We start from the raw sequence: 72,089 nt of genomic DNA, 5'->3' as shown, positions 1-72,089 counted from the left end.
ATTTGGGGGAAAACCTTCCCGAAAGCAATCACTATAGTAAAGAAAAGTTTTAGATCTAGTACAAAACATTTGTCCCTAGACTCTACAATCCCCGTAGATGAACTCACAACAGAAACCTTCTACCGCTTTAGAACCTTTGAACGCCACCCTTTTTGTTGCATGGATCCTTGTACGTGACTAACCAATGATACACGGATCCCAGTACGTGACTAACACACCAACTAGAAGAAAATGTTGGCTGCAAAGTTCTTCACTTCATCAATAATGAAGATCAAGAAGCACTTGGTTACAAAACCCTAAGGCGCAAAGACGCAGTAGCTTCTTTCAAAGATAATAAGGCATCGGTCACCTTTTGCATATGTTCTCCTTGTATTCTCTTATGTGACGGCCTCTAAAATAAGCTTTATAAAGGTCAAGGGTTGTAAGAAAAGAAACCCTACACATACATGTCAACATGGGCCGAAAATCAGATCTGAAAAACTGAATTTCGTAAAGCTCGATCGACCAAGGAGGTGTCGAGCAGGTGTCAAAGTGACAGAAATTTGCTCGATCGATCGACGTTGCTATCGAGAGATGTCGAGATTGCGATAAGAAGCAACTGAAGAGCTCGATAGATAAGCCAAGTGTCGAGAGGTGTCGAGTAGCTATTGAGCTTTAAAATTCAACACTTTCTCACTTGATTTTTGGATAGACTTGCATGGTTTTAACACTTGAACTTGAAACAAGGTTTCTTGAAGTATTAAACACATCCTAAATCTTCTCAAATACAAGTAAAGTGCATTTTGTCAAAGGATTAACCAATTACATAAAAGAGTGACATATGTTCCTAACAAGTGAATCACATATGTCCTAACACCAATTTTAATTAATTGGATTTATTATATCCTAATAATGTACACATCAATTTTAGGATTTAAACCAAGACTACACCTTATGCTCTTTTTGTGCATGTGCTACACTTTCTCGAGTATAAAATCTTATGATATGCACTAAGGTGTTCATGATTGGCTAGTAAACAATGGTGAGATGGTTATTTATGCCTTTCTCAATAAGTTCAAATCCAACAATCAAAGGTATGTGACTTCAAGATCAAGATCAAGTGATCAAAAACTATAGACATCTTTCCACACAACATGCACTACAAAGCTCAAACTAGTAAAGTGCAATAAATAAGCTCATCCAAGCTAAACAAGGTACATAGACATGTTATGTAAAGATAATATGGCCACCCTTGATTTCAAATTCAAGAAAATAATGTAAAACACATTTTGCTTCCCTTTTCCTTTTTTTTTTTTAACAAAAAAAAAACAAAACAAAAAAACAACCTAGCATGAAACGCATGAATGATATGCAATGCAAACCCTAGAAAAAAACAAAGAAAACACAAAAATAACAAAGAAGAATGGTCACAAAGAGAAGAGCGATGAAGCACAAAGACCATCTTAGAAGGACTCAATTAGATTGAGCTTTTTGCATCCAAAACTTTTTAGATGCAACTTTTGCATTGGAGTTATTATTCACATTAGAATGCTGAACAACTCCAGGATTGGAATAAAGGTTTAGAGCCTTTACCAACTCACCTATAAGTACCATAGGATCTTGTGCTTGAGGCACAGATACTTTTGGCTTATTTACTCGCTTAGCAACTTGCAACTTGAAACAGCTTGGACGAATGTGCCCAAACTTTCGACAAAAATGACAAACCCAAGCAGGTCTATCATGCAACTTGTCCTTAGAAAGGGTAGAATTCTTAGGCTCAAACTCTTTAAGATCAACCCTAATCTTTCTAGGAGGTGTAACTTCTACAAATTTCACAACCTCACTCACAGAGGGATTAGAATAAGGAACAAAGTTTGTGGAATGAATTTCAGGCACAAAAATGCTTTCTACAAAACCTAAACCAGTTTTGTTTGAGGGAGACTTTTGAACACTCAGCATGTAATCAAGTTTAGAACTAGCAGACTTATTTGTTTGTTCTCTAGCAATAAATAATTCAAGTTCCAAATTCTTAACTTTATCAAGCAAAAGCATGTTCTTAGTCTTCACATTATTTAATAATTCATTAGTATCAAACAGTTTCAAAAGGAAATTTTTCTTGTCAAGTTCAAGAGATGCAATTTTCTTTAAGCTTAAATCAACACTCATAGCATCCTTTACAACAACTTTGCAAAGTTTATTGTAGGCTTCTTGCAAATCTGCATCCTCAAAGAGTTCCCCATCAGAAGGAATCTCTTCAACAGCAACACTTTCATCAACTACAACAGTAGCTGTGAAAGAAATGAAGTTTCCATCCTCATCACTACTAGACTCATTGTTAGAAACTTCATCATCATTAAGGGTTACAACCATAGCCTTACCCTTAGACCTCAAGAATGTAGGACATTCTGATTTCACATGACCATACTCTTGACATCCAAAACATTGTTGACCCATAGAATTATTAGGAGTTTGACCTACTTTCTCTCTAGGTTTTTTAGTATTATTCACCTTAGTGGGATCATTCCTCCTAAAATTTCTAAGTTCAGCATTGTTTTTTCCTCTTGCCCTTTTGTTACTATTCCTAAGAAAATTTCTAAAGTTCTTGGCAAGGTAAGCAATCTCTATAGCAGAGAACTCATCATCAAATCCATTCACATCAACATCATCAACAGACTTAAGAGCCATTGATTTGAATTTTCTTGTCTTAGGTAGGTCCAACTCATAGGACTGAAGAGATCCTAGAAGTTCATTAATAAGGATGGGGTCAACATCCTTACTTTCAGTGATGGTAGTCACTTTGGGTCTAAAGTCCTCAATTAAGGATCTAAGAATTTTCCTAACAATTTTAGATTGATCATATAGATTTCACCCATATTATAAGCAGAGTTAACAATATCTTTCAATTTAGCATAGAATTCATCAAAACATTCATCATCAAACATTCTAATACTTTCAAATCTAGAAGTAAACTACTGCAGTTTATTAATCTTAACTGCCTTTGTGCCTTCATGCACAGTTTGGAGATATTCCAAGCAATATAAGCAACCTCAACATTAGAGATTCTCTTGAATTCCTCCATAAAAAAAATATTCATAGCTTTGCTATTAAAAGCGGCCGCTTCTTTCTGAGAATTTTGCCACTCATTAACTGAAGTAGTGGGCTTCTCCCATCCTTATTCAACGGAGTTCCAAACTCTAACATCAATAAATTTCAGGAATGTTTTCATCCTTACTTTCCAATAAGTATAGTTGTTCCCATCAAAGTGAGGTAGGATCACAAGAGAGTGACCGTGTTCCACGACAGTAGAGGTCAAGGATCAACTTTTAGATCAAAGGATCTAAAAAATAGAGCTAACCTGCTCTGATACCACTTGTACGTTTTTAGACCCCTTAAACACAAACAAATTAATCTAGTAATTTAGTCAAGTGATTAACTTAGGTAAATTATATAGATCTAGGTTAATACAGATAAATCATATCATTGAAATGATGCAGAAAATAAATAACACAACGATATGATAACCTAGAAAAACCAAACCGATAAAAAAACCTGAAGAGGATTTAACCTAACTATCCTCAAGGTAAAACAGATCCACTATAAAAGAATTGAAATTTACACAATAGCGACTTAGACTACAACATCCTATTGCTACCTCAAATAGGAAACTTATTACCACGACCACATGACAGCTCTGAGTCTACAAACTACTTCTTTCTTAGATTCACAGCAACCACAAGTACTCCCACTTGTGTTTTCTTTAAGCTCTTTATGCAACAACTGAAATGATCACCAAGCTCTCAACATCAATCTTGAGATAGATCTCACAAGAGATTCATACACATAGCATAAACAACAACATTAAAACGTGGTTAGGGTTTTTCCTTTTATACTTAAGGTAAAACATAAAACCCTACATATCAAACAGGCTTGGGCTGAGTTGGAAAATTCTGCAGAAAAACAATCTGCACAAGCTTCGATCGATCGAGTCTAATTCTCGATCAATCGAGCTAGGCAAATTTACACAGTAAATCCTGTAAGGTTGAATTTAATCAACCATCTTATTGGTTTTATTCCGTACCAAATTTGCTTGTATTTCAGCATTTAGTAACCCTGTATTTAGGTGGGTTTTGTTATAAGGGTAGTGAGTGAGATAGAGTGTTGATTGCTCAAGAGTGTGCAAGAAAACAGAGACTTGCGGCTTGATCTCGTGGGTGACTCGCGGGTGACTCGCGGCTGCAAGCCGCCAAATGCAGCACACGTGCCAAGCATGCCAGAAGGTGAACAGTCATGCTAGCTGGAGCACTACAGGACAAAACAGGACAACTGGCCATACGGTTATCTCGCGACTGGATCTCGCGACTCAGTCAAGTCGTGAGGCCAAGCCGCGAGCCACCCCTGTTTTGAAAAACCTGACGTTTCACATTCTCCTCTCACCTTAGTATAAATACCCCTTATACCCACAAATGAAATAGAGCTTCCAGAGAGAGGATTTTGAGAGAGAAACCCTAAAGTAAAACAAGATTGATTCACCTACAATCTATACATTAGAGTCTCTTCAAATTCCTCAACTCTCTTCCTCTCCATTGTCAAACCCTTGAGAGGCTTTTTACCAAAACCTTGTTCTCACCATCTTCATTACTGTGAGAGGGCTGTTTGGTGTTCTGGAAAGCAGTTAGGAAGGAACCAATCTACATTGGTTGATGCTATGGTCTAGTAACAGAATCTGGGAAGTTAGAAAAGAAAAAGGTTCGGCACAACCTCGTTGGAGCAAGAAGCTTAGAGGACTTAGGTGCACTGGATAGATTAGGCTTGGAGGGTCTATTGTTGTCCATGTATCCCAACTACATTTTCTAGTGGATTATTTACCGCTTAGAGGGCGGCGGAGAGGTTTTACGCCGAGGGCTTCGGTTTCCTCTTCGATAACACATCGCATGTTGTCTTTGTGTTTGCATCTTCCTTCCCTTTTATCTTTGCCTTTTATTATCTGCTGTGAGTTGTGATTTTAATTTGGCTTAAATAGTTTTTCCAATTCTATATTATAACTTTTGTTCATTTTCTGCACACTAGTTGTTTGACATAAAGCTTGAATTGGTTAATTTGTGAATTGGAGGTCTAAACGTTCAAGGGTGTTTTTACACTATTTGAACTTTCAATTGGTATCAGAGCAGGTGCACTTGTTGTGGTTTTATTACCTAAGTGTGATCCTAGACCCCTGTGTTGTGGTAGCTGTTATGGAAAATACCATGTTGAATTGTAGTTTAAGTGTTTGTGAAAATGACTCTATGCGTATGTTTGAAGGGTGTCTTAACAATGAACTTGTAGAGTTGTTAAAAACTAAGAAACATGCTAGGATATTTGTTCACATGCTGGAATATTTTGAAAATAAGAATCACATCTTACACAGTAGCATATCTGAATCAAAATCATTGATTAAGAAATACAAAAGAAAGAATAGAATGTTGTGTGAGATGATTGAGAGTCTGAAAATGAAAGATCAATCTAACAGAAGCATGAAAACTGATGATAAGTTGTTGTTTGAAGGTCAAGAATGTTTGTCTCATGTGAGCTTATTTGTGCATACCTCATTAAAGGTATTTAATTCATGCTTGTGATATCTTGACAGCTGTTGTTCTCGCCATATGACAGGGGATAAGTCACTGTTTAAGACACTCAAAGAAAAGGTTGGTGACTATGTGACTTTTGGTGATGGAAGTCATGCTCAAGTCCTAGGCAAAGGGACTATCGAGATACCTGGATTACCTCTGTTGAAACATGTGTTATACATAAAAGGGCTGAAGGCAAATCTTCTAAGCATCACTCAAATTTGTGATGATGATTTCCTGGTACAATTCTCTAAGAAAGGATGCTTGATCATCAATGAAGAAGGGATTCAGGTCTTTGAGGGAAATCGAACTATAGACAACTGCTATGGAGTAGTTCCCAAGGCACCCATTTCACGTAGAATTGCTCGTGTTGACATGTTGGAAATTTGGCATCACAGATTTGGGCATGCGAATTTCAAACAAGTAGCTAAAGTGTCCAAACTTGAAGCAGTTGAGGGACTTCCTAAGTTTGGAAAGGTGAAGAAGACTATTTGTGGTGCATGCCAAATGGGAAAGCAAACAAAGGCAAGTCATCACAAGGTGAATGTAATTGCTACTTCTCGGTGTTTGGAGTTACTTCATGTTGATCTAATGGGGCCTACCAGAACTGAAAGTCTAGGAGGAAAGAGATACATTATGGTCATTATGGATGATTACTCAAGATACACTTGGGTTGAATTTCTTAGAGAAAAATCAGAAGCATGTGAGAGGTTGGAAATTCTGTGCAAGAAACTACAAAACGAGAAAGGGGTCCCTATTGCCAAAATAAGAAGTGATCATGGGAGGGAATTTGAGAATGCAAGATTCGAGTCTTTCTGTGAAAAGAATGGAATCAAAAGGGAATTTTCAGCCCCCAAAACTCCACAACAAAATGGAGTGGTAGAGAGAAAGAATCGGGTGATTCAAGAAATGGCGAGAGTCATGTTGTTTAACAAGAAAATACCTCAAAAGTTTTGGGGAGAAGCTGTCAACACCTCGCGTCACATTGGCTATAAAATATTTTTCCGAGTAGGAACAAAGAAGACCGCCTATGAGATTTGGAATGGAAAGAAGCCTAGAGTGAAGTATTTCCGAGTGTTTGGAAGCAAATGTTATATCCTAAATGATCGGGAGAATCTTGGGAAGTTTGATGCGAGAAGTGATGAAGGTATTTTTCTTGGGTACTCTACTACGAGTTGGGCGTATAGAGTTTTTAACAAGAGAACTAAGACAGTGATGGAGTCCATCAATGTCAAGATTGATGATGCCTCATCTAAGGTGGAGATGATTGATGATGGAGAAGGGCCGAGCATCAAAGAACCCGATGTTGAGGTCGAAGCTCTTGATATAGAAGTTGAAGAACCTACACCAGAAGAAGAATCGACTCCCATTAACCCAAGAATGGAAACGAGATCGATGTCTAGAACATCAAGTCCTCTTACTCCTCCGGAAGTCCATCCTCCTATCTCTCGAAGTGATGAAGTCTCCACATCAAAGAAGCCATTTTCAAGAGTAATTAAGAACCATCCGGAAAGTAACATCATAGGGTCTCTAGATGAAGGTCTTCGCCTCAGAAAAGGAAACATCCAGTTAGCCAATCATGTAACATATCATTGCTACCTTTCTCAATTTGAGCCAAAAAGGGTAGAAGAGGCTCTTCAAGATGAGAATAAGATTGAGTCAATGCATGAAGAGCTGAATCAGTTTGTGAGGAATGATGTGTGGAAACTTGCTCCAAGGCCTGAAAATGTTCATGTCATAGGCACAAAATGGATTTTCAAAAACAAAACCGATGAAGATGGAGAGATAATTCGAAACAAATCTCGGTTAGTAGCTCAAGGATACACTCAAGTAGAAGGAGTAGACTTTAATGAATCCTTCGCTCCTGTGGCAAGACTTGAATCCATTCGAATTCTTATGTCCATTGCATGCACTATGAACTTCAAACTCTATCAAATGGATGTAAAATGTGCATTTCTGAATGGATACCTAAATGAAGAAGTGTTTGTTGAGCAACCAAAAGGATTTGAGGATCCTCACTTTCCTGATCATGTGTTGAGATTGAAGAAAGCCCTTTATGGCTTAAAACAAGCACCTAGAGCTTGGTATGATCGGCTTACACATTACCTCCTAGATAGAGGATTCAAAAGGGGATATGTCGACCGAACTTTGTTTGTCAAAAATGATGAAGATTATCTCCTTGTGGCATAAGTTTATGTTGATGACATAGTGTTTGGGGCTACCATTGAAGATCGTGCTATTGAATTTTTTGAGGAGATGAAGAAGGAATTTGAGATGAGTATGGTGGGGGAACTCACATTTTTCTTGGGTCTTCAAGTCAAACAACAGAAGGAGGGTATATTTGTTTCACAAGGGAAGTATGCTAGAAACATTGTCAAGAAGTTTGGACTAGACTCCAAAAAATATGCCTCCACTCCCATGAGCTCATCTACTAAACTGAATGTTGATTCTTCTGGAGTAGAAGTAAGTCCTACCTTATATAGGAATATCATTGGGAGTTTACTCTATCTTACAGCTAGTAGACCGGATATTGCATTCAGTGTTGGTGTTTGTGCCAGATATCAAGCTAATCCAAAGGAATCTCACCTGACTACAGTTAAGCGAATCATTCGATATGTTAATGGAACTTCAAACTATGGTCTGTGGTATTCAAAAGACTCAAATGCTTGTCTTGCCGGGTATTCAGATGCTGACTGGGCTGGTACTGTAGACGATCGGAAGAGTACTTCAGGAGGCTGCTTCTACCTTGGTAACAATCTTGTCTCGTGAAAACAAAATTCCGTGTCTCTATCTACTGCTGAAGCAGAATACATCGCCGCTGGAAGTTGCTACACTCAGCTTCTTTGGATGAAGAAATTACTTCATGATTATGGAATTCCTCAAGAGACGATGTGTGTCTTCTGTGACAACACCAGTGCCATCAATCTTTCCAAGAATCCTATCCAGCATTCAAAATCTAAACACATAGAGATACGTTACCATTTCATTCGAGATCTGGTAGAGGAAAGAGTTGTGTGTCTTGAGTTCATACACACCGACAATCAAAAGGCGGACATCTTCACCAAGCCTCTCGATGGTCCACGGTTTGAATCACTCCGTAAGACCATTGGTGTTGGTACAATTCCTTGACTCTCTTGTATGATGTGTGCTTCACATATTTATAATATGATAAGTTTGTTTGTGTTGGGGCACACACTACTTTGTTGGCTTTTTGTGTAGCATGATTTTGTTTATTTGTCTATTTGTGCATACTTTTGTTCATTTTTATTTTTGATCAATCTTTTTCTTCTTATGTGTCAAAAATCCAAAAATCACATAAAAATTAGAAAATCAAAAAGTTTGATTGACATTGTTGAGTTTTGTCTCAAAACTTGTTTTGTCTTGTACCTTTATGCTAATGGCTTTGTGCATTTTCGAGTATAGCTTGTTTCTTTGCACTCTTATCACTATGGGAGAAATCTTGAAATCTATGTGATTGTTGTAAATAGATCTTCAAACTTGTCATGAATGATTAGTGAATGGTTATGTTGATCTTGAGACATGCATAGACTTGTGTTTATATATCTTCCCACTCTTTATTTTTGTTTTTGCTAAATAGAGCTCACCAAATGTAAATCTCCAAATGAAAAGAGATTTTGAGCTGCAAAAGCCTGTCGCACAAACTAGTATTCGACTAGGAAAAAGGGAAAGCGACCAAAGATTAAAGTGAATGTTTATTCAAGAAAGCCAAAGGCTATCTTATCAAAGTGTAATGTCAAACATCACTCTCACAATGAGAGGCGATTGTCTCAAAAAGATCAAATGTTATGATTGAAAGTGGAGTCAAATGTAAAGCTCCAAGTTATGTTATCAAGTTTTGTGGGAGGTCATATATGCATATTTCTATAATTGAGATGGGGCACATGATCTAGTGCTAATTGTGTATGCCTTGGTTGAATTGATCATTGAAGCTTCACATTAGACTAAGGACTTTCTCATTGTTAATATCCACACACAACACACAAGTTTATGTCCAATAAATGCCATATTCATTTGTGTGATTGTACTTGATGAAATGTGTTTTCACATGCTCAATCTTTGTTGATTCAAGCACAAAAAGATTTTTGAGTGTTTTAGGTGTTTTTGGAAAGTATTTTTGTTCTTAAAATCTAAAAATTTCAAAAATTCATTTTTGCCCTGTTTTGGCGACTCAGTCGCGGGTAAGTCAAGTCACAGGCCTCAGTCGCGAGTTTGTGGGTCAATTTTGGCGACTTGTTCGCGAGTGGAAGGTCCAGTCGTGAGGGCTACTCAGAGATTTTCGCAACTCAGCTCATGACTCTTTCACGGGTAGACCTTCCAGTCATGAAAAACACTTAGAAAATTTTTCAAAATTTTGTCTTTGAGTGTTTTGGCGGCTTGACCTGGCTTCTTGTTGGCGACTCATTTAAGTCGCGAAAATCACGTGTTCTGCAAAATGAGCTCATTTTCAACACTTTTCTCAAAAAGGGGTTCTCATTTGCCTGTCTTGCACTCTATGTCTATTCATTTTCTGATCTTACTTTCACTTATGCATCATCTTTGTGGTAATCTTCAAATTCTTTCACCAACTTGTTACCATTCAATCTATCTTCAAGGAAAGGTATAGGTTTTGTTCTCTACTCTCTGTTTTGCATTTTCCTCATGTTTTTGTGTTCTCCTTAGTATTCATATTTCTCTTACCTGTGTTTGATCACTTGAGTGTATGATGTTCTCATTTTTGTGTGGTTTTAATCTGACCCACTCTATTGTGTAGCTACATTTGGGTCATTTTTGTCCCTCATTTTTATTTTCTGGACATTTCCATCTAGCTTTTAGGGTTTCTTCCTTATCCCTAATTTGACACTAACCCACTGCTAATAATGTCTGTTGGATTGTGTTCTTTCTTTTCCTCTATTCATGATTCAGACTGGAAATGTCACCATTCAAGAAAGCAGCTGTGAAAGGAGGCAGTTCCAAAGGAAAGGAACATGTCATTGATGTTGATGACTACTCACCTCAAACAAAAGGAACTTGTTCTTCATCAAAAAGGTTCGATCCCAACAAGTTCAGATCCTATGCTGCCTTTCAGTCTCATGAGAATTATTTCCGAAATGCTACACCATTACTAGAAAGACCTGTTGATCAATCATCACTTCATGACACTGACATTCCGAAATGGTTTGCTCACAAGGATTGGAATTACCTTCTCTCTGATCTGGATGGCGCGTATGAAGATTTGGTAAAGGAATTTTATGCCAACGCGATTGTGGAAGAAGATGAACTTAAGTGCTAGGTTAGGAAAAAGAGTTTTTCAGTCTCTCCTGCATATTTGGCAGAGATCCTTCACATCAACCGACCAATGCTTCGACACTCACCGGTTTATGATGATCTTTGTCCTGATGAGGAACTTCTTAAGGAGGGTCTTGGACAAGACTTGGAATTCTCATCCAATGGAAACTCCGTCAGTGTTTCCTCTCTTCCTCCAAAACTGAGAGTGCTTACAATTGTGATGTTTCACAATTTGTACCCCTTATCAAGCACTGGGTATATGAACCTCGGACATGCTTTGTTTCTTCATGACCTAATCTCTAATGTCAAAATTGACATCTGTGCTCATATCTTTCATGTTCTGCGCAAAACGTTTCTACGAACTGAGTCCCGAACATGTATTCCTTTCTGCTGTCTCATTTCAAAGATCTTGAAGCTCAAAGGAATTTATCCAACAGCAGATGAATCTCCTCACTCAAAACCGAGTCCAATCAACATGCATACATTCAACGCAAGCATTGGACATAGTCGGAAGAGAGCCAAACCGGAAACTTCCGCATCTCACAGTGGCTCTCATTTCAGCACTCTCTCCCTTGATGAAAAACTTGATCACATTGTATCCTCTGTACATGAGTTGAATACAAAGATGTCCGGACTCACATCTACTCTACACCATCACAGCACTCGATGGGATATGAAGTTTACCTCATTCCAAACTCAATTGGATCAGATTCAGAGAAGGCTAGAAGAGAATGTATGGCCTATTCCATGACAAAAGGGGGGAGTGATAGCCTGATCAGAGGGGGAGGATATTACCTAAGGGGGAGTGTTTCTGCATTCTTCTTCAGTTTAAGTTGTTATATTGTGTTTTGTACCCATGTTGCTTATGTAAGCTTTTAGGGTTATGTTTTTATGCATATTTGTAGGCTTTATGATTTGTACCATACTTTATGGTTTGTACCAAGCTTTATGCAGCCTTTTATGCTTTGTTTAAATCAGTACTTCTATCTAAATGTCTTGCATTTTCTTTTAAGTACTGTCACTCTTGTGCCCTTGTAGGATTGTTCCTAGATGCATATACTTAGTGTATTATGCATTGGTTAAGTGTTAGGCATACAAGTAACTTGCTTTGTTCTTGTTAACTTGTATGTTCAAGTGTTCATTCCAAGTGTGAATGAGCACTGTGATCACTACCTTGTGGTGATTACTTGGTTGATCAAGTCATGTTTTGATACTTCACTTCATCTTTGCTTGATCACCTTAAGCCTGTTTCATATGCATTTCATACTTTTGTGCATACAATGATCATGGTGTATTGTTGTGTTTCAGGAGTTTCATGTTCGTATGATTCAAGTGCTTCACAGCTTCTAGAGTTAGGTGTGAGTGAGTTTTGCTCAACTATTCCCAACTCACATGTTAAGTCTAGAGTCTGTTTTAGGGTTTTGTCACGGAATAGCCAAAGGGAGAGATTGTAAAGTTGAATTTAATCAACCATCTTATTGGCTTTATTCCGTGCCAAATTTGCTTGTATTTCAACATTTAGTAACCCTGTATTTAGGTGGGTTTTGTTGTAAAAGTAGTGAGTGAGATAGAGTGTTGATTGCTCAAGAGTGTGCAAGAAAACAGAGACTCGCGGGTGACTCGCGGCTGCAAGCCGCCAGATGTAGCACACGTGCCAAGCATGCCAGAAGGTGAACAATCATGCTAGCTGGAGCACTACAGGATAAAACAGGACAACTGGCCATACGGTTATCTCGCGACTGGATCTCGCGACTCAGTCAAGTCGCGAGGCCAAGCCGCGAGCCACCCCTGTTTTGAAAAACTTGACTTTTCACATTCTCCTCTCATCTCAGTATAAATACCCCTTATACCCACAAATGAAAGAGAGCTTCCAGAGAGAGAAACCCTAAAGTAAAACAAGATTGATTCACCTACAATCTATACATTAGAGTCTCTTCAAATTCCTCAACTCTCTTCCTCTCCATTGCCAAACCCTTGAGAGGCTTTTTACCAAAACCTTGTTCTCACCATCTTCATTACTGTGAGAGGGCTGTTTGGTGTTCTGAGAAGCAATTAGGAAGGAACCAATCTACATTGGTTGATGCTATGGTCTAGTAGCGGAATCCGGGAAACTAGAAAAGAAAAAGGTTCGGCGCAACCTCATTGGAGCAAGAAGCTTGGAGGGCTTAGGTGCACTGGATAGATTAGGCTTGGAGGGTCTATTACTGTCCATGTATCCCAACTAAATTTTCTAGTGGATTGTTTACCGTTTGGAGGGCGGCGGAGAGGTTTTACGCCGAGGGCTTCGGTTTCCTCTTCGATAACACATCGCGTGTTGTCTTTGTGTTTGCATCTTCCTTCCCTTTTATCTTTGCCTTTTATTATCTACTGTGGGTTGTGATTTTAATTTGGCTTAGATAGTTTTTCCAATTCTATATTATAGTTTTTGTTCATTTTCCGCACACTAGTTGTTTGACATAAAGCTTGAATTGGTTAATTTGTAAATTGGGGGTCTAAACGTTCAAGGGTGTTTTTACACTATTTGAACTTTCAAATCCTACAGTACACTCAATTCCAACTTTACACATAAACATATTTTGAGCAAGTCTAAAACAAGACTAAACGTTTTGATCATGGTTTGTCAATATTACAAAATGAAGTTCTAATACATTTAAACTTAAAGTCTTAGAACCCAACATATTTGAATTCAAATACTTCAATTATTTTTTAGCCTTTCTTCCTTTATCTTCTTCATTCTACCTAAAATTTAGGACACTATTTCTATCTCATTTTTAAACATTATTCTATATTACCTTACCTTTCTTTTAAATATTATAACACTAAACCAAAAAAAAAAAAAAACATTATTATACGCGCAAGGCGCGTGTGATAAGTCTAGTTTACTAATAATAGTTTTATCAGTAACTTTTTATTCACGTGATTTAAAAAAAAAATGAATAGAGAGTTAATTTATTAAAAAAAGAAATAAAATAAAAGAGTTGATATCAAATTGGCAATAAAGCTAAATAGATAAGCCTAAGAAACTTTTACTAATAATAGTTTTATCAAAAAATTTTATTAACGTGATTTTAAAAAATGAATAGTGAGTTAATTTATTTACGTGATTTAAACTCTACTAAATCTTTTTAAGGGATCGGTTTAAAAAAAATTCAGTAATTTGCTAATTATTAAATACTATATGCTAACCTTTTTTTTTTTTTGGGAGCAAATACTATTTGCTAACTTCTACCTACCAAAATCCACAATTAAAATATTAATCCATATGAGATACCACTTCCAAATATTAGTATCTTTGCTATTATATAATATACACTAATAATAAATTACAAGGTAAGCACAACCCATTACTTTACTATATAATAAAAGTTTATTTTAGAAGTCGTAGTTGCGCAAAGTGGATACATCAAATTATAGCAAATAAAAACAATGATTATGCCAAGTGGCTGCACTAAATTGCAAAAACAATTTAGATAAAAAAAAAAAAAAAAAAAAAAAAAAAAAAAAAAAAAAACTTATTTCTTCTTATCAACTATTACTTTCTATCACTTTTTTTTTTTTTTTTTTTAATGAGAGTTAGCTGTGTTCTTGCAAGGAATTTTGAGAGTTATATGTGTGTATATATATATATATATATATGTATATTCCAAATTCTATTTGAATATTGAGATAATATCAATCTTAATGAGTTATAGTATAATAACAATTCCTAATTAGTATGGTATTCTACCGTTTATATTTATCTACTATATATATATATATATATATATCAGCTAATAAAAAAAATGCATAAACAGAATAAGCTCATGCAATTACTGTAGGATGAAGAAGAGCACGAACTCCTAGGAGCTTAGGCCATCTATGATAAGCAACTTCACAAGATGTAATCATGCAATAAGTGTTTCTGTGTTTATGATGTTATTTTGTTTAATCATGCTTATTTTCCTTTTCTTTTTCTACATATTATGTATGTTGTTGTCACACAAATTTTTTTGTTAGTTATTTCAGATGGCAATAATTAAGGCAGTACTTGATACAATCTGGGTCTAGCATACTTAAAAGCTAGGACCTACAAACCCCTAGATCACAACATTCAATAGAGCTTACTACTGCCACCTTAAAATTTTAGCAATACGCACGGGCTTTCTTTAAAGAAGTTGACACACACACGTCTCATTGTATGTCCTATTAGAGTTCATTTGAAAATTTTCTTTAAATACAATTGAATTGTTTATGCAATCATAGCATTTTCTGGCTCTATAAGATTATTGATCTTTACCTATACATTGTTATGATCCTAATACCCCACATAAATTGAGTATAAGTTTGACCATATGTTTATAAACTCTTGGGTACCCTTCCCTTGCAAGTCGTTTTTAAAAATGAGTTCTATTAATGTGTTTGTAACATTTGATATCAGAACCAACAACCACCCTAATTAATCTTTAATCTGGGGTAGCTCATTGTCAGCTACGGAGCATGATGGTATGTTATAGAAATACACTAATACACTAAGAAATTAGTTTATTCTTCAATGATAGAAATATGATTACAAGTATGTATTTATAGAACCATAAAACTATTTTATTGGCCCACATGGCTTTATCCTATTGGTCCTATTATTTCTCATATGCATTAATAATTTCAACGTGTTAAATGTGGTTAACATGCTTGGAATTGTAACTAACTAACTAATAAAATGCATTCTGTACCCAACTGTGAGCTCCTAACATACAAATTATTGTATGAATGATTGTTATTCATGTATGTATAGATTTATGAATTTTAGTGTGGATAGATAGGCAATCATGGACCTCTTTTTTTAGGTTGAAATCATTATTACTATTCTATTTAATGTGGTTGGCAAAAATACATTATTTGATTATAAATTCTTGCTAATTTGTCACATATTGTAGTATTGCAGTTTTCCTAGAAACAAGTAGTATCTATAGATGCTTCAAGGTTCATACCTATTTCTCTCCACACACACACACACACAAAAAAAAAAAAAAAAAAAAAAAAAAAAAAAAAAAAAAAACCAAACAAACAAACAAACAAGCAAACAGTTGATCAGATATATGAAAAGAACATAAAACTATTTTGAAGGTAATTGGTTACATAAAACTATTTTCTATTAAGTCGTGCATCACACGGGCATAATACTAGTAATTAATTTGAAATTGAGTCTAAGAAACCATGGTTGCACCAAGAGGCTCAATATATGTGTTACACATCATATAATGAACTTTTATCATGTGATTCATTAATTGATAAAATATTTTACATGAAACTTCATTATGAATGTTAACTGCTTCAATTAAATATATATATATATATACAAGACAACATTTTATTACATGTCAAGAGCATTGAAACTCAATTAATTGGCACTACCTAATGTTTTCAATTGAGACATACAAGATTGAAATCTCTCATTATAACTATCAAGTTATAATAAAAAAAATTAAATGCTAAATTGCAAATTACACCTCTAAAGTTTGAAAGTGTTTAAATTTTACACCTTGAAATTTCAAAATTTAAATTTTATCCCATAAAATTCTATTTTGTTTACATTAGCAGCCCTTCCATCTGTATTTTCCGTTAAATGTCATATACGCTTGCTACACATGTTAAATTTGTACATTAAAATAATGTCACATTATTTTTGTAGTCTAAAAAAAAAAATTAAATAATTAAAAATGACATGAGATAAAAATCATGGGTCCTTTATCATTAAAAGTTTAATTTGGTATTTCTTTTCTTTTCTTTCCTGTGTTTTTTCTTTCTTTCTTTCTTTCTTTCTTTCTTTTTTTTTTTTTTTTTTTTTTTTTTTTTTGAAAAGGAAACTTTCATTCAATTATAATAATGAAATATCATGAAACAAAGCCGCCAAAGCGGGTGGAGGAGAATCCTCAATCCAAACTAAATCCTCATCCAAATTTCTAGCAAATTGGGCAAGAACATGTGCCATTGTATTCCCTCCTCTTCTAATCTGATTAGTCCTAGCCCAATATAGCCCATGTATCAAGTGGCGAATACCATCCACCACACATCCAAGATAAGAATTGTTAGGGAGAGATGAAGAAATGGCTTGAATGGCATTAGCATTATCACCCTCAATTATCAAACTTGAAAACCCAGCATCAATGGCAAACTCCAACAATCTTCTACAGGCCATCAACTTAGCTTCTTCACTGTTTTCTGCACTTGGTCCAACAGCAAACATTGCAGCCATAACCTCCCCCTTATCATTTCGAATAATGGTACCTATACCTATTCTGTTCAGCCCCAAAAACACAGCAACATCAAAGTTTAGCTTGTAGACATCCGGCAGTGGAGGTTGCCACTGATCAGAAATATTTTGCTCAGTCTGAGCCACTGTCAACTGCACCTGAGCTTGCTGAAATTCCATAATATAGTCCTCTACTCGCTTGTTAAGGCATTTAGGATCCTTTAATTTACCTCCATGCACAACATAGTTTCGCTGGTTCCAAATAATCCATGCCTGCACCCAGAACAGCTCCAGCTCTTCAATCGTTAATCTGTCCACTAGAAACTCCATTAGTTGAAGTGTATCATGAAAAACAGAGGGGACCTTTCTACAACTTGGAAATGCTACCAGCCCATACGTCTTGCACCGCAGCACATTCCCACAAAGCATGAGTTGTTGTCTCCACCTCTCCGATACACAGTTGACAATTATCTTCATTTATGATTCTCTGACGTGACAGATTGTAGGATGTTGGTAAAATATCATGGCAAGCTCTCCATCCAAATATTTTGACTTTATTTGGAATTTTAAGCTTCCACAATACCAGCCAAATTATTCTCCCAGCACAGCCACTTGAAGTCTTGGCCCTGTCTCCATGGAGTTGAAGCTTTCTAGCAAGCTTATATGCAAACTTAACAGAAAAATTACCCTCCTATTGTGCAGCCAATAAATTGAGTCTGAAACATTTCTTTGACTGAGGGGGATTCTACAAATAGCCTTAGCATCTTCTCTATGAAACATTCCCATAATCATGTCTCTCCTCCATATATGTAATTCCGGATCAATCAAATCTGATACTGCTAAATCTCCAATCAGCTCATGTCTTGGGTACAGAATTTTATTAGTGGGATGGTTAGGAAGCCACCTATCCCCTACAACACTTATAGAAGACCCATTACCAACTCTTCAACAAGAACCCGATCTAAGAATAGGCAAGGCAGCCAATATACTTCTCCACACATAGAAACACCCAGGCAATTCTTTGGCCTCTAGAAATGAAGTCCGAGGGAAATATCTTGCTTTGAAACACCTATATAGCAAAGAGTCATTCCCTTGGATCAATCTCCAACCCTGTTTAGCCAACGTGGCTAAATTAAAATCTCTCAAGTCCCGAAAACCCATACCACCCTCCTTCTTTGGAATTGACAGCTTATCCCACCTCTTCCAGTGAATTTTTCTTTCATCACCTACTTGACCCCACCAGAATCTGGCACACATACTATTCAGTTCATCACAGAGTTTCCTAGGAAGCTGGAATACACTCATTGTGTAAGTGGGGATAGATTGGGCCACCACCTTTATCAAAATTTCCTTACCGGCTCTTGATAACACTAAACCTTTCCAACCTTGCATCTTCTTCCTTTTTTTTTTTATAATTCCCCGTGGATTCTAGATGTCTATCTTATAGATTTAAAGTATGCTTGCTTGGGGTTTAGTAAGGCATTAATTCTTCTTACGTACGCTTTCACGTTTGTGTCACGAATAACAATGACTAATGGTTATGATCGATTTTGTTACATCTTTGAGACAACTATAGTTACTACCTGAGGTTGAGAAGAACTGAGGAGGAGTAATGATACTGATAAATTTTGTTACATCTTTGAGACAACTATAGTTACTACCTGAGGTAGAGAAGAACTGAGGAGGAGAAATAGCACCATATACAAAATCTCTAACATAAGCACAACCACAGACAGTATCCAGTTTAAGAAAGAAAAAAAATTTAGAATACATTCTAATTTTAAAAAAATTAAAATGATTTGTGTTTTGAAGATTTAGAACGCCAGTGTTTCTGATGAAGAGCATTTTGAACGTGGGATGGCACAATTATAATGGCATTTGGAGTGAAGAGAAAAGGGACAGACAAACCCTAATTACAAGGAGATAGGTTAAAGTGTAAATTGACAACAATATTGGAATCTATTCATCTTACTAGACTCGCCCATTAAAGTCCTCCATGCACAAGTACTGAAGGTTTTGTCCGGTAATATTACGTGAAGTTTTGCAACTCTGTCCCATCCATGAGCATGTGAGTTTAGGGCATCAAATGGACATACCTAGAAAAACAACAGGCCATATCTACTTTACTTGGGTGGTGGAAATTGAAATTCATGATGAAGCTCATGTGCTCTCTTATTAATTTATGATTACCATTTTACATCACAACCTAAAAAGAAGTCATTTTCGATCAAGACTGTGATGACTCAGTGAAGCCACACAAAAATCCATCGTTGGGATGATCAACTAAGTGGAAATGTTAGCCAAATAACCTTTTTCTTGGTCTATGTCCAATTATGATTTTCTGATGATTGACACCTGGCCTAGATCACAGTAACAGGGATTAAATTATACTGTTTAATCTAGTCTAATCTAGAAGTACTCATCGATCAGTGACTCCTTAATTCAAGGGACCCATTTGAATTTCTAGAAAGATCGAATCTTATTGGTTTAACAAATCACATTCACGTGGGCTCAGCCAATAGGAAGTTGTGTTTACAGACAATCACCAGAACTTCATGATTATTGGTGCGTTAGCAACAGCCTAACCACTATATTAGTGCATATAATTAAAACCAAAACCTATATGCCCATATCTGATAAGATTTATATGCTTAACTAATAAGCTACTTTATACTATATTGAGCATATTCAGCAAAAATAATAAGCTTCTCTATTTTTGGCCAGACAAAAACTCGCACACCATTGGCTTCTTGGTACGGTTTGTTTGCCAATGGGCTAAGCTCGATAAAGCGTGCGAAGACCCCCCCTCGATTGGCGGATATGGTGATTCTACCCCTTCACATGTGCGTCAATCAATCATCCAGTGACACCTTCTGATCCAAATATAGTTCAGTACTCATGGACATAACTTTTCATCCCAACCGTCCGATAGAGGGGAAAAAAAAAAAACAGTAACTTTTTAAGTTCTTGCTTTTTTTTTTTTTTTTCAAATTTTTTTCTTTTTTGATCATACGACTGTGATGAAAAGTTGAGTTTTTAACTTTTCATCTAGGCAATCCATTAGGTATTGTATCCTATACAATACTTATACGAGATCTCTGTCTGACACATGTTATTTCTCCACATACTACGCCTTTAAAGTTTGAGAAGATTCCTCAATAAGGGAACTCAAAGTACACTGAAATTTCTTGGATCGGTAAATTCTTAAACGTTGTCTAGAAGTTACTAGTAATATGAATTATCAAATTAATGATTAATTCATATGATCCAATTAAATTTGAATTTTTTTTTTTCACAAATTGGAGGAATTCAAATTCTTGTAAGGAAGACCGGACAATATCACTCAACCATAAGTTTCTTACAAATAAATTTGACTAATTTAAATGTTCAGGTACACACTTATGTTGATTGATGTTTAAAATGAAGAAAGGAGATTGGTGCTGTTGAAGACAATCAAACATATATTAAACAATATATTGTAGAATGCAAAATTCACCTAATGACATGGTGACACATTATAGATGTACAAGTTAAACTTTCTTTCAATCATTTCCATCAAGAGACTTACATTTCTTTGTTTATTAAAGAGCTTCTGTCTCAGTAAGTTCTATTTAATGGCTCTTTAAAATCAGTAACCATACCTCATAAACATTTATCTGGGCATAAGCAGGTTCCAGCATAAACTAGCTTGCATGAGTGTCAAAGTTGCATCTAGCTAGGTCACTAGAGAGAGAGACAACAACAACAGCAAGCGACCAAACAGAAAGATTAAAAAACAAAACAAAAGAAAGTGAATTTAGGTAATCACACAAGAATTAGGGAGAAACCTTAATGAAAGAGATAATATACATATATAGAATTAAAATAACTTCAGAGGTCAAGGATATTGATGTACTCTCTTTATTGCCTCTATGCTAAATGTGGGTTATATATTATACATTACATTAGCCAAGAAAATTTTCTGGCTCAGTCACTCTAATGCACTCATATACCCACGTGTCACTAACTAATTCCACAGACGGCGCCATCAAAATACTCGAATAAAGTACGAATATACAGTGTTTATGTATCCATTTCTAGAGTTGTGCACTGTAGACAGTACAACTGTACAAGTCATTCATTATTGTTTAATTTCTCAAATACTCTTGTAATCTCCACATTCTAAGCTATTTTATCTTCATCCCTAAACTACCTTTTCTTATATAAAGCTCTTGATGGGAAAAGAAGATGTAGCACAAAACTTAAACACCATCTACACCACTATCTGATTCATACTAAAAAAAAAGGTGTTGCTTTGGCTCAACAAAGTAAGCTTTTCATCAGATCCTTTTTAGTTTTATGCTTTTAATCTTTATAATCTTTTTTTTTTTTAACTTTTTGATTAATAATCTTTAAAATCTTTATTCCTTAAGGTTTTTTTTTTTTTATTGCAGGAACCCTAAGACTAAGAGTATAGAAAATAGAAAGCAGAAGGGATGGGGAGAGGGAAGATTGCAATTCAAAGGATCGATAATTCATCGAGCAGGCAAGTGACTTTCTCGAAGAGGAGAAAGGGATTAATCAAAAAGGCGAAGGAGCTAGCAATTCTGTGTGATGCTGAAGTTGGACTTGCAATTTTCTCCAGCACTGCAAAGCTATATGAATTTGCAAGCACCAGGTATGGCCCTTGTATTCTTTTTCCTTGATTGTTCTTGTTTCAGTGGTATGATTTTAAGAAAATGCTTTGTTGAACATAGCAATTTTTTTCAACCTCAGGTTTATATTATGTGTTGCAGATAATGTAATTATATGTTTAATATATCTTCCTAAAACTTTTCACGTCTTTATCTTCTATATATCAATAATCACACGCGCATACACATGTTAATCTATGTTATCCGATTTATAAAATCTGTTTGCATGGCATTAATTAAGTTGAGAGAGACTAGGAATTTTTGGCTAGGTGTGCGGATTCATGAATCTACATATGACTAGATAAGAAGAAAAATCACGTACTTCCATCAGTCTTAATCTATTTATTTAAGCATTGGTAAATCTGAAGATATCTACTTTGGGAATGGGAGAATCAAATAGGGAACATAATAAAGGGACTATTGCTTTGACAGTACCTATACCCTAGCCTCCATTCCAAGAACATCTAGTTGAGGTTTGAGCATAAACCTGCTATAGTGGGACTGATGATTGCATTTTGGGTACTAAATATATAGTTCACTCAATCAAACATGGCAGAAGATACCTAAAGATAAAGAATGGGGAATAAAAATGTGGAAGTCATCGGGTAGATAGAAAGGTACTGATGGAATGCATGCCTTTCCTAATCCCTTTGTAAAGCGCATCAGTTACTATCGTAGGTTTGGAAGTGCCAGACTTCACATAGTATCTTATTTGAAGTGTAGTCTGTTCCATCCTAAATATATTTTTGACAATATGCAATCAATTTGCACTTCTTTAGCTCTCTTACTTCCTAAATGTGTTTATCTAACAATACAAATTAATCCTCTATTCCATATTCTATGTTCCAATTTCCACTTCTTTAGCTCTCTTACTTCCTGAATATATTTCTCTGAAAATACTAATTAATCATCTCTCCCATATTCTATGTTCCACTTTATAAAATAGCCAAAGTTTAAAATGGACAAAATAAAAAACATAGCAAAATATACAATCAATTAGCACAACTTAAATTTTGTACTCAAGATTCTGGAAATAGGTTAAGCATAACTAAGACAAGATCAATCAAATGTAAGTTTCATATAATTAGGAGCATGAACAAGAGTGAAAGATAGAGAAATAATCAACAATTAACAATATAGCGAGATCCTTCTCTTATAGGGACTAAAGCAAGACCCCAAATATCGTAATAAACTAAATTAAAAGGTACAGAGAATAAAAGAATGGAAAGGAAAGTTGCCCAAATAAGAGGAGTAACTTGGATATAGCAAATAAGTGGATTATGAATCCTTATGTGATTGAAAATATCTATCAAATCAAATTGGATTAGGATATCTTATGATCAAGCATGCCTTGTTAACATAATAAGCTAAATCAAAAGGTACAGAGTGTACGTTTTTAGACTCCCTTAAAACACAAGTTGTTTAACCTTCTCTTGTAGGGACCAAAACAAGACCCCAAATATCATAATAAACTAAATTAAAAGGTACAGAGAATAAAAGAATGGAAAGGAAAGTTGCCCAAATAAGAGGAGTAACTTGGATATAGCAAATAAGTGCATTATGAATCCTTATGTGATTGAAAATATCTATCAAATCAAATTGGATTAGGATATCTTATGATCAAGCATGCCTTGTTAACATAATAAACTAAATCAAAAGGTACAGAGTGTACGTTTTTAGACTCTTTTAAAACACAAGTTGTTTAACCTAGTCATTTAGTCAAGTGATTACTTAGATAAATTATTAGTTCTAGGTTAACACATCCAAATCATATCATGTAAATAATGCGGAAATATAAAGAATACACGATATGATAACCCAGAAAAAACCAAACCGGTAAAAAACTTAGAGATGATTTAACCTAGCTATCCTTAAGGTAAAACAAATCCACTATGAAAGAATTGAAGTTTATACAATAGAACTTAGACCACTAACATCCTATTGCTACCTCATGTAGAAAACTTACTACCACGACCACGTGACAGCTCTGAATCCACGAACTACTTCTTTCCTTAATCCACTGCAGCCATAAGTACTCCCACTTGTGACTTTGAGACTCCACTCAAAGGTTTCAAATCTTCTTTAAGTTCTTTATGCAACAACTAAAGCGATCAACAAGTTCTTGACATGAATCTTGATCGTGATAACTCTAAGTGTGTATGAAGGTAAATACCTCTAGATCTCACAAGAAATTCAACACACAGCGCATCAAAGACTTCTAAAACGTAGCTAAGGTTTTTCTTTTTATACTTGGAGTAAAACCTAAAACCCTACATGTCATATGGACTTGGGCTGAATTGGAAATTCTGTAGAAAAATAAATCTGCACGAGATTCGATCGATCGAGTCTAATTTTTAATCAATCGAGTCTTGTAGATTTAGAACAATAAATCTTGCAATCACTCGATTCCAATTTTACAAATAAACACACTTTGAGCAAGCCTAAATCTAGACTCAATGTTTTAATCATGGTTTGCCAACACATTACAAATTGAAGTTCTAATACATTTAGTTCCTAAAATCTTAGAACCTAACACAAAAAACAAAAGAATGGAAAGGAAAGTTACCCAAATAAGAGAAGTAACATGGCTATAGCAAATAAGTGCATTATGAATCATTATTTGACTAAAAATATCTAGAGTAATGCTACAGTCACAAACTATTTCATAACATTTTTACAAAATGTTGATATGGCTAACATCTTATTGGTTTTCATCTAGGCTCACCATTAATATCACTTTTTCATTTATCAATAATTACTCACAACATCAGCAGTTTGTAAAAAATTTTGTAAAATAATTTGTATCTCTAACATTATTCAATTATCTATCAAATCAAATTGGATTAGGATATCTTATGATGAAGCATGCCTTGTTAACATAATCTAAGCATTTAAAATTAATATATTTGAATAAAGAGTACATACAAATACAGAAAAATGATTATGAGATGAGAGAATGACAATATGAGAAATTAAAATACAAGATACATAGGTTTCTTAGGCGTAACACCTGGAACCAAAAAAGAGCCAGACAATTTGAAAGAAAAGTACAACACAGATTAATCTAAGCTCATTTCATTAATATATTAACCAAAGGTCATTTTACGAATATTTTTAACCACGTGTGTCTTAATTAACCTAGTCAGAAAATTATCACCGTGTGTCAACATCCTTCTTTAAAAATTTGAACAAGAAAAAGACAAAAAAAATAAAGTACTTTCCTCAAGTTGAAGATTTGAGGAAGATAATAGGAATGCTTTATTTAAATCTATATGTGTGGTAAGAAACTAAGAAATGATGGAGCATGATCAAATAGAGAATGTGACTTGATTATCTACTACAAGACTTTTTGGAGATTAAGGAGGGAACACAAGTATATACTCACGATAAATAAGTTTACCATTCAAAGGAATCCTCTCAAGATATACAAAGCATAGGATAAGAACATTCATCATTCTAGAGAACCCATTTTAGAGACAAAGAAAGAAACTTGTCACCTATCAAAATGAGTAATGATTGTTACACATTAATACTATGTAGGGACACACAAGTGTGCAAACAATTGAAAACATGAGTTGAAAATACAATTTTAAATTCTTAATAGACTTCATGCTTTCCTCAGTAACTCCATTAAATCGGTGAGTAGAAAGGAGCTAACGAGATTTTGACCATAAACAACTACAAATGTACTACAACCAATTTTGGCCAATAGACCAATTGTAAGAAATTTCAACTTGAGCTAGAAAAAGATCCCATTGTTGTAAGTTTTTGGCCACGAAATTTCTTTATAAACTTCCCAAACTTTGATTAACAACTTCTATCTGCCCATCTCTTTGAGGATGACAAGTTGAGATAAATTGAATATTAGTTCCAAAGATTGAGAGTCTTGCTACAAGGAAAAAAAAAAGTGGCATCTTATAATATCAATCAACAACCACCATACGAGAATCCTTGTTCCTTTGCATCTCTGATATAAATCCCAAAACAAAATTCATACTAACATCTTCCTAAGGTATCTTAGGAATGAGTGGCATGTATAAACCAGTGTTTTGGCCATGACTCAAGGCACTGTGACAACTGACAAGTCCTACTATGCTTTTATTGTTATATAACATCACACTCTATTTTTGCCAAAAGAAATTTTCTTTGGCAAGAGCAAGAGTCTTATCTCTTCCAAAGTGACCAACAAGTCCACAACCATGAGTTTCAATGATAATGGTGTTCCTTAAAGATCATTATGGAACATATAATGGGTTACCTTTGAATAAATAGCCATCTTGCAATAAGAAATAATGATAAGGACCCTTTGAACACTCTTCCCACACCTTGAAAAGTAGGATCCTCTTGGTACAACTCCTTCAAAAGTTTAAGCCTAAGACTTTCACTTGCATTAATGTAGAAAGCAATTAAGGAATGTCATCGACTTAAAGCACCAACCTCTAATTTGGAACACCAGCCTTATACTAGGGAACAAAAGAAAAATATTGCAAAAACTCACTTCATTTGACATGTCAACCAAAATCCAAGAAGAGAATGAATTCCTTATGAAGGAGGTTGTGACTCCAATATATAGCTCAAGAAAAAAACAATGGCATAGAACTCTGTGTCATAGATTAAATACTTCTTGTAGGATTCACTTAATGTTTCATAAAAGAAAGTGATAGGATTTCCTTCTTGGCTGAGTACGGCACCAATGCCCACATTAGAATCAAGAATCACAATCAACCCCGAATACCTTGTCAAAAGTTGGTAATGAGATAATAGTAGTTTTTGTTTCCCTTTTCTTGATGAGTTCAAAACTATTTCAGCTTCATTCGTCCACTTGAAAGTTCCTCTCTTAAGGCATTCAATGATAGGTTCAATGACGTTCATCAAGTGTTTTTGAATAAAGCCTCAGGTTGTTCTCAGTCTGGTTTCTAAATAATAAAAAATAATAATCTTTTGTTGTGCCTCATTACATATACTATATAAATGCTTAATTTAAATTCAAATTTTTCCTTTAATTTTATGAATCTTCTAACTGCTCAATAAAATGCGACTTGTTCCATTTTATAAGAAAGGTAGTATCTAATCAAATTTTTGACGTTGAAAAATTTAAAAATAAAATAAATATAATCAAGAATTTCCTTGTGATATTAGCTTTTGTCATCTCCAAAGTACAAAATGTTTTAGTCAACTTTTCAAACAAAAAGTTGTGCTTTGAATTTTATAAATTAAATTTTATTTTGGTAGTAAAGGTTGGACCCCAATGAAAATTTTCCAGTGTTTGGCAAAAAATAGGGGAAGTAAGAGAAAGGAAAGAGATGAGGGGAGAGGGGAAAGATGGGAAGAGAAATTAAAGAAACTTTCCTTTCAAGTGTTTACTTTGTACGAGGGAAAGTGAAAGAAACATAGTCTATTAGTGTGTCCCACCCTCTGGAGCCTCTTCTCTCTCCCTCTTTTCTCTTAATTCTAGAAAGAAAGAAAATGGTTTTGGTTTGAGGGAAGAGGCCGGGAAAAAAAAGAAGATGAGAGAGAGAGAGAGAGAAAATAAAACTCTATCCAAATATGTACAATTCAAGTGTGCTCTCTGATGATATCGGAAAAGCTTTATTTTAATGCTGAGCATGATATTTTCTTATGGCTTAATTTCAAATGGAATATGTATCTTTCTTACACATCTCTCTCATGGCTGCTTTATTTCATACTGATGCATATAATAGTGATAATTACACTGCAAAATCTGATCATTCTAATTACTTTCACCAGCATGAATGCGGTACTTGAAAGATATAACAAATCAAAGGGGGAATATCAGCAACCGCAAAATCCAGCATCAGAAGTCAAGGTATACTCCATTATGCTACCTTCAACATTGATTCTCTGCAAATGTTCCACAATAAATGGAGCTTCCTTTGAAACTATTTGCAAGTGTGCTGCAAAGTTGCAATCATGAAAACATAATGAAAAAATTCTAGGATTAATACTCAGTACTTTCCTCTTTTTGGATAAATAATAAGTTTAATTAAAAAAAAAATGGAATGCACAAAAGTACACAGGACTTATACTGGATGATGCATATCACAACTAAGCTCTAACATTACAATGATCTATATATTCTAATAAGTTAGAGAAAGAAAATATTCTTGATGCTGTCATCAATCACACAAGGTTCTAAAGAGCTGAAACTTTGTATTAAATAGTCCGTTCACAGTCACAACCTTTGAAATTTTTAGCATTTCTTTCCCATCAAATGCACCACATCAAGTAATGAGGGATAGCTTTCCAAATCTCACTATCTGATGTTTCCCAAAACTACATTGCCAGCAAGCAAGTAAATCTCTAATCCCATGAGGCATCACCCGTTGAACCCCAAATAAAGCCACCTACAACTCCTTGGCAAGAGTGCAATGAAGCAGCAAATGATCAATTGTCTTCCAACTCGTTTACATATACAACACTAACTAACCAAGTAACTAAATTAATGTTTCTCTTCCTCGGGTTATCTATAGTTAAGATTTTTCCAAAGATGCCATCAAGAGATGAAAAAAAAGAGACAACTCGTATTAGAACTTTAGGCTTCCAAATACATTTTCATGGGACAATATCCACTCCAATAGGTGTTAAGGCTTTATAATAGAGTACTTTTTTTTTCTCTCAGATACTACCAAAACATCTAACATAATATACATCTTAGACTCATATATTCATAAGCAACCTACAAGATTACCTAATTTACAATTAGAGACATCCAATGAGCATTTCATATAAAATGTAGGAGCTATCACTGTGTCATGCTCAACACCTTGGTTATCTCAGAGCATCTCAGAACTAGTACACAATGCAACTAGTCTATTATAACTGCATGGTGTAATTAGTCTACTCAAACTGTTTCATATACGTACATTCATCTATTCACATGCATCAGCCTCCAGGCATTACTGCCAATGATTTTCTCACTTTCTCATCCCATTTTCTGTGAGCATACACAGAATATGCCAACTCAGGAAATTCTAAAAGAACAAAACAGTATACTATTATTCTATCACCTGGAATATGTATGTTTGTATAGTTGCCTGAAACCTCCACCTTCTTGCTCCCTTCCCAACAGTTTCCAAATTTGACACATTTGCAGTGTTGGTCATTTAAACTTGACTAGCAAAACTACCACAGCCACTGATTGAATCCAAACTTTCAAGTTTTACTTTTCAATAAGTATATACACATTCATTGAATAAGAAGTTTAAGTTTAAATGAAATGACACATCTCCTGCAATGTGTATCTCACGATCATCTCCAAAAGATATTGTTTGCTCTTCAACCTGAGCACGTCTAATCCAAATCTATGTCGACTTGGACACAAGCATAGCTCCTTTTTTTTTCCTTTTATGAATAAGCATAGTTCCTTGAGTGCGCACACTACTCACATTTCAAGTATGTGAATTAAGTTGAAGATCATTTACAGACACTACGGCAAAATACAAGGTATAATATTTTCCTATGTATAATTGCACAAGAGGATGTCAAAGTCAGATCTAACTTCTTTTTCTTCTTTCCCTATTTTACTTAATCATGTAATCTTAACCAACCACCAATATCCCACCATATTATACGATGTTGGTGTAATCAAGTGGTGTTCCAGAACCCTTTTGCAACCTCAACTTGCCAACCACTCAGTTTGAAAGTTGTTCCTTCCCCAATAAGAAATATTTTTTAAAAGAGAGAGAGAGAGAGAGAGAGAGAGAGAGAGATGACTAGATTTTTATGAAAAAGAGTGATGAGAAAAACATAAATTATACACTCCCTTGCCATGGAAGCTTTCAAGTGCCATCCTCATCTGTCTAATTATAAAGTTTTCATACAGATAAATGACAGTATTCTTGCAGAAGACTTAAATATTAAGGCACCAAATACAACATTTCACTATCATGTTGCAACATTTTAATTAATATACTAAAGCTTTGCAGTCAGAAACAATAAATAAATGTAAATTTTTCAAGCAGCAAAGGACTCAGTATTGTCCCTTTGTATTAAGCAAATAAATTCAATACTCCTATCCTACTAAACATTGTTGACTCTAAAACAAAAGGATATCCAACTCTTTTTTCTTTCTTTTCTTTTTATTTTTTTTATTGGCAAGAGTTGCATATTCATCTAATGAGTTTTAAACCCACAACTTCACCTTTCATCCATTCTTGTGATAAGAGGAAGTGTCATTTGAGATAAAGCTTATTGGCAAACAGATATCCAACACTCAGTTAGTGGTCACATACTAATTGTACTAATACAAAGAATGCAGTATCACAATATTCTAGAACTAGGCCAAGTTATGAAACGAACTATCTTTAATGGTATTATCTTATCAAGAAAATGTAGCAAAGATGGAAAAGAAAGAATCAGGGAACAGAAGTTCTCTAGATGTGAGCATCAAAGGGCAATATTTTTGCAAGAACATCCTACTATCTCCCTTCTTGATCAAGTTCACCAATTTCCTCACAAAGAAAACTTACTTTCTTTGTTGGCCCTCACTTCTCATACAACATGATCTTCAACATGCAAGTTAAACATAGCAGCACTCATTTATTTCCTTGGCTGAGACAAACAGCATAATCATGTCACATCATGATTGATTAAATTCTTATGAAAAAAATTATTTAGAATTATAATTGAATATGACCATGGTCACAAAGTAGATTTTACTAATAAAATAATAGTTATATGATTAAATTCATCATTTCTATTAGTATAAACTTTTAAGATTAATGGTAATTTATCATGGTATTAGAATAGACTATCCCAAGTTTGAATCCTGTCTCTTCCCATATAAATTAAGTTAAAATTTTAACATATTGAAGAAAATTTAGGCTTACACTTGATGGGGAGTATTAGAATAATGATTAACTGATTAAATTCATCATCTCTTATAAACTTAAACTTTTAGGAAAAATGGTAATTTATTAGTTACTCTTGACATTGATAAATGAAAACCCTTTTAACATAGGCTTTGCCCCCACATTGCTAAGGAGGGAGTTGGATGTTGGATTTGATAGGCCACAAACTAAATGACCCTTTGTGATAGAAATTAATTAATTAATTAGCCAAGTTATTAATTAATCAATTTATCATGTAAACGCTTGGTAGCACAAACAAATCACCAATAAACTAATAATGTAACGGAAAATAAATAACACGGTGATTTATTTACGAATGGGGAAAACCTAACGGCAAAAACCCCACCAAGTGATTTTCAGGTCACCACTCCCGAAACTCCACTATTATCACAACAAGGGGTTACAAGTAAAGGAATCCCAAGTACCTTACCAACCTACAGTTGAACCCTTACCTCAATACCCAATTGAACTTGTTCTGTAGTGACAATTCCCCTTTCAAATGCACGACTCCCAAGTACGTGACTAACCAATTACGCGGATCCCCAATATGCGACTTCAATCACCAACTAAGAAGGTTGTTGGTTGCAAAATTCTTCAATTCATCCACACGATAAAGATCAAGAAGATGCTTGGTCACAAAATCCTACGGTGCACATACACAACAACTTCTTCAAGAGAAAGAGATGAACTAGGGCAAGAATTTCGTCTCCGGTCACAATTTGCTTAAACAGAGTTTGCTCAAAACTTGTGCAACTTGTGAACTGTTTGACGGCCCTTAAAACAATCCTTTTATATGTTTAGGGTTAGGAGAAAAAAAAACCCAAAGACACATTCACGGATCCCAAGAAAATCATATTAGAATTCTAAAATTCTTAAACCACGACAAATAGGAGCTGTCGAGCAGGTGTTGAGGACACCGAACTTTGAACAGCTTTTTTAAGCTCAATAGATGCAACTGTCGAGCCAGCTGTCGAGTTTTAATGAATTTGCATTATCAACTTGTTTTCTTGAATAGACTTGAAGACTTCAATACTTGATCTTGAAACAAGGTTTCTTAAAGTATTTAAACACATCCTAAATCTACCCAAATACAAGTAAAGTGCGTTTTGTCAAAGGATAAGCTAATTACATAACATCATGACATATGTTCTTAACATGTGAAACACATATGTCCTAACAGGATTTATAAGTGCCAAGCTACTTTGGGAGTTTAACATGGCTTGGGGTTTACATCTATAAAACCTTCATCTACTCCTCTCATTCTCCTTACTTAGCAAAAATAAAAAATAATTTTCAAAAAAAAAAAAGGATATTTTAAATTATGACATTATAACATTGTAATGTCTTAAAACCATTTTTTACTTCTGTTCAAGATTAGCAAAGACTAACTAAATCCTGAGTCAATAAATCTAACCACAAAAATCTTCTGACTTCATAACTTCATAAAAAATGAGATCAATTAGGGCTAGCTTAAAAGAAAAAGGAAAGAAAGATGAGCACATCTCTCTCTATATATATATATATAGATAGATAGATAGATAGATAGATATATAGGAAGAGCATATCAGAAAATATCATAAATTTTGACTGATCTCCAGGCAAAAGGATTTATGTATAAATCAGCTCCCAAAAATAAAAAGTGAAAATTATTTCATCTACTTAGAGTAACATATAGTCTTCATGTATATCAGTCAAGGATATTAGCTGCTGCCTATTTGCTTACACTTGCAAAATCACAAATATAAGCTTGCTAACTAGTACATGTTATCTTCCAAACAAGCCATTGATGCCTCTTAAATATTTTTAAGTTTTAACATAACTAGTCGCAAACTCACACAATGCATGGGAATATATATAAATATTATATAATAGGATGTAATGTATAAAAAGTAACACTTATTTCAAGTATTTTCAATTTTTTTAAAAGATTTATGCAAGTTTTTTTTATCTTTTTATCTCTACAAATATATCATTCTATTATTTTTTGTGTGTTTGATTAATATTTTTTTAAGGTGAACCATATCTTTCTAATTTTTGTTGTGGTGTGTTATATTAACCTAATATACTACTAAACTTTATAAGTTTCAACTCTCTTAAGGAATAAGTAGATATCTTGATAATCAAAACTCATCACAAAATTACAAATTTATCTTAACCAAAATTAAAACGAAACCAAAGAAAAAAAAAGATAGACCTTATCATAATTTATTATTTAAACAATTGGTAGGCATATTCAAATTCATAGCCATATTGTAGATTATGTTTTGATACAAACTCAAATTCCTATTTCTAAAAAAAAAAAATAAAAACTAAGTATTAACTCAAACTGAAATTCAACCAAAGCTATAAAATGGAGAGAGAAGACTTTGTAAAGGGAAATCAAAAAAAAATTATTAAAAAAAAAAAAAAAACACACACACACACACACAAAACAACAACAACAAAACACATATTAAAAAAAAAACCATCAATCTTAATTAGAGTTATAATAAAGACCAAAAATTCACCAAAAGAAAGTAGAGAGAGAGAAAGTACTCACAGTTTTTGTATGAGAAAAATATGGATTGAATGGGAGAAATGATATCAAATTTATACAAATAAAATAGGAAGAAGAAGAGTCAAGTTATAAAAAATAGAAAAGGACAAAGGAAGTGTAATGGTGAAATAGAGAGTAGTGGGGGAGGTAAAGAGGCAAAGAGGGAAGGAAAATGTTTGGAGAAAGTGTAACCGTAGGTGTATACAAATAAAATAAGAAGAAGAAGAAGAAGAGTCAAGTTATAAAAAAGGGAAAGGATAAAGGAATTGTAATGGTGAAATAGAAAGTAATGGGGGAGGTAAAGAGGTAAAGAGGGAAGGGAAAGGTTGGAAGAAGTGTAACCGTATATTCGTGCAAATAAAATGGAAAGAAGAAGAGTCAAATTATAAATAAAATAAATAAAAAAGTAAAAAGGATGAAGGAAGTGTAACGGTGAAGTAGCGAGTAGTGGGAGAAAGTAAGTAGGCAAAGAGAGAAGGGAAAGGTTGGAGGAAGTGTAACCGCATGTGTGTAATATAGATCACTACTAACCCCATAACCACAAGCCAAGAGAGTATGGAAGAATGGAGAACAAATCAACATAACTCTGAATCAGGCATGATGTTTGCACCTTAATTGATTACATAAGTGTATGCAACAACCAAAAACTTAAGCTAATATTTAATTAATTGATTCTTGATAGTCAATGCATCAGCAAAAATGTTAAGCTATCATGGATAATATTCAAACATATCAGAGAGAACCATATACTGAATAGATTGAATGTTGTCGCAACTCTTAAACAGTCCAATATTTCTTTTGTAGCTTGGCTTCAAGCAATTCCAAATCAGCATATGATCATTAGTTAAATTTCTTGAACATCAATGGAAGCTTATCTTATTTCTAGTAGTTAGTGTTTATGGATACTTTTTTAAATACCTTTGTTTCCATTTAGTCGGATGAAGAAAATATTTTTGTAAATTTTTCATGCACTTGATTTTTTTGCTGTACTTGCTAGTTTTGGCAGAGGGAGGCAGCAATCTTAAGGCAACAACTAGAGGACTTGCGAGAAAACCACCGGTACATTCTCTCCTTCAGCTTAGATTACATAATTTCACAAGCTTAGATTACACACTTTCACAAGATTATTAAAAAAAGATGATCAACTTGGAAGCATCGGAATTTATAATCCACATATGTTGACTATTTCACAGATACAACACACAATGTTTGTACCTTAATAGCATAGGAATTATTTGAGTTCAACACATATAATTAAGATACATATTACAGTAAGTAATATGTACAGTAATATATTTGCTAACACTGAAAAACATCCAGTAACATTGTAGGACAAATTAAAGAACTTGTCTAGAAGGGCTTGTGACGGGTTAATGTTGAAGAAAATTTGTAGATTTTTGGATTAAAACACTTTTTAGAAGAAGGATTAGGGTTAAAGAGAGAAAAGATTGGAATTACGGTTGAAAAGAGAAGAAAAGAAACATAAATATAACGATTTCAAGTCTGTAAACAGTAACCATGAACAGAACTGCAAAAAAGAATAGAAAGAAGAGAAAGGGAGAAACAAAAAACACTAAGGCCAATGTACCTCAAGACTCAAAACACTAAATATTTTTATGATTGAATACGTTGAGCACAAATATATAGGACTCTTTCTTGTACTAGTATTAGGATTGCTAGTTTGACTAGTAAACTAAAAACTTGATAAATATTACAGTAAAATATTTGATAACACTGAAAAACATCCAGTAAAATCGTAGGAAAAATTAAAGAATTTGTCTAGAAGTTCTTGTGACGGTTTAATGTTTATAAGAGAATTTGTGGATTTTTGGGTTAGAACCTTTTTAGAAGGATGATTTGGGTTTAAGAGAAAAGATTTGAATTATAATTGAAAAGAGAAGAAAAGAAACAAAAATATAATGATTTCAAATCTGTGAACTATAACCATGAACAAAACTGCAAAAAAGAAAAGAAAGAAGAGAAAGGAGAAAGAAAAATCACTAAGGCCAATGTGTCTCATGATTCAAAACACTCAATGTTTTATGATTGAATACATTGAGCACAAAAATATAGTACTCTTTTATGTACTAGTAGTATTAAGATTTCTAGTTTGAATAGTAAAATAAAAACTTGATAAAATACTAGTTTGAACCCAAGAAAATAAAACCTTAGATACATAGGATCTCCTAGAAAATTATAGACTCTATTAAACAATCAAAATACCCTTAATTTGTAGGAATTACAATTAGAGATTTAACCTTGAAAAAAAAAAATTGACCATGACTAATAAAATAAAATTTAAATAAAAAAAACTGTTTAAACACTAAAGTTGTAATAAATTGATATTCATGAGGGCTTCAATAATCAATTAACTATAAATAAACCCTAATGGAAAATAAATATGTTTAAGGCAGGAGAAAAGAGGGGGCTGACAGAACTACATTCCATACCTTGCTTTTTCATAAAATACCCAGTCAGTCAAACTAAAAATAGATCTACCTGTAGTTAAAAGGATATGTGTGTGTGTATATATTCAAAGTCAACTTTTTAGATGTTTAAATTATGATATAATCCAGAATACCAGATAAATGTGCACTAAAACACATCAAAAACTAGTCTCGCTACCATATCTCATTCCAACACTCCACAGTTCATCATGCAATTTACAATAAATTATATATTCCATATACCAGAAAAATAATGAATATGATTCAATAACAACAAATATGTTATTAATAGATACCGCATAAAGAGCATAAATCTGAACCCTAGTGATTAACCTAAATTAAAATGCCATGATAAGACAGGTATATGATGGGAGAACAGCTTTTTGGTCTGGGTGTCAAAGACCTACAAAATCTGGAGAATAAACTAGAAATGAGTCTGCAGGGCATACGAATGAAGAAGGTAAGAAGCCTAATATTCATGCAATGCTTGTGTGTGTGTGTGTGTGCGCGCGTGCGAAGTCCATAGAGCTTAAGTCTTAAGCACATGCATGACAATTGACATGCTCCTTTAACTTCTGCAGGAACAAATCTTAACTGATGAAATACAAGAGCTAAGCCGAAGGGTATTTCCAGGAAATAAAAAATGAAAAATTACTTGTTACTTGTCAGAATTTTCTATTAAGAACTATTTCAGTTATAAAAGTTACTCTTTTTGAAAAAATTTCAGGGCAATCTTATCCATCAGGAGAATATAGAACTGTACAAGAAGGTAAACATTATACGTCAAGAAAACTCGGAATTATGCAAGAAGGTATTCTGGTTTATAACCACCAGAACTCCAAACATCACTAAATAAGTTATTAACCATCATTACATCTTTTGAACTGTAAGTTGTGAGAATAGTGAAGTTCTTGAGCATAACAATCAGACTCATGTCTCAGGTTTGCAGCACAAGGCATGTGAATGCAGAAAGCATAAGTCCCTTCATTCCATTTGGAACTAACTTCGGAGAGGACTTGCATGTCCCTATCCATCTTCAGCTAAGCCAGCCAGACCGACAACTTTATGAGACACCAGCAAGAGAAACAGACTAAAAGTAAAAAATTTCTTCACACCCTCTAAAAAAGTAATCAAAAACTGATTTTTGTTCTATTTCAGTATTGATCCCAATTCCCAAATATAATTCATGAAATTGCAGCAGAGTACAACTACATCAAAGAAATGCACCAAGGACTTTGAACAGATGTTATTCAACACACTCTAAACAAATAACCAAGCACAGGGGAACATGCTTCTTGGTGTCAGATGATCGACATAAAATCCAATCAGCAGAGTCACCAGTATGACATTGCTTATGAAATTAACTACAAATAGAGCAAAATTTATTGGTGAAAGCAGATATTTATTGTATCTACATAAATTGCATACAGAAAAAATCTGAATGAAACCTATCTTGTGTGTCTGTGTATATTTCATATGGAAAAATTCTGAATGGAACTTTTCGGGAACATACTTGTTCGGCTCTAAAAGGAAACATATAACAATAAATATTATATTCTTATTGTTGTGGGTATTATAATTACTGATATTTTCTATTGGTAAGATGTAAACCTACGACCCAACCAAGCCAACCCTACCTCATCTGCTAACGACCTGAGCCAAGATCTACAATTGAGATCATTCACACAAGAACTGAATTCCATTCTTTGGAGTTGAGTAAGGTAATGAACCCGGAAAATTTCTTTTTTTTTTTCTTTTTTTGAAGTCACTAACATTAACCAAATCAGAGAATAATCAACAATTTTAAGATTGATCTATACAAGATGTCATCTTGAGCCAGAATGTTCTTACAAACAAAACTGGATCTAAAACCTGTACCAGAAATGAGAAAGTTATAATGATAACGTATAGGAAGACAAAATCAGAAGTACATTAAGTGACCCCATTATCTAAAATATAAATCAATAATGATTGTACCTGAGAAAAACTCAAAAAATAGATATTTGCAGGAAAGCAACCTTCAGCACCTTAATTCTCCCATTTCTCATCAGATATTCAGCAATCATGAGTGTTGTTCCAATATTTGATTGTTCTACGGGCATCCACTCTCCAGTCATGTTTACAAGTATCGTATCATGGTTTCAGTTTTGTTCATAAAGAAGGCACCTCAAGGATTGAGACATTTAATGCGGATACATTTATACGTGGTATATAACAATGATTACACCTCAAGAGACAAAAGGTTTCTTCTTCAAAACCGATAGTGAACATGAGCCACGTGAGCAGAAAAATTCTGCATATGATCTAACAAAGTTATCCTTCTTCTCAACAAGGTAAGCTATCACTAAATAACTGATAATTAGTGTTGCAATAATCTAACGTTTGCCTTCATTCTATAAATCAAACAGCGAATAGAAATATTTTAGGCAAATACCCAGCCCGAGAATGCAATTCATGAGAACTTTGGAAAGAATTTGAAAATTCTTATTGAAAAAGTTTAAGAACACAACTTTTGCCACAATTTTGATGCAGTCGACCACTACTAATGGTGGAGAAAAAGTTATCAATCCATGTAAAGTGACTGTTCACTACTCACAATCAATCACTTCAACAAGTTATGACAAATTAGGTGGTCATAGAAGAACTGTTTTCTACTTATACATTGCATAGTTGTCACAGTATTTATACTGTTGTTTTCTTTTTGGCAAAAGTATTTTTAACAATCTTTTTGGCAAAAGTATTTTTAACAATGAAAATATTACTGTATTTATTTTTTTTATGGTAAACGCCTAGTGTTATCATCAATGCTATGATAAGTACTGTTGAATTAAACAACTTGCAGCTGTTTATTTTATATGGTTATTGTAGTAGCCTAGAAGGAGAGGAATCAAAAAGAAGAGATGAAATATCCAATAGGCAAGTGAAACGATCCAATTAATGACGTGGCTTTTGTTAGTTCAATGGAGAAAAAGATAATATTATGTTAACATAGTGGGCTTCCTGTTTTCTGGTATTAGGAAGAATTCAAGAAATCTAAAAGGTGCCAAAGACGTATAAGATAATCATTTATTTGTTGCTTTCTATTTCTTGGAGCATATAAATGGCTAGTACTCTAGAATCTAGATTCTTTTTTTGCACTTTTCCCAGCAGCCAACCAAATTAAAGCACCACTGCAGCCAATGCATTACAAGTAAAGATGCCTAACCCCAGGATCAGTTTGACACAAAAATCATAATATGGAACATCTTTGCAGCCCAAGAGCTGAAAATAGTCTTCCACCAGTAGGCCAGAAGAGGGAGAACCAACCCATTCTACGTGCATCAGCTGCAGCTTCACGGGGATCCCTCTGAATTATTTGCATCCAAATCCTCCTTATCAAAATTTGTCTGGCTTTCACCCATATCATTATCTTCTCTATCTTCAGCTCCAGAAACAGCAATTTCCCCTAGTTTCTAGTCAAATAATCCTTTAAATTGTTTCCGATCCTTCCTCTCAATTTCCTGCATATCAAATGATGGACATTTAGAAAGGCATAAAGCATTTAAACTCCGTTTCAGATTGTAAATAGGAAAGTTAGCAGTGTTTCAACCCACCTGCTCCTTCTGCTTCAGTTTTAAAAGAGCAGCTGTTGCATCAATTTCAGATGACTTTTCAATTTTCATCATCTAATAGCATCCAGAAGCAAGATTTAAAATGGGGTCAAGAATGTAATGCTCAACTACTAATATAACCGAATAATAAGCATTACCATTTTGAAATCACCCCTTGCTTCCTCAAAATCTCCAGCTGCCATGTAGGCCATTCCACGGCAGTAAAGAGCCTTCACATGTGCAGGGTTTGCATCTAAAACCCACGCAGTTCCATCAGGAAAATATGTACCAGAAAAACTCAAGTTAATTAATCTTGGTCTGTGAGAGCAGTTACAAGTACCAGTTGAACGTATATACAACATAAGGAAGATTTAACACCTATTAGCATGCTAGGTTTCTTTCAAAGTCAGATAGGAGAATTTTCTGATTAATTACAACTCTTTAGATACCGTTTCCATTCATTCACCAATCAATTAAATCTTCTAAGGTTCATTATTAATTGTGACATTAGAGAGTGATAAGGCCAAGCTAAGTATTTGTTTCTTGCAGCACAAGCACTTAATTGTAACAATTTCTATATTACTATATGTTAGGAAATGAGAAACCTAACCCAATATCTATGAGATGCAAACAACAAAGATAAAAACAGAAGAAATGATCAAAGCACACACAAGAACACTAGATTTGCATGGTCTGCCCAAACCTTTTTATTCTTAGAAAGTAAGTATGATCCTATGGGGAGGGGGAACGAGAGATTTGAACACCAGTTTTTTATTATGATGTCTTATCAAAAGAAGCTACAATAATCAAAGGTATAGATACCACCCTATTCCGCCATTACTAGCATTACATACATGAGGAAAACTATTCTAGTGCGTCTAGGGCTTCTAATGCATTTTTAAATACCAAAAATACCCTCAAACTGTACGGACATTATCCAGCCAGGCAACCATCTTATTTGCAATACTTTATTTGTTCAATAAAATGGAGTGACGCCTTGATTTCAATTACACGTGCTAAGCACTGATTTCATTGCTTTTTTTTTCCAATGAAACAAGCATGCCTACTCACAGTTTGAAGTCATAAAACAAACCTTATTGCATGTATCCATGGAATTTCTGCATTCTCCCAGTTTCAGTTGGCATGCAGCCACATCCAAATGTAATAGATTCTTCAAACACGTGAAGCAAAAAAACAAAAAACAAAACAAAACAAACAAACACTCAAACAGACAGTCATCCAACTTGAATATAGAGGCTAAAGTGATAGAAAATGAGAAAATCAAGAATCAACCAATCGCAGCTCCTTTTCATCATGAATGGAAAGAACAAAAAGGAACCCACTAGTGTATTTATAAACTCCTTCCCTTCGTCATCATCTTGTGGATTAACATGATACAGTATTGTATGACAATGAAAGAACAATGGATACATTTTAAATATATTATAGCAGAAATTCTAGTTTTTGATTCAGAAGAATATTTTTAATATTAATAGAATCTACAATTTTCATAAGTTTGTAAGAAATATTATTTAAGAACTTAGTGGGTAATACATGCAAAATCAACTCTTTCTAGGGCATTAAATAACAGGACATTAGATCACCTAAAAGCCTTGAATATTCTAGGTCCCACAAACCAAATTATCAAATAGAAGTTTCTCTAACCACTGAATAAACACTATTGTGGTATAGCACTAGCTAAACTGGGCAACAGGATTGCTAGTTATCAACAATTACTATCCCTTAACTTCCTATATATAGCTTGGTACGAGATAGAGTTGTTTTCCACTAAAATTTTCTGGAAAACAATTTTATCTCACGCAAAACTAAATAAGAAAAATAACTATATCTCACACAAAACTAAATAAGGGAAGTCAAGAGAAAGTTTTCCAACTCATTTTAAAGCCAACATCAAACATAGGAAAATGAGATAATTTTCTAGAAAATGCTTTTTGGAAAATGATTCATTTTCCAGAAAATCTTAATGCCAAAACAAACTAACCGGTAATCCTTTGCTTTAGCATGGAACAAAATAGTCAACCAAACAAAAGTACTCACAATAAAAGGTGAAGAAAATAATACCTTCTCACAAAAGAACAAAGACCATTCTCAAATAGAAGTTTCTCTGACCACTGAATAAATACTATTGTGGTATAGCACTAGCTAAACTGGGCAACAGGATTGCTAGTTATCAGCAATTACTATCCCTTAACTTCCTATATTTAGCTTGGAATGAGATAGAGTTGTTTTCCACTAAAATTTTTTGGAAAACAACTTTATCTCACGCAAAACTAAATAAGAAAAATAACTATATCTCATACAAAGCTAAATAAAGGAAATCAAGAGAAAGTTTTCTAACTCATTTTAAACCGGTAATCCTTTGCTTTAGCATGGAACAGAATGGTCAACCAAACAAAAGTACTCGCAATATAAGGTGAAGAAAATAATACCTTCTCATACTATGCTTTAGCAAGTTCAAATTTTCCTTCTTTGAATAGCTTGTTCCCCTAACCATGAACAATAGCATCAAAGATCTAACTTGCCTTGGTCCTAAGATAAACCGACTGGATAATATTTTTTTGATTCATCACCATAACAAGGATAAAACATGCGGTTGTATAGATAAACAACTTGGCACACGTGTGCAAACATTGAACATATGCAAGTTTGATGTGATAATGACGATAGACAAAACCAAAACTTGATGCAATACAAAAATTGAAAAACATGAACAATGAAAATTATAATATAATATAAAAAAGCACCTAGGAGTCGACACCTAGGAGGGTTGCTTGGAGTAAGCACAAAGTGGGATAGTTTACTTAGAAGCCAGCACCTTGTGTTGGCTAAAGTTAACACCAAACCATTAAAAAATCCAAGAGAAATATTCATAAATCGAGCAAATTGTAAAATGTCTCCATAAGAGTACAATTATTGAACTACAAAAATACCCTTGACCCAAGGAAATTAAACACTAATAACATAATTAACTACTAAGACCTATAATAAAATCCAATCAACTTATAAAGATACAATTGACTTCCAAACTTCAATAAATAAAAATTAAATCAATATTTATTTGTGCTTCAAGCAACAGATAAGTTGTGTTTAAACATCAAATAGCAGCGAGGTGTACAGATGCAGCAAAATTAAAAGTTAATAACATACTGTTAGTCTTATCTTCTCTGCTTCATCCATTATACTTTTCAAGTTCAAACCACATAAATAGTGCAATAAAATTTATGCAATAGAAGCATTAGATGATTCATCAATTAAACCAGAGAAAGATCTCGAAGTATGCATGGTTCAATCAAAATAAGAATCCTCAAAACTCAAAGCACCTACCATAATTTAAGTCTATATCCACCTCTCTTGAAGAAACTTAAAAGTGATAATTTACACTCAATATGCAACTACTTCCAAAGAATTTTCAAGCCAAAAGCACATTTCAAGACAAAATCTAATAGGAATTTCCTGTCATGAATTAGTTTCTATACATGATGAAAAAAACAACTTAAAATTAGATAAATTCATGTTTTGAATATCCAAATGACCGCTCAACAATGAGAGTTCTCATCTATAAGTAAAAACTAGTTTGATGGTCAACAATAGCACTTCCACAGCCATCTTGGAATATATGCAACGATGACAACCATTTCAAACAAAGTTTCTACTGCAACCAAAAAAAAAAAAAGAAGAAGAAGAAGAAGAGAGATAGAGAAACAGAGAAGAACTCTGTTTTTTGAAATTAAAACAAAGAACAATTTTAAAGTAATTGGAATCATTATGTAAGTGTTTGATTCTCCTAATGGTGGATTGCATTTTCTTAGTCAAAATACATTTGGATAAGAAAAATTGTAAAACAGTGTTCAGAAAACCAAAAACAAAGAACATGTTTGGAATAATTTGTAATCTTTATGTTTGATTCTCCTAATGGTGGATTCACTGGATTGCATAACAACTGATTCAAGGAAAGGGGGAATTATGAAACTAAAATTAGCGAACCAATCTACTAAACAAACTGTTTCAACACATTTTAACACCTTTGCGTCATTAGCAATCTTCTGGTAACAAACTGATTCAAGAATTAAGGGAACTAATACAAAAATGGAATTAGAAAGGACTGAAGGAATTGGCAAACTGTTCACTCAAGTGAACATTTTCATACGACCCATGGTAAATTGCAGCGTGCACTCAAGTGAGCAGTGCCTTTTCTCAGTGTTTTCAGTTGTTCCCAAAACAAGTTTTTCAGAAACATCAAAAAGATGTTCTCTGCTTTCCCCTGATTTTGCAATTTTATTTTTCTGAAATTTGTTCTCAACGAACATCAAAAAACCAGCTTTTACAACAGTTACCACACAAATGCCTAATATTTCACATAAAAAAGGGATATTTATAATTTAGAAAGGATTGAAGGAATTGGCAAACTGTTCACTCAATTGAACATTTTCATATGACCCATAGTGAATTGCACAGAGCACTCAACTGAGCACTGCCTTTTCTCAGTGTTTTCAGTTGTTCCCAAAACAAGTTTTTCGGAAACATCAAAAAGATGTTCTCTGCTTTCCCCTGATTTTGCAATTTTATTTTCTGAAATTGGTTCTCAATGAACATCAGAAAACCGGCTTTTACAACAGTAACCACACAAATGCCTAATATTTCACATAAAAAGGGGACATTTATAATTTAATTTCATCTTGAAGCACAGGACTAAATATTCTGAATGACTCGTTAGATTTGAGAAAAAGGGAAAAACTCATTCCTTTTAAAACATGTAATTCACCTTTGTAAGAAAAGGCATCATCAACAATCCACCACACCATTAAGTGGATGCAAATTAAAGACTCAAAAGTTCAAATACTCATCTTGTTACAACAAAGATTTAGATACAGATGGATGAAGAAACACTATGATTTGCAATGAGGAAGAACTTCAGACCTGAATGAAGTGGACAAGCTGCATCTCAAAGTGAACTTCTTCCAAACCTTCTATCACAGGGATCAAAGGAGATTGAGTTAGGTACTGACTGGTGACATATACTACTGCCTTCTCTCCACGTGCCATCATTCCAATCCCCATCTCAAGACTTTTAGGTACCTACTTTATACATGAGCAATGATGCCCATATAGAAAAAGAGCATAAGTTAGGGGACAGAAAATAGTAGTTTCCTCTAAAGCTATGCCAATGAAGATAGTTTTCCTATTCAGCTAAAAAGTTCAATAGTTTCCTGAGTTACCTTAACAAATAAGTACAGTATGTTGAATTATAAAAGAGGGCCTAAATATCAAACTCAGCAAATATAACACACATCAGAAAATTCTAATGATGCACATTATTTCACTAAGAAAACCAAGCACACCAAACAAATTGAAGAAAGTAAATTATGAGAGATGTCTTACTGACCTCTGATTTTCCAAAAGTAAAGAAATATGGTTCTCCTTCCATATATAACAGAATCAATTTGCCATCACCAGTCTCTGCAGAAATCTTGGAAACAATCATACTCCACTAGAATCTTCAAGCATTCCAATTGGCAGTTTCACATAAAAACAGAAGCGAATATATATGGGCAAGAATAAGTTCCTACCAAGCTGTTACTTCATAAGGTTCCCTTGGTGATTCCCAACCCAGCCCTTCATTTATTACCTGTTCATGTAGGAGTATCTTAATACTATAGTTATTGCATACTTACCCAAGAAAGAAAAGGTGATATTGCCATCACATTTCTTTTTCTGGACAGCAGATTATAATCATGGATATTACAAAATACAGAATATCCACTAATATGTGTTTATATTTTGTTTTGATGCAAAGCATATATTAAAATAACTAATAAAAAACATGTTGACCATATTGAATTTATTTGTTCCCTCAATTCTACAATCTAACCGGAAAATATTAAAAAATATCATTCTTGACCCAATGATATACCAGATGAGAATGTCCTCAGAATTATCCGTTCAGTTCAATATAAGAATAATGAGGCAATGTAACAATTCAGAACAGAAACTCCCATTAGTAAACTAAAAAAGGAAGTTAAAAACACACAAATTTAAAAGGTTGCAGTGAGCAGCCAATAGAATAGAGACAACCTTCTTATGCAGACAATATATGAAGGAGATTAATCATAATGAATTTTTCACTGTTTTCATCATTTGAAAGCATATCAGAATCACAATATGGCCCCCTTAAATAATAACAAGATGTTCCTATCAAAATTACTGAAATGCAACAATTCATATAGTTGCCAATACCTTCTTTACAACTCCCAAATCTCACTTACATCCTGAAAATCAACACATTAATGAAAATCTTGATTAGATTTAAAAGAAGTTGGATGCAAATTTTTTTATTCTTTTCCTTCATAGGTAGAAAATGGAGATGAGGGGAAAGGCTGGTAAATGTGTGTTTGTTGTTAGGATCAACATAGGGAGTCTTCATGAAAGTTGGATGCAATTATAGAACTACTCCTTAGATCTAAAATGTCAAAATTAGGTGTAATGTTAGTCAAGAGATACCAACATTGGATTTCAGATATAAAGGCCCTCCAATTGAAGGTCTATGATCTTGAATATATTCCAATGAATGGAATTGATATTGCTAGTAATAACTCCATGTAATGATGAAATCCACGCGTGCAGTGTGCTGGTTGTAAAGTTCAAAATGTCATGATTTTAAAGATGAATATCATGAATCATTCCCATGATAAAGAATTGAAAGTGGACATTCTTGCCTTGGCTTTGAAGAAATCTATCATCTCAATCTCAAAATGAAGTTCATCATCATTCGGAAAGAAATAGGCAACAGAAACTGGACAATCATCCTCACTATAGTGCAATTGAGGTTTCACACTGAAACAAGAAACATTACAACCTCATAGTAAGTTAAATACACAAGCATAATTTTTGCTTTTGATAAAGTAAAAAAACCAGCATGATCAAACCATCATTCAACATAATTTTCACTCCCAAACAAAATCTGTAATTTTATTTTTTTTTCCTTTTCTTTTTCAAATTAAACTTGTCTTGCTGTAGAAGGTTCTTTTTCCAGGAAACAAAGAAAAAAAATTGTCAGAAATGCCAACTAAAAATGAAACCTAATAGGATTAAAAAAAAAAAAAAGCGACACGCCTTTCTTCAAATATGCATTGTATACATAACATAATGATTAATTTGTTCCATTCTTTGCCATATTTTTTGCCAATTGTTTTGTGATATGCAAAGTTTAAGAAACTAGGAAAACATTACCGTTGCCACTTAACCCTTCAACATTGTTGAGATTCCTTCTAGCAATCCCACTATCATCTTACTTTTGCCCAAAACATGTCTTATTGGAGTACCTCTGCCTGTCATGTATAGTAAATATTTATTCAAGCCAATAACTGTAGCAGAAGGCATTTTAACATTGAAATCAATTTAGTCAAGGCCTAATTATTAAAGAAAGAATCCTCAACAAGTTGGAGGCAAAGGGACAACTTTCTTACAAAACTTCGGTACATCCATTACAGGCTAAACGAGATGTAACAAACACAATTACATAAAATTAATTAGAAATATGTTGAAGCTTCCAATGGAATTTTGAAAAGCATCTGAACAAAAAAACCTTAAAACATGGAGCAAAGAACTCAAATGCAAGGGCTAAAGTCAGCATTAACAATGATTTTTCTACACTCATTGCAAGAGTAAAGAGCGGCCTAAGCCAGATGATACAAAACTACCCGACCACATAGGCATCAGTGGTGCATAGGATAGAATAGCAACAAATTTTTAAAATATACCATATAACCAGGAAAAAAAGATAGAACTGTTTTTCTAGTTTAGCCAGAATGTGCTTGGACACATAAAATCATGCTGACCTCCATTTTCTGATCTAGTAGATTCAACAACAACTCCATCCAACGTTTGAATGGTGCAATGATATATGACCTGCAAAGCATAAATTCAACATAAATTTCTTACCTCACTTCCCAACTATAAATTCCAATAGCCCAAGTTCCTGATGATAATACAGCCACTTTAGTATAAGACAAAATTTCAATTGCAAGAATGTCCACTAAACAGGTTGTAAATTTATAAATTAAAACATTTACCGCCACTCAGATGCCCAATTGAGCATATATAGTACTGCCCATTAAACCGGTCACAAACATTTAAGACTAAAAAGAGTACAATCAAGAACGACTAGAGAGAAACAAATAAATAAATAAAAGAGTAACCTGATCACCATCTGAAGGCCTTGAATCACCCCCACCAGGCCTCATCAAAGCTTTCATCAAACTTCCAGGCATTTCTTTCTCCTTTTTATCACAAATGAAAGAATAAACCAAACAAGTTTGAAATAGCATTTCCTTCAAAAATATTCTTTATTAGGAAACACACACACATATATTACATACATACATACAAGGTTATGATCCTGGTCTAACTCCTTGCAATGTTACACCGGTCCATAGTTTAGGATTAATATTTTAAAAACCCAACCATTGGATTACAAATTTTCCTAGTTCTTAATATGGACACCAAATTTCATGTTGATTAGAGTTTATCTACTATCTGATCCACAACTCATGTTTTGTGCATAAATTTTAAGTTTAAAAAACTTAAAATGTAAATATTTTATGACAGGATAGCGACTGTTCTCCAATCATCTTGATATGTGACAAGCATGGAGGGTATAAGAAGATAACCCACATCTGCCAAGAGCCTTATCATGAAAAAGAAGAAGATAACCCACCCACATCTTATTTTTTCAACTTTTTGAGAATAGGCTCTTTGCAAAAAGCTGTAACTAGTCCCGTTAACATTGAGTTTTTTATTGCAATCAAGACATTTAGTTAAAAGGGTATTTGTTTATTTGCTTTCGCTACTTCACAATGCAATGCCACCTGCTTAAGTCTTCCTTAACTAGTGCATTCGCAAACCCGTTAAAAAAAGCCAAAAAAAGGTGAGCTTTGAAAAAAAAAATGTGGGGTTTTAAACATGCACAATGTAATTCAACCCAACAGTCAATTTTGAAATTATGGAATGATGTAATATAGCATAGAGCCTGACTCATATATATATATATATATATATATACAGCCATAGCCAATCACAACAGCGACTGCAAAATCGATGACCAGTGCAGATTTTAATTACCAGAGTTTCACAGTGAATTGAGCTTAAAGTTAATTATAACTAAGCATATCATATCATATCATATGTATAGCAAACCCATTGATCACAAACCCTAATTTTCCTTACTCTTTTTTCAGTATTAACTTTCACGCAACTTAGCTTGGCATAGCATAATTCAAATGGTTGGTAGTTCGTTCATCTTTCCCTCAATTTTCTCGACAACCAAACAGAAAGAATAATTTTGCATATGGAAGTGTTCAAAACGGAGTAGAATGGTAATGACAATTACCTGAAGAAGACGAATCGAGACCGATTGATTGACCCAAAGTCGTTGACTTTCCAAGCCCAATATCCAATAGCCATTCATCACCGTTGATTTGAATTATAGGTTTTTTTTTACGGCTATTGCTTAGACGCTTTTCTTTTTTTTTCTTTTTTTTTTAATAAAGGTTAATAATTTACGTGGATTATAATTTAGAAATATATATTTTTACTTTTCAAACAAATAAAAATGATAAAATTTAAAGATAAACAGTAACTATAATTTTTTTTTAACGTGAAAGGAAAAAAATTCTAAATTTTAAGAAATCTTTTTTTTCAAATTCAAAATGAAATTTGTTATTTAACATTTATGACCCTATTTCTAAATGAAGTTACCATTCATTAATGAGTGTATTTTTGACATGAAAAAAGTCTAATTAAAAGAGGGGAATCCTTTTATATATAGTATAGATTTTTAAAATGGATAATTAATATATGTCTTAAGGACATACCGTTCAGAGCCACTGCAAAGCTTCTCTCCGCCGTCTCGCCACCCTTGTTCCGGTGGCGCCTTGGTGGTTCTGCCGCACTTTTCAATCTAATATGTCTTCCCCCCCCCCCCCCCCTCTATGTATTGCTATTTAAATCTTCTAAGAACTTTTGTTTTTTTTTAATCTCCATGTGCGAATTTTTATAGTAGAAATTCTTGTTTTGGTTTAATTTTTGGGTTGGGTCTCTGTGAAATTCTTGGTTTTTTATTATCCTCATGTGCCTTTCACCAGCTGTTGCATTTGAGTTTGCCATAGAGTTGTTTGATAAAATGATTGAGAGAGAGATATGGCTACTACTAATGGGGTTTAGTTGCTTGGTTTAATCTTTGGGATTGGTGTTTCTACAAGGTTGTTTGCAAAGGCCTCATCAACAACAATTTCATGTTTGACATTGGTGAAAGAAAACAACAAATACACAAAATTTCATAAGAAAAATGTGATACGTTGGTATCAAGCACGTTGTTACTGAATTAAAATAGAGCAAGGCTTTCTAGATTCTCTAGTTTAGTGTTAAAGTTATGGCTTTTGGTTAGTTTTTTTTTATATAAATCTTAGGACTCCATGAGGTTTAGCTTCCCCACCTTAAGGGTCTCAGTGTAATGATTTCAGCCATATGGTCTATTGATTAAGCCACCATCCAAAAGAAAGAAAGAAAAAGGAGCACAACAAAGCAAGTAAAGAAGATAAAGCAAATTGAGTTGGTATTTGTTGCTGATGACGTCGAAAATTGTCACCAATGGGTCACACCGTACTCGCGACTCGAAGCGAACCTGCACGACAGAAGCAATCGAAAGAAGTCCTTCAGAGAGCACCGGTGTGGTGCCGGCCAAAAGCTCTCCGACGGTCAAGTTAGAATTCTTATGTTTTACTTAGAGCGTTAGAGAGGGTCCATTAAAGCGTACCTCGATTTCTGAGGGTGGTAGGCCTTTTATAGTGACAAAGGGTTGACTTTTCTTCTTGGTTTCCAAATCTTTTCCATGTGGGACTCTAATACAAATTCCTCTGAGCGTGGTGAGCAGGGATTTCCATTTTCGAATCTTAGGGCTTTTCTAGGCAATATGGACTTCGGATCATGGGCCCTTACTACGTTTGTCAGCAATGGGCCTTCAAAGTACAGGGGATCATCTTTATACAGGCCCAGCAGTTCCGATCCGTCGGGCCCATTAAGGTAAGCCCATCAGGCTCTATATTTTACCATCTTCAGTTGCCCCCTTCACCCCAATGGTCCGTCACCTTTTAGGTCAAAGGATCAATGGGGTGACGATTCTAACGCATGGGTATGACGGAGTGAAATCCGCGAGACAAAAGAAGATTTCTAGTTTAGTCACAACTGGTCGACGGATATATGCAAGATAGGTTGACGATTCTAGATGGATCAACCCGTCAGAGGAAGATTCATCAAGTTGACGGTTACATGATGGGTACAAATCTGTTGGTGCGTACTGACAGGTTGTCAGCATTTATTAAGCATGCCACGTGTCACTCTCTGAATGGCCATTGTATAGGATCGAAGCGTCACTTCGTCTTCCGTGCATCTCCTATATATAAGGCGCCTCACTCTCTCATTTCTTCAATTTTCAATCAGAAATCGTTTGTCAGAGCGAAGCCGTCAACCTTGTCAGAACAATCCGTCAAGGACGAGCATCTACTGATTACACCAACCGTCACCTCTCCTCTGCTAAGTGTGGTAAGTACTTCTAATACTATAGTCAAGTTACATTTCCGTCCATGCATTGTTGTTAGGCTTTCCATACCCGTCAATACTTTCAAACCCGTCGGTCTTAGGTTTCATCGTCAATTGTAGGAAATGTCTAGTGCGTCAAGTAACCAGTCGGTGGTTCGTGATGGGACGGAATACGAGGATGTATACCCGTCCGGTCATAAAGACCAAGAGAGCCCCGGCGAAGATAGGAGTCCGTCTGCCTCTTCTTTATCCTCAACAAATGAGGATGTGGAGATAGTTGAAGTAGAGGGTTCTGATGACGACGGGGATCAAGCACTGGAGTCCGTTGTGGGTGCTGATGGACTAAGGCAGTTCATCATGTTGCCAGAATGGACGGTGCATAGGTTTACATCCGTCATCAGGGAGAAACATTTCAGCACTTTTAGAACCAACTTCCAAATCCCGGACTACGTTTCCATCCGTCTACCATATGTGTCGGAGAAGTGTTACTATGAAGGGGTAGACGGTGTCGGAGTGTACGAGCAGGCGTTGAAGGCTGGACTTCGATTCCCGCTTTCTACACTTCATAGGGAACTTTTGCACTATCTGGGGTTGTCCGTCACCCAGATATCCCCTAACGCCTGGAGGGTCTTCATAGCCATGGAGATTCTTTACGGTGCAATGTCGGATGGGGAAAGGAAACTGACGGTCCGTGAATTTCTTCACTGTTACCGTCCAGACGAGATTTCTGGATCAAGGGGGATGTACAGTTTTGCTAGTCGGAGCCCCTTGTTGAAGGTGATCTTTGAGACCCCAGACTCAAATAGAGACTGGAAGAGTCGCTACTTCTTCCTGGAGGGTGACAGATGGATGAGCCATCCAGGGGAGACGGAGTACATGCCCGTCGACACAACCTGGGCAGTGATAAATCAATCGTGTATGCCTCCATCTTAATTTTGTAATGCTTTTCGTATCCGTCCATCTTTATGTGTATATCTTGATCGTCTTTCTCTGCAGGTTGACGGCGCCCACAAGTCAGCCTTGAGGAATTTAGTTTCCTTGAAAAGATTTGCAGGAAAACTACGCCGGAGGAAAGGACTTGGGCTAAGTTAGTGAACCCGAGGACCATACATTGGTACTGCGACGGTCCTGAGCCCACCCAAGAGGCGATTAGATACGACGAGCGAGTTCACAGACGTAAGCTCGTCAACTTTACTTTGCCATTTAACTGAATTCACTTAGTTTTAATTTCATCCGTCATAATTTGCAGAGATGGAAGACGCAAAAAGGAGAGCTTTGATCAAATCCCAAGCCGTCAAGAAGAGGGAATCCGGCGAGGTGGTACCTAAGGTGTCGGCTTCAGCCCCTAAGAGGAAACCGACATCAAAATCCGACCGTCCATTTAAGCAACCAAAGGTCTCTGTTGAACCTGTGGTTGGTTTAATGGCTGAGGGTAACAAGACCGTCACCCCAGCTAAGCAGGGGATGGGTAAAGGATTGATGACGGCCCCAGACGGTAAGCAAGAGAGACCTCCTTCCCTTCTCCGCGACGAATCCAAGTATGCGTTGGAGAAGCTGTCGTCCATCATCACGGCGGAAGACTATGAAGATCTTGGAAACCACTCGACGGAGGCCATGGGGGAGACGGGCCTCTTTGCCGTTGCTCAGGTTGGTTATGTCCGTCAAATAAGTTTGTTTTTCTTTTTGATTGTTATTTACATTATGTGACGGGCTCTTTTCTGTTCGCAGTCCTTGGTCATGATGAAGGGATTACTAGACCGGTGTCTCAACCGTGAGAGTACCTTGGACCGGGTGTGCGCGAAGGCGGAGCAGACGGAGGAAGAGCTCGGACAACTCCATAAATGGAGGTCCAAGATGGAGAAGAAGCTGGAGCTTTCTGAGAAGGCAAGGAAAGAGCTGGAGGAGAAGACGGTTGCTGCGTTGACGTTCATTGAGAAGAAGGAGGCGGAGATTAAAGAACTCAAGGAAGAGATCCGTCATGTGAAAGAGGTAGCCGTCGAGGAGTACCGCTGCTCAGAGTCCTGCTTGGGCGAGCTGTCAGATTCTTTCCTTCAAGGCTTCGACGATTCTCTCCGTCAGGTCAAGAAGGCCTATCCAAAGCTGGATTTGTCAATGGTCAAACTTGAGGACCAAGCCCAGACTTCTGCCCTCCCCGTCGCCTCCGAAAATACGGAGGACCTCTTTGGCGAAGACGCTGTTCAAGGAGACGGAGAGTCCGTCCCGTCGAAGGATGTCCAAGTCGCTGAACAAAAGAAAGATTAATGTCTATGTAATTTATTTTGAGAACAATCCGTCCTTTTTTTTTATTTTTAATTTACATTTCAGAACAATCCGTCCTCTTTAATTGTATTAAACACTTGCTTTTTGGGCTTTTGGCTTAATGTTCATATATGCTTTCTATCATTGTTTGGTACTTTGTTTAAAGGTCCGTCCTCCTTCTTGAGGAAGGATTTTTATGAGAATATTTTGTTTATCCGTGATACTCCGTCCACATTGCAGACTTATCATTTTGTGTTGATTGAGCATTTACATCCGTGAGGATTTTCCTTCTCCGTCTATTTTTAGAGGTTTATTATGAGGATCCGTCCACTTTGTGGTGTTGTGTATCACTTTTAAATGTACCGCCTATTTAATGGACTTGTAAAAAATTTTAACGTAGTCAGTGGTCCGTCCACTTCGCGGGCACGTTCTTCTATTATTTCCGTCCACCTTGTGGACTTGAGTTATCATCCCTGTAAGATGTCGTCATCCCTGTAGGATGGCCCGTCGGCCTTGTGGACTTTATTTTATGTCCGTCCATTTAAGGACTTACAGTGATCGTCCTTGTAGGACGATCCGTCCGTCTTGTGGACTTTCGATTGTATCCGTCCACCTTGTGGACTTGAGTAATCATCCCTGTAGGATGATATCATCCCTGTAGGATGGTCCGTCCATCTTGTGGACTTTGGCTACTTTCCTTGTAGGATGATCCGTCCATCTTGTGGACTTTATTTTGTATCTGTCCATTTTATGGACTGATAGTGATCGTCCTTGTAGGGTGATATCAACCCCGCATGATGATCCGTCCATCTTGTGGACATTTTGTGTCCGTCAATTTTTGGACTGAGTGCGATCGTCCTTGTAGGGCGATCCGTCCATCTTGTGGATTGCATTTATATCCGTCCATCTTGTGGACTTGAATGATCATCCCTGTAAGAGGTTATCATCCCCGTAGAATGATCCGTCCATCTTGTGGACGGCGTTTGTATCCGTCCATCTTGTGGACTTGAATGATTATTCCTGTAGGATGTTATCATCCCCGTAGAATGATCCGTCCATCTTGTGGACTGCATTTGTATCCGTCCATCTTGTGGACTTTAATGATTATTCCTGTAGGATGTTATCATCCTCGTAGAATGATCCGTCCATCTTGTGGACTTTATTTAGTTTCCATTAATTTTGTAGACAATTATAATGACATCCAAGTAGAAGATCAAAGTAATATCTGATTATAGAAATGCGTAAAGGAAAAAATGCCTGCCCCCTTTGGGCTTAAAAAGGGCACGATAAGATTGTAGTAAAAAAAAAAGACAGTTAAAAGAGAAACTTATAAAAGCCTAAACAAAAACTGGTTGCCGTGTCACTACTACTGGTAGTGTTTCCTCAAATGCTCGGCATTCCATGGATGCGGTAGCTTCTCTCCATCGGTTGTCTCCAGGTGGTATGTTCCTTTCCTTTTTCAAGACGTAACTCTATAAGGTCCTTCCCAGTTGGGGCCGAGTTTTCCCTGTGCAGGGTCTTTAGTTGCACCCATGACCTTCCTGAGTACGAGGTCTCCTACTTGGAAGTTTCTGTGTCGGACCCGGGTGTTGTAATGTCTGGACATGCGATCCTTGTATCTAGCGATCCTTTGCTCCGCCGCCGACCTAACCTCATCTATCAGGTCTAGCTGTAGCCTCATGAATTCGTCATTCCTGCTTTCGTCATGGTTGTGAACCCTGTAACTTGTGAGTCCAACTTCTGCTGGGATGACCGCCTCGCTCCCGTATGTCAGTCGAAATGGCGTCTCTCCTGTCGGAGTCCTCGCCGTTATCCTGTATGCCCATAATATGCTCGGCAATTCTTCGGCCCATATGCCCTTTGCCCCCTCGAGCCGAGTCTTGATAATCTTTAACAGGGATCGGTTCGTGACTTCAACCTGGCCATTAGCCTGAGGATGGGCGGATGATGAGTAGTGGTTTTTTATTCCTAGCTGTGTGCAGAAGTCCCGGAAGTGGCCGTTGTCGAACTGCCTCTCGTTATCTGAGACAAGAACTCTAGGAATACCGAACCTACATACGATGCACCGCCAGACAAAACTCCTAATGTTCTTTTCTGTAATGGTGGCCAAGGCTTCCGCCTCTACCCATTTTGTGAAGTAGTCAATACCCACTACCAAGAACTTCAACTGCCTTACCGCCGTTGGGAAAGGTCCCATGATATCTAGTCCCCACTGAGCGAAAGGCCATGGAGCCGTTATAGGGGTTAGCTCCTCAGCTGGTTGTCCGATGAAATTGCTGAACCTTTGGCATTTGTCGCAGCTTTTAACGTAAGACTCGGCATCCTTCTGCATGGTTGGCCAGTAATACCCAGCTCGTACCAGTTTGTGCACTAACGACCGCGATCCGGAATGGTTCCCGCATATTCCTTCGTGTACTTCCCTCATTATGTAGTCTGCCTCTTCAACCCTGAGACATCTCAGATAAGGACGGGAGAAACCTCTCTTGTAAAGAATGTCTTTTATCAAGACGAACCTTGCCGCTTGGACTTTTAGCTTTCTCGCCGCCTCCTTCTCTTCTGGCAGTATCCCGTCCTTTAAGTATGAAATTATCTGTGTAGTCCAATTTCTTTCGGAGCGTATCTCCTGCATGTTGTCGGGGTCTATTAGTGGAAAGGTTTGAACAAAGGAAAGTACATTACCCGGTGTCATCATATGTTCTGCTAAAGCGGCTTTGGCTAGCCGATCGGCGAGCTCATTTTCTCCCCTGGGGATCTGGACGACCATTGCTTTCAGCCCGTCGACTCTCGCCCTTACTTGATCAAGATATCTCTTCAACCTTTCCCCCTTGCATTCATAATCTCCGTTTACTTGATTGGTCACGACTTGAGAGTCGCAATACACGACCACACTTTCAGCTCCGGCGGCTTTGGCTAGGTCGAGTCCTGCCGCCACCGCTTCGTATTCTGCTTCATTGTTGGTAATGGGGAAGTCGAGACGGACCATACATTCAACCTTGTCTCCTTCAGGTGACAACAATACTATGCCGGCTCCTCCAACTCGCCGATTGGATGATCCGTCGGTGTAGATGTTCCACCGGGGGTGTTCTTCTGCCCCCTTGCCCTCGTCACACGTAAACTCTGCTATGAAGTCGGCTACAGCTTGTCCTTTAATGGCCACACGTGGACGGTACTTGATATCGAACTCACTCAATTCTATTGCCCACAGTGTCAGTCGACCCGCGGCTTCAGGATTACTCAGTGCCCTTCGCAAGGGCTTGTCGGTCATTACATTCACGGTATGGGCTTGAAAGTAGGGCTTGAGCTTGCGAGCCGCCGTGACCAATGCAAAAGCGAGTTTCTCCATAGGTTGGTATCTTTCTTCGGTACCGCGGAACGCCCGGCTGGCGTAGTACACGGGCTTCTGTGCCCTGTCCTCCTCTCTGATTAAGGCCGCGCTGACGGCCACCGGGGAGACAGACAAATAGAGGAAGAGTTCTTCACCTGGTTGCGAGGGGCTCAGTAGAGGTGGTGAAGATAGATAGGTTTTTAACTCCTCGAAGGCTCGCTGACACTCGTCCGTCCACTCGAATGACTTTTTCAATGTTCGAAAGAAGGGTAAACACTTGTCCATCGCTCTCGACACGAATCTATTCAATGCCGCTACCTTGCCGTTAAGGCTCTGTACTTCCTTCACGTTTCTCGGGGGGGCCATCTCCATTATGGCTCGGATTTTGTCCGGGTTAGCTTCAATCCCCCTTTGAGATACCATGAATCCTAGGAATTTGCCTGCCGTTACACCGAATGCGCACTTTCCCGGATTGAGTTTCATGTTGTAGGATCGAAGCGTGCCGAATGTTTCCTTGAGATCTTCCAAGTGGTCTTCCTCCTTCCGGCTCTTCACCAGCATGTCGTCGACATAGACTTGGACATTCCTCCCGATTTGCTGTGCGAACATCTTGTTCATTAGTCTCTGGTATGTTGCCCCTGCATTCTTCAGGCCGAATGGCATTACTTTGTAACAGAAGAGTCCTTGACTGGTTACAAACGAAGTCTTCTCCTGATCGTCCTCGTGCATGCGGATCTGGTTATAACCCGAGAAAGCATCCATGAAGCTTAGCAATTGGTGTTGAGCCGTCGAGTCTACTAGGATGTCGACCCTTGGAAGGGGATAGCTATCTTTGGGGCATGCTTTGTTAAGATCGGTGAAGTCCACGCACATCCGCCATTTGCCGCTCGTTTTCTTCACCATTACCACATTCGCCAGCCAATCGGGGTAGTAGACTTCCCTGATGAAGCTTGCCTCTTGGAGTTTGCGGACCTCTTCCGCTATTGCTTGGTCTCGTTCCGGGGCGAATACTCTCTTCTTTTGTCGGACGGGTGGAAACGAGGGCAACACATTCAACTTATGTACCATGACCGAGGGATCGATTCCTGGCATATCGTCATGGCTCCAGGCGAACACATCCTTATTGCTTCTCAAGAAAGCTACGAGCTCTTGACGGATTGCGGGTTTGGCAAGCGTTCCGATCTTGGTGGTTCGGTCTGGATTGGAACTGTCGAGAGTTATCTCCTCTAGCTTCTCTGTAGGTTCTGCCGTCGTTCGGTGTTCTTCTATGTTCAAGGCCTGGATCTGGTCTTCCACCTCCATCATAGCTACGTAGCATTCTCGTGCGGCAATTTGATTTCCGCGTAGCTCTCCTACCCCATACTCCGTTGGGAACTTGATCATTAGGTGGTAAGTTGACGTTGCCGCCTTCCACGAGTTGAGCGTGGGTCGTCCAATAATAGCATTGTAGGCTGACGAGCAATCGACCACCAAGAATGTTACGTCCTTGGTGACTTGTTGGGGGTAATCTCCTACTGTCACCGATAACGTGACTGCGCCCAAAGGGAATATTCTACTCCCTCCGAAACCAACGAGCGGGGCGTTTGTCGGTATCAGCTGTTCCCTGTCAATCCTCATTTGTTGGAACGCCGGATTGTACAAGATATCGGCCGAACTACCGTTGTCGACCAACACTCGGTGCATGTTGTAGTCGCCTGCCCGCAAGCTGACGACGAGGGCATCGTCGTGTGGATGGTGTAGGCGTCTTGCATCCTCTTCCGAGAACCCGATAATGGGGCCTTCCCTTCTTGCCATCTTTGGCACTGTACCCGCCAACTGGACATTCTGTACCATCCGAAGGTATGTTTTGCGAGCCTTTTTCGACGATCCGGCCGCGGCTGTTCCTCCAATTATCATTCTTATGTCCCCTAATGGGGGTCTTTGTCGCTCGTTTTCTCGACGGGGGTGTTGTTCTTGTGGGGGTTGATCTGTTCTCTCCTTGCTGACGAACTTCTTCAGCTTCCCTTGTCGGATAAGGGCTTCGATTTGTTACTTCAAGTCGTAGCAATCGGCCGTGTCGTGACCATGGTCACGATGGAAGTGGCAATATTTGTCTCTGGACCTTTTGTTGGGATCACTCTTCAGCTTTCCCGGAAACGTCAGGGATCCTTCGTCCTTAATCTGCATTAGGACTTGGTCTATCGGAGCGGTCAACGGGGTGAAACTTGTGAACCTTGCGCCCATGGGTTTTGGACGTCTCTCCTCCCTTCGATCTCCCATCCTTCCTTTCTTCCGCCCCTGGTCCTGTCGGGGATCCTCTTGTCTGTCTCTTTTCTTGGGTCTATCTTCTCGGGCTAATAGTGCGTCTTCAACGTTCATATACTTGGTGGCCCTGTAAAGCACCTCCGACATGGTCTTTGGGTCGTTTTTGTATAGGGAGAACAAAAACTTACCCCCCTTCAGCCCGTTCGTGAACGCTGCCACTAGTATCTTGTCGTCGGCTTCGTCGATCGAGAGCGCTTCTTTATTGAAGCGAGATATGTAGGCCCGTAACGTCTCCTCCTCTCTCTGCTTGATATTCATTAAACAAGCCGTGGATTTCTTATACCGATGTCCTCCGATGAAGTGCGTAGTGAATTGAGCTCAGCTCCTTGAAGGTGCCGATGGAATTTGGTGCTAGCCGGCTGAACCAAATCCTTGCTGCGCCCTTTAGGGTTGTAGGGAACGCCCTGCACATAATTGCGTCTGCCACTCCCTGAAGGTGCATCAGGGTCTTGAAGGTCTCTAGGTGATCGAGAGGGTCCTTGATTCCGTCATAACTATCCATACTTGGCATGCGGAATTTACTTGGCAGGGGGAAGGAATTGACGGTTGCCGTCAAATGGCAAGTCAGTCCAGTTGACAAGGTCGTCAAGATCATTGGACACCCGCCCCTTGAGAGCGTTCATCAGTACTTCCATCCGTTCCTTCATCGCCTGCATCTCCGCGATGATGGGTTGTGGAGCTGTATCCGTCACTGAAGGGATGCTAGCGTCCCGTCGCACTTGTTTGCTCGGGGCATTACTCTCCTGTGGTCCGTCATAATTCCTCCTTTCAGCGCTGGTTCCTTCTTGATCCGCTTCTTGGTTATTGACCGCCGCACTCTTTTGGTTCAGCTGCTCTTCTAGGTCGTGGTTTTGTTTGGTGAGGCGCTCAATGGCTGCGGCGAGCGTCCTGACCTGTCTCTCAAGGGCAGTCGTAGGGGCTTCCTCTTCTTGAGCGTCGTTAGTGGTTGCCATCGAGCGTGTGAGTACCATGTAACTCTTTTGTCTAAGAAGCGATAACGTGCTATGACGATCGTTTCCCACAGACGGCGCCAACTGATGACGTCGAAAATTGTCACCAATGGGTCACACCGTACTCGCGACTCGAAGCGAACCTGCACGACAGAAGCAATCGAAAGAAGTCCTTCAGAGAGCACCGATGTGGTGCCGGCCAAAAGCTCTCCGACGGTCAAGTTAGAATTCTTCTGTTTTACTTAGAGCGTTAGAGAGGGTCCATTAAAGCGTACCTCGATTTCTGAGGGTGGTAGGCCTTTTATAGAGACAAAGGGTTGACTTTTCTTCTTGGTTTCCAAATCTTTTCCATGTGGAACTCTAATACAAATTCCTCTGAGCGTGGTGAGCAAGGATTTCCATTTTCTGATCTTAGGGCTTTTCTAGGCGATATGGACTTCGGATCATGGGCCCTTACTACGTTTGTCAGCAATGGGCCTTCAAAGTACAGGGGATCATCTTTATACAGGCCCAGCAGTTCCGATCCGTCGGGCCCATTAAGGTAAGCCCATCAGGCTCTATATTTTACCATCTTCAGTTGCAATTACTACCCCATCTTTGAACAATTCCCTGCTCCATTACTTTTTCCAAAGTTTAGTTGTTTAATTAATATCGTAAAAACTAAGAAGATGTAATAGAATTTGAGTATAATTAAGCATTTTGGGGGTCATGCTAAGCCACTACCATGGAAACTAGCATAATTGATCATGTGCATAATCCATTTATAAATGGTAAACAATGATATTGATTAGCAGCAATCATGCATATTGTAATATTTTGAATTATATTAATTGAATTAGTAGCAATCATGCATATGTGCATGTGCAAATTGTAATATATATTTTTCCCACTATTCTCTCTCTCTCTCTCTCTCTCTCTCTCTCTCTCTCTCTCTCTCTCTCTCTCTCTCTCTCTCTCTCTATATATATATATATATATTTTTTTTTTTTTTCTTTAGCTCTTCTATTAATGTTCTTGTTAATTTTGTATTGTAGCCATGGATGAATGTCCACTGTCACTCCCTGGAAATTCATCTTCTATGCCAAATGTACAAGCCCCTCAATCCCAATATGATTCTATTGAGGCTGATGGTCAATTTGAAATTTTTAATGTTCCAATTGATGTGAAGGATGAAGAAGATTACAATTTGAGTGATTTTTCTAAATCTAATGATGATATAAATGAAGATTTTGGTATGGAGTATAATGGAATCGATAGAGCAATTGGAGGCAAACAGCTTAAGGGAGTTTGGAATGGTGAAGGAGACTCAGACCATAGGGATAGTGATGAGTTGAGGAGTGCAGAAGGGTCATCTGATGATGAAGAGAATTCAAAGCCTAGGTTCCTTGAGTTTAACCAACACATTGGCATGGAGAATGTACAGCTAGTGAAGAATCAAAAATTTGCATCACATGTAGTCTTCAAGGAGGCACTAAAGGAGTAGTGTATTAAAGAAAAACACAATTTTGAGTGTAAGCACAATGATAAGTGAAGATTGACAACTGTATGTAAAATAAATAAAAAATAAATAAAAAATGGTTGGAAGATACATGCATCCCAAACACAAATGGGAGATGCCTTTCAAATCAAAAGTTTTAAGAGCATACATACGTGTGGCAAGGATCATAAGAATAGTAACATTTCTTCAAGTTGGCTAGCCAATAAATATTTGCCATTCTTTAGAGATGATCATACTTGGACAGCAAATGCATTGAAGGGTGCAGTGTTTGGGGACCATGAAGTTGATGTGACTTTGGACCAATGTTATAAGGCTAAGAGAATGGCCTTCAAGATGATACATGGTGCTGAGGAGTAGTATAAGAGACTTTGGGACTATGCAACTGCTATTAGGAAGTGGAATGTAGGTAGCACAAGGAAGATACAAACTGTTAATAATGTGTTTGAGAGAATGTATGTTTGTCTTTTGCAAAAGAGGATTCTTAGCAAGTTGTAGTCCATTTATTGGGATAGATGGTTGTCATTTGAAGGGGATAATAAGGGGACAATTGCTGGTTACTAGTTGCTATTAGGAAGGATGGGAATGATAATATCTTCCCAATCGCTTATGCTATCGTTAAAATTGAGAATAAAAGCTCTTGGACCTGGTTTCTACAATTCTTTTTGGATGACATTGGACATGTGGATGAGAATGGAGGGGTCTTTATCTCAGATCAACAGAAGGCAAGAAACAATTAATGTGCATGTGAATTATTTATTTATTTTTTAAAAATATCATGATCTATAACCTAAATATGAATTACTAATGTATATTTGTGTATTTTTTATGGTAGGGATTAGTAGAGACCTTTAAGGATTTGATGCCTAATGCAGAGCACAGATTTTGTGTTAGGCATTTACATGCAAATTTTAAGAAGGATTTTCCTGGAAAGGTACTCAAAGATGCAATGTGGAGTGCTGCTAGGGCAGCAACAAAGAATTCTTTTGACTTCCACATAGATGAGTTGAAGAAGCTAGATGTGAAGGCATTGAGTGGCTTGTGAAGTTAGATGTGAGAACATGGAGCAGACATGCTTTAATCCAAGAAGCAAGAGTGACACTCTAGTAAACAATATAGCAAAGTCTTTCAATGCTTGGTTTTTGGAGGCTAGGGATAAACCAATGTTGACAATGATGGAGATCATAAGAGTGATGTTGATGCAAAGGTTGCAAACCAAAAGAGATCATATAAGAAGGTATGAAGGGAGGGTTTGTCCAAGAATCCATAAGAATCTTGAGAGGATAAAAAGCAAGGTTGGACATTGCATTTCTCATTGGAATGGAGAGTCCAAATATGAGGCAGAGTATATTTATGGTGGAAGATATGTGGTGGACTTGAATGAGAGAACTTGTGGTTGTGGGAGATGAGGATTGAGTAGAATCCCATGTTTTCATGCTATTGCTGCAATAATTGAGCATGGAGAGCAACTTGAGACTTATGTAGACATTGCTTACAATAAGGAGACATTCCTAAGTTGTTACCAATGGATGGTAAGCCCACTTCCAAACCATGAACAATGGCCAAAAACACCCTATTACCCAACCAAGCCCCCAAAATTTACAAAGAAAGTAGGCAAGCGTAAAAAGGTAAGAAAGAGGGAGGTAGGAGAACCTATTAATGCATTTAAGGTGAGCAAGAAAGGAACTGCCATGAAATGTGGGAATTGTTTCCAATGGGGCCATAATCAACTTGTTAAGCTCCTGATAACCCCAACAAGAAGGCCTATAAAAAGAAAAAGAAAGGGCAATCAAGACAATCAACTACATCTGGAGTTAAAGGGAGTAAAAAATTATCGGTAAATTTCAAGTACTACTTTGTTGAACTTTTCATCCAAATTCCAAGTACTACTTTATTTAACTTTTCCAGCCTTTTTGGCTTTTTATAGGGTACTCAGCAATCAAATATTGGTAATCAACAATCAAGTCAAAGTCATACAAAGGACAACACTAGTGGAAGAAAAAAGGATAATGGAAAGGTAAAGACCTAGTGGCAGCAAGAAGATAAATAATTTTTTAGTTCAATATTTTGTTTAGTGATACATGGCCTTTTAAAAATACTGATGGAACCGGTATATTTTGTTTTTCAATATTGCTGAAAAAGTGTAATTATTGATTCATTGAGTGTTATTTTTTGGCAAACAATATACTATTTGATAGCCCCCAATATATATTCGTCCATCTATGGACGAAGAATAATGGACGAGGATGACCCCAGGATTAGCCCAACTCTGGATAAACCACCTGGCGAGGACGAGGCCATCACCCCTCCATCAATGACGAAACGTTACAAAGTCAATAATGAATTTCCATACCATTGAAAGTGTATCTCTCCATTTAACACCCAATAGGGACGTTATAATTCGGAAATGATACCACCATTAAGAAGATGATGCCAACGGCTAGAAGGAAGAAGGAAGCACCTATATATACCCACTCTCAAGACCCAACACAAAGGTACAAAAACTCTATTTCACAGTGGTTGATATCCTGATATTGCTATTCTTTCCAATGTTATGAATACCATTTCAGACCCTATTTCGATTTGTCCATTGGAACGGAATATTTTGGTACCGGCCTATTTCGGCGTACTGTTTCAGAGTGTTTCGGAGTTATGTTATTTTATAATAAAATATATATATTATTAATAATAATAAAAACCTATATAAATTATTAAGGGTTTTAAAGAAGTTATAATTACATATTTCAACTAATATGTAATCTTTAAGCCCAAATAATAATAATAATAATAAGTATCAGTTCAATCATTTATAAAATATAATAAGAGTAATAATATGAAAAAAAAAAAAAAAAAAAAAAAAAAAAAAAAAAAAACCTTGATGTTAATCATGTAGGGCTCACAAAAACCAAAAAAAAAATAATAATAAAAATAAAACACAAGTGACAAAAGAGGAGTATGTGGGCTGGCAAAATCTAAACAAATAAAAAATTTAAAACAAAGGACATAGCATTTAAAGGAAAGGCTGACAAATAGTAACATACATTACCTATACAGCACACAAATAAAAAAGGAAAGGCAGACTGGCAGCCCACAGCAAAACTGAAACACACTAGAAGAAAAAATAAAAAAGAGAAGAAGAGAAGAAGAAGGGTCCGAAACCCACTAGAAGAAGAAGAAAAAGAAGAAGAAGAAGAAGGGTCTGAAACCCAGAAGAAGAAGGGGGGAAAAAAAAAAGAGGAAGAAGAAGGGTCCGTAACCAAGAAGAAGAAGAAGAAGGTGGTATGATTTTTTTTTTTTTTTTAAGCCAAAATCTGGTACCGGCCGAAATTTGTATTTCGGCCGAAATTGGTCGAAATGGCCGGAACACCTCGAAATAAGCCGAAATTTGACCCGAGGTGGAATAGAGGGTATTATGGTACTGGCTTGCATGCCAGTACAAAATATTCCGACCGGAACGGAATGGAATCAATAACAATGATTTTTTCCAATCATTCTAACTTTGGTATCGGAGGTTCTGTGACAGGTTCCACACTGGTGACCCACATTTCTTCCTTTCACCATCTATTTCGACAGGGTCAAGTTGGCATAGGACGAAACCACTTTGGACGAGCATTCTGACTAACGATCTCGAGTATCATCACTATTTGTAACTCATTTGATATTTCAATTCATGGCATATTGAGATCCTTTTAACTAATTGAGATCCTTAGAGTTATTGCATACAGTTCAATTCACGGTAGATTGGGACATAATCATTTTTTGGTGGTTATTGATTCATTCATGGCAACTTGCTTTTCATTTATTACACCATATTTGCAGTTAAAATGCACATCTCTATTTAAATTTATACGCATTTAAACTTTTATGTAGTTAGAATGCACATCTCTATTAGGGTGACATTTCTTTGGTCATCTTGAAAGCTATGACAGTTACAATAAAAGCACAGAGATGAATCTACAGCCTTTCCTGCCAGTATTTTTCCTACCACACCCTAAATTAAATGGTTAGTTTCAATTAGTTCCTCTAAGAACCAACATTTGGAATGGACCAATATATATTGAATGAATTAAGGAATTACAAATGGAAATGTGGCAAGTGGACAATGCTGTGGTACAATTTTATTGAAACATTCAAACTGGAGAAAAGCTTTTCAAGAGATCACAGGCCTTGGTGCTTAGAGACATTACTTCCATTGATACTAAGCTTTGGCAGTGGACTAAATAATAAGATGGGAAAAGGGAGATGTGGTAAATTGCATCTTAACAAAATAGGGCAATTTGAACAATAAAATCTAAGGATATTTGGCTCCAAAAAGTTCCAAAAGCTCTTTTTTAAAGGAAAATACAAATCCGAGCATGGCAACAGATAATTACTAAACTTGAGAAAAAATACTGCCATTAATTTCATAAGTTGAACATTACATGGTTATGAACATTTTTATATTACATTACATCTAATTTTCACATATAGATACATTACATTACAAATCCTTTTTTTTTAGTACTCCTACATATATAGTCACTGCAAATAAAGATGACTTTCAACGTTAACACTTGGACCCCATACAAAAGGCTATCACAATCCCGTTATTAATTTAAGAAACCACTAATAATCACCAAAGCCACTTAGAGATTCTCTTATGCATTGCAGCTTCATTCTTCAACCTTCAATTAGTGTCCAACAATCTAGTAATTACACTTTTTTCTCATTGGTGCGAATTCAATGTCATGCCTCTCAAAGTAGTTACATGCATTACATTCTTCAGTCTTCAATTTGATCACCTGAGACAGCTGCAGTAAAAGTTCCCTACAACAAACAGTTTTTAAAATCATAAGAACCCCAGGTTACATAAACCAATAATTTTTTATATTACATTCTACTACAATTATATACTACCAAATGCCAAGTTTGAATGAAATTTTAACACAACTCATTTATAAGTTGTGTGCACCTAAACTGACTGTTACCCTTCATCAGAAAATGATTAATAAAACTGGACAGGAAAAGGTTATAGATAAGAGGTGTGTCACTGCCACTTTCCCTGTAGGTTTGTATCATGAGAATTTAACCAAACCGACACAATTTTGATGCAAAGAACTCTGATTCAAACAGAGTCAAAAACACAAAATGCAATTAAGCTAGACAAAGCTTTTTGTACCATAGAAGGAGTTAGACCTATGAAAAAAATCAAATACTAAGGCCCATCTATTGGAAATTAATTTATAATTTATAATCCTATATATAAACAAAATAAAATCAGTTTAATAGTAAACCTTCTTGTTATGTTGGCTGCGATCATATCTTATGATGGGGAGATCACTAGTTCAAAACTCCTTGGGGGTGGGGGGAGAAGTAGAACTCCACCTTACATGATAAGGCACTCCAATGGTTGATGTAGGCATGAAAATTATGGCAAGAACTCGATATCAACTTGATGAAGTAATGGTGTGGCAAGGGGAAGCCAATAAGTGATAGTTGCATATTTTCTTTTGTGGCAAGGAAGCAAATAAGTCTCTGTAGTAAATGAAAATTTGAAGCCAACATATTTGACAATTACTCTAAAGAAAGTTTTTCATATTTGACAATTACAGCATTGAAATTATTTGCAATTTGTATCTTCACTGATGTGTGCAGCCAGTTTCAGGCTACATTGGTTAAATCATCAGAGTAGTAGCCATATGTCTTTCAGGCATTTAATCAAACACTCAGTGAACGACACATGGAGATATAAATAATAAATAAAAATAAAAAGAAAAGAATTTCGTTGAGACCCAATCCAAAAATTAAAACAAACAAATAATTCTTACTATAGAAATTCTCACATGGGGATAGAAAAAAAAGTTCTTTGTAGATTTAAATAGCAATACATAAGAGGGAAAAAACAAACATCCTGGTGGTACAACACCAAACCAAGCTCACAGAGACCCAATCCAAAAATTAAACCAAACCAATAATTTCTATTATAGAAATTAGTACATGAAGATTATAAAATTAAAAAAAAAAAAAAAAAAAAAAAAAAAAAAAAAAAAACCCACCAAAGAGACATACCAGGATTGAACGGTGTGGTGGAACCACCAAGGCGCCGCTGAGACAAGGGTGGCGAGACGGCAGGGAAAAGCTCTCAATGGCTCTAAACTGACCACCTCTCTCTCTTTCACCATCGAACCTGTTTCTCTTCCCTTTTCTTTTTGCTGAGTTTGGGACTTTTGGAATTTTTTTTGCCTTTAACTTTATTTTTTTAATATTTTAGTTAGTTGTCTAATTTGCAAAACTATTCAGCAAACTAACATCTCGAGTTTCTGAAACTTGAGTTCCAAGATAGAACTCGAATTTTTAAGACTCGAGTTGCAAGTGGTAGCATCTGATGAAAAAAAAATCCACGTGGAACTCGAGTTTTTAAGACTCGAATTCCACCATTTTCTTTTAGATCAGACTGTTTGGCTTCCTCTTCTCCTTCTCCTTCCCCTGTTCTTTTTCATTTGCTTCTGCACTTCTTCATTCTAGATCACTTCATTTGTTTTTCAGATCATTCTGCTTTATCGAATCTGCTTCTCCAGATTCTTCCTCTGCTTCCCCAAATCTCTGTTTTGCTTCTCCAGATTCTTCCTCTGCTTCCCCAAATCTCTGTTTTGCTTCTCCAGATTCTTCCTTCGATTCTGGCTTCCGATCTGGTCCTTCGGTTCTTCTTCATCTTCATCTGCAAATACTTCTATACAAATCAAGTTTGAGAAACTCGAGTTCCACGTGGATCAATTGCTCTAGTTTAGCACCAGAACTCGAGTCTTTGAAGCTCGAGTTTGTCACCGAACTCGAGCTTCATAGACTTGAGATGCTAGTTTCCAATTTTGTTTCCACCGCATGCTAGCTTGTTATATTGACTCCCACAATTATGCTAGTTGGAAAATTACCTCGGACTTTTGGGTGATTAAGTTTGTTTTTAAAAGTTACGTGAGTCTCACATGCTTATTCTGTTAGTGTTTTAACGTGAGATTAATTGAAGTATTGATTTGGTAGTTGTGAATAGTTTAAAGAGTAAATTGGCCAATATAAAAGTTAGAAAGGTCTTTCGGCCCGTAGTTGAAAGTTTAGGAAGTGTACGACCATTTTCCCCAAACTATGAATTCAAATTTATGAACTTTTTGTGAAGATTTTGAATGCAGATAGGATGCGTGTCCCCAAACAAAAGATCTCAGTGGTTATAAATGAGAAAGTGAGTAAAATTTTCTCTTGGATAGAAGAAGTAAGACTGTAAAAGAGGTGACAAGGGTTGTCTTGTCTAGTTAAAAAGGGTTTTTATTCTTTTACCATAAAGTCTAGTGAAGTTATTACCTGACAGACTCTTCCACTCTCATAGTCGTAAAGGATGGATCCCATCCTGTGTGGAAATTGGAATCCATGAATGGAATTTCGAGGATTCGGCCAAGACACAGTTATTTCTCTTATAAATGAATGTTGAATTAAACCATCACCCAGTAAAATTTGTTTAATTTAATGACATTACCTGCTTTCTTCATTGCCTTTTCGTACAATTTAATGAATTTATGACTCCTCAAAATGTCATAAATTTTGAGCTTCCTCCTTGTACTTCTTGTCCCATCGTATTAAAAGAGCATGTGGATTCTTCTAATTTTTATCATCCAGAATGTGCCACGGTATATTGGGCTAAAAAAAAGAGGAATATTGGGCTCAAATGTAAAAAACTAAATGGCTATTATTAAAGTTGTGCTATATCAACAAGCTGGAATAGCTCAGTTGGATAGAGCGTGTGGCCCTTAACCACAAGGTCGGAAATTCAAGCCATCCTTCTTGCGGTATAAGATTTTTTTCCTTCAACCACAAAGCCCAAGCTCGTATCCTTATGAGTTATGACCCACAAAGATCGGGCCTCTTTTCTGGACCAACCCAGTTGTGGGCTTATAATTATGGACCGTGCTAATTAACTGTAAGAGCCTTTTAGGTTTCGGCTGTAATGTCTTAACAATTCTGAGTGCAATCTCCAAGAAAATGACACCCAATTGAGTTGGTAGAGGTCCTAGATAGAGGAGGAAGTATTCAAAATGCATCGGTGGCCAAGTTTGTCTCTCAAACATCGCATTCTATCATGTTTATATCTTTAGGCCTCACTTTGTGGCAAAGAAAATGTGAAGATCGATAGGGTTTTCATGGCTGGTTTTGGTGGTGTTGTATCTCTAGTCCACAATTTTAAATATAGTCCACAATTTTAAATAATTATTTCATTTATAAATGATGTCTTATTGTGCATAAGCAGTTGGGTAAACAAGTTTTTGAGGGTTTTTTTTTTTTTTTTAATACAATAGAATTTTAATATATATGCCGATTTTACAAGTTGAGTTAAGTAGAATCCACAATAAGTTTTGAAATTATACTTGGATATAAGTGTTTTATTCAAGTTCAAAAAAGTATCAATATATACTCAGATTAATTTTGACTCTTAATGAATACGGTCAAATTATATAATTGCTCCTGGAATAACAATTATAAAAGAATTTTACTGATATAGTATAATTTCTAATGCAGGACTCTTAATACACAAGATTAAAATTACTTACTATGTAATTTTACCATGCAAGTGATCTTATACATATAATTTTGGCTAAAAAAATCCATTAAAATGAACCCCGAAACATACAAATTTTTGTTTTTGTTTTTTTTTTTTTTTTAACAATAGTAAGTACTAAGTATAAATAAAAAAGTACCATTATAATTCAAATTTTGATTATCTTTTGTTATTATTAGAACTGGAATTTTTGTTTTTATTCATCAATAAGAGGAAGTCTTTTCCCCTCATTTAAAACCATCTCCTTCTGGCAAATTTCTTATGGAGTTTTTGAATTATTACGCAATTTGACACCCATATCAACACAACTTATCTAACCTCTAGAGATAGGGAACACAAGTCACCCAAACAGTATTATAGAGAACCCGCAATTCGAGAACCTGCAATTCAATGTATATATCTAACCAAGAAATAACAAGATTGTCATGTGTTTGGAGTACATAATTTTTTTTGTAACAGGGAATTCACACCCTTAGCACAGAGGGTTAATCTAATCAATGACAAAATCTTCTCCAAATCAAAATCAATTTAAAAAGAAAGTTTATTATATTTAAGATTGGCAAAGTATATATATATATATATATATATATATAGGGTTGGGTTCAAGTTACACCTAGTGTAACTTTGAGTAATATTACACCACCCAATATTTGTTAATCATAAGTGAATTTTGATAAATCCACCGCTGGATTACATTATCTTCACATATTCTCCATGCTTACAAAATTTAAAGATGATCAAAGATCAATAGTTATTTCATCAATCAACTGTTTAAATTCAAGTTTTTATAGTTTAAAATAATGAATAAAAGATGAGTTTATGGATCGAACGGTAAATTACATCCGATTAGCATGAAAATTTGTATGCATGGTAAGAACATATAAAACATGTAATTCAACAGTTGAAATTTCAAAATATGAATTTAATAAGTTATTGGGTGGTATAACATTACATAGAGTTACACTAAGTGTAACTTGAACTCAACCCATATATATATATATATATATATATAAAGTTTGGTATATTTAAATGTCATTGCACCATGTAATTTTAAGGGTCAAATGAACTATCTTCATTTTAATTTTATAGATTATCAAAATTGTCATTTGGAGTAAAACTTTGTCTAATTGATCAAGTCCATTAATCACAAAAATTCATGTCATAAGAGGAAGGTGAAGGAAATAGATATGGTGGGGTCCCTGGCGCCTATGCTCTGTTTGTGAAGCTAGGTGGAACCAGAGATAGAGTGGGATAACGAATACATCAGCAACCACCAAAACCAAACCTCGGACAATGACAAATCCCAAGCCAAAATCTCACAACCCCCATATACTACACACACACAACGATACATCAAAAAAGCAAGATAGAGAGCTTTTAGAGAGAGACGGAGAGAGAGTGAGAGAGAAAGATATGGCAATGGCAATGGCACTTCGCAGGCTTGCCTCATCCGTTGACAAGCCGATTCGCCCTCTCTTCAATGGCGGTTCCCTCTATTAAATGGTTCTCTCTCTCTTTCTTTCTTTCTTTGTGTTCCCAATCATTAACTTTCTTACAACTTATTATCGTTGGTTTTGTTTCATAATTGATAGTCATCTTTGCCTAACGAGGCTGCGTACGAGAAGGAAAAAACTCGTCTCACTGTAGGTTTATCTATATCTATATATATCTAAAAGTTAAAGCGTAATAATTATTATTGTTACGCTCCAGTTGAACTACATCAGCGTCCATGTTATTATTTTTTTTCTTTCCAATTTTCCTATAATTTTTTTTAACATTTATTTTTTGTAATATTTACACTTATCCAACATTTTTTCCTCCCTTACATTTTCATCTCCCTACTACTTCTTCAACCTTTCTCCCTCTCTTACTTTTTCATCTCCCTACTACCCTCTACATTAATATCATTCTTCCTTTATTTTTATCTATTCTTATTTACACTTTTTTACTATAAATTTGTCACTATCTCTTCCATTCTATGCATAGTTTTCCTTCACAAAAACAGGTTGTCTCTCTCTCTCTCAATTTTTTATTGGATTTTAAAATTTTTTTTTTTTACATCTCTGCTTTAGGTTAATAATCTTTTATATTCTTTAAAACTCTACTTTAGGTTAATGTGATTTTGTTTTGTTTTTTAAATTGTTGTTGTTGCTGTTATTGTGTTTTTTTTTTTTTTTTTTTTTTTTGTTCTCTTTGATTGTTAAATGTTATCCTATTGCAATATAAAGAATTAAATATAGCATATAAAAATATAATATTATTCTATTACATAGCATGATTTGGATAATTTGATATTTATTCTATTACACAGCATGATTTTTTATAGTGCTCAATTTAGATGTTAAATTATGA

General features: G+C 36.0%; 1 protein-coding gene and 1 pseudogene across 5 annotated transcripts; one reads left to right on the top strand and one right to left on the bottom strand.

Moving 5' to 3' along the window:
- Positions 1 to 21,186: 21,186 nt before the first annotated feature.
- On the top strand, positions 21,187 to 37,176 carry LOC126733016 (MADS-box transcription factor 23-like). 5 transcript variants are annotated; one of them, XM_050436127.1, is made up of 9 exons: positions 21,187 to 21,404; positions 21,531 to 21,754; positions 27,519 to 27,597; positions 34,183 to 34,235; positions 35,984 to 36,083; positions 36,205 to 36,246; positions 36,351 to 36,434; positions 36,565 to 36,719; positions 36,822 to 37,176. In XM_050436127.1, the coding sequence occupies exons 2-8, from the start codon at positions 21,573 to 21,575 to the stop codon at positions 36,715 to 36,717; spliced, it is 693 nt and encodes a 230-aa protein (XP_050292084.1). In that variant the 5' UTR covers positions 21,187 to 21,404; positions 21,531 to 21,572; the 3' UTR covers positions 36,718 to 36,719; positions 36,822 to 37,176. The 5 variants fall into 5 exon arrangements, with proteins under 5 accessions (XP_050292084.1, XP_050292086.1, XP_050292085.1 ...); XM_050436129.1 differs by having other exon boundaries at positions 21,189 to 21,404; positions 34,174 to 34,235; positions 36,351 to 36,392; positions 36,825 to 37,176; XM_050436128.1 differs by having other exon boundaries at positions 21,189 to 21,404; positions 34,174 to 34,235; positions 36,351 to 36,392.
- Positions 37,177 to 38,550: 1,374 nt separating this feature from the next.
- On the bottom strand, positions 38,551 to 48,707 carry LOC126689913 (peptidyl-prolyl cis-trans isomerase PASTICCINO1-like; annotated as a pseudogene).
- Positions 48,708 to 72,089: the final 23,382 nt, after the last annotated feature.

Source organism: Quercus robur, chromosome 6, assembly GCF_932294415.1.
Source record: "Quercus robur chromosome 6, dhQueRobu3.1, whole genome shotgun sequence".
Taxonomy (NCBI): domain Eukaryota; kingdom Viridiplantae; phylum Streptophyta; class Magnoliopsida; order Fagales; family Fagaceae; genus Quercus; species Quercus robur.
The sequence above is the reverse complement of the archived record's forward strand: the minus strand, read 5'-3'. Positions and strand labels throughout refer to the sequence as shown.

Coding starts and splice junctions, on each gene's coding strand:
- LOC126733016 (XM_050436126.1), top strand. CDS start 21,573: ATGGGGAGAGGGAAGATTGCAATTCAAAGGATCGATAATTCATCGAGC. Junction 21,755..27,518: donor TATGAATTTGCAAGCACCAG/GTATGGCCCTTG, acceptor TACTTTCACCAG/CATGAATGCGGTACTTGAAA. Junction 34,236..35,983: donor GACTTGCGAGAAAACCACCG/GTACATTCTCTC, acceptor ATGATAAGACAG/GTATATGATGGGAGAACAGC.